The sequence below is a fragment of the Euprymna scolopes genome, chromosome 21 (genome assembly GCF_053919585.1).
Source record: "Euprymna scolopes isolate OS-2025 chromosome 21, ASM5391958v1, whole genome shotgun sequence".
Lineage (NCBI taxonomy): Eukaryota > Metazoa > Mollusca > Cephalopoda > Sepiida > Sepiolidae > Euprymna > Euprymna scolopes.
The window spans coordinates 50,021,504-50,082,717 of record NC_136502.1 but is presented as its reverse complement, the minus strand read 5'-3'; the positions used below and the strand labels follow the sequence as shown (position 1 = coordinate 50,082,717).

General features: G+C 34.1%; 2 protein-coding genes across 3 annotated transcripts in view; both read left to right on the top strand.

Annotated features, from left to right (window-relative positions):
• Positions 1-13,242, top strand: part of LOC145242260 (uncharacterized) — a 19,652-nt gene extending 6,410 nt beyond the window's left edge. Inside the window, exons 2-3 of one of the 2 annotated variants that reach the window (XM_080105271.1) lie at positions 1,437-1,494; positions 9,100-13,242. In XM_080105271.1, the coding sequence (XP_079961397.1) occupies positions 9,569-10,513 (945 nt within the window). In that variant the 5' untranslated portion in view covers positions 1,437-1,494; positions 9,100-9,568 and the 3' untranslated portion in view covers positions 10,514-13,242. The remainder of the gene's footprint in view (positions 1-1,436; positions 1,495-9,099) is intronic. The other variant, XM_080105270.1, reaches the window with a different exon arrangement.
• An 18,060-nt stretch (positions 13,243-31,302) lies between these two features.
• LOC145242261 (uncharacterized) lies at positions 31,303-51,210 on the top strand. Its single transcript, XM_080105272.1, has 2 exons — positions 31,303-31,437; positions 47,664-51,210. The coding sequence occupies exon 2, from the start codon at positions 50,069-50,071 to the stop codon at positions 50,936-50,938; it is 870 nt and encodes a 289-aa protein (XP_079961398.1). The 5' UTR covers positions 31,303-31,437; positions 47,664-50,068; the 3' UTR covers positions 50,939-51,210.
• The last annotated feature ends 10,004 nt before the right edge of the window (positions 51,211-61,214 follow it).

Genomic DNA, 61,214 nt, shown 5'->3' with positions numbered 1-61,214 from the left:
CTTGATAAGTGGTAACCACCGTGTAAAAAAAAATATATATATATTTGTGTGAAATTTCCAAAGAAAATCGGCCCAGCTATTTCAGAGCTTACAGTTGAACGAGCTTACACAGACATATACAAAGTACTGTTTATATATAAGCAGAGATAGTGATAATAATTTTTATGAATTATTAAAGAATATTAATTTTGGAAATTCAAATATCTGTCCATAGCCGAGTATCTATAACTTAAAAAAAACAAACAGTATTTCTCAAAGGAGCCATTATTTTATTCAAAGAACCACAAGCTGCATATTTTATAATCTATTTATTGGAAGTAGGGAATAAGGACCCCCAACCAATTTCATTGTGAAAGAAAGGAAACAAAAAGACAGATTTCAGTCAACACTGGTTCGACCTTAACTTTTGCATGCACATACAGGGGCATTTTTTTTCTTAAATCTCGTTCGCTGCCACCATGCAATGGCATTGAGTTATCTTTTTGATGATAACCTATACACATTTATAATAGATACATAAGTCGAGATAGATTTCACACACAGCCATGGGTATCACCAAGCTGATCTCCTCTGTCGGTGGTCAGTGAAAGAGGGAAATCCTTCTAGACCGAAATAAATTTTATGCATAACAAAATCATAAATACAAGCAACAAGTTCTAAATTCATAATTATTATGTCGGTTTTTAATGTGGGGAAAATTGTGTACCCCACAAAATATTTTGTAAATAATATAACTAGTTTTTATTATTTTTCATAGGCGATACACATGAAGTGGTGGGGGATGGAAGTGCCTATATATTTATCTTTTTATTAGAGAGGGAGTATCTAAGAGGAATAATTCATACTATGATAATCATCAAATGCATATGCATTTTTTGTTTTGGTTAAAAAAAATTTTTTTGTCAAATATGCTATTATTAACCAATACTGTTTTCTTATATTTAAAATGGAAAAAAAGTCACCCATGAAAACGAGAATTTTCCAATTTAAAACTTGCACTATTATCTAAACTCAGAAAAATGCGGCTTGTTTTCTGCAGTATGCATTATTTTTAACTCGTCTAAACTTAATACGTAACCCAAACGGTATTACTCTAAACCAGTTTTTAAATGAGTTTTTCAAATCTAAATTAATACAAAATAACCCGACTTCACAAATGATAAAAGTTCCATTATCATATTTTAATTATAAGGTAAAGCTAAAATGCTTGAATATTCTCTATCAAGGTAGATAAAGCCAAAAACATCCGCATATTAATATGGGAGGAGAGACTATTTTCAAATATCATCTTAAACTGGGAATGGAGCAACAGACTTATATCAGTAGATATTAATAGGTCCCTCTTACCTTTTTTTTTAATTAAAGAGTAGATAATGCACTGAGGTTGTGTTATCGGCAGCTCCAGTAACTCTCGCTTCTTCTTTTTTGTTCTTCAGTCCTCATTTCCAATGAGTGATTTTTCTGACAAAGGGTGAAGAAAAAGCTACTTTCCAGGTCAGTAGTATTTTCTGAACAGTAGCTTGAGATGTTCAAAATTTTCTGTTTCTATATCTATCCTTGTGGCCATGTCACTAGTAAGGGTGTTGGAGGTAAACGTTTCATCTGGGCTGACGTTACCTGCCTGATAGTCAGAGACCCAAACCTTGTATTAACCACTAAGGACGCTGTCCTATCAGCAGGTACAAAGTACTGAGGCTGCTGTATTGCCATTTCTGGACCATGCAGTAGTTTCTGATGGGGCCTCTCAATGTCATACTAGTGGGTAATTGTTACGGCTTTACCTTATCATGTGCTACAAAAAAAATTCCTGTCTTTTTCTCTCTTACTTTCCCTTTCTGTCCTGCTCTAAGCAAGTTTGTCGACCTGTTCCACAAATCCCAAAACCTCAACATGAAATATCTTCAGAAATAAAACACAAATAAACCTAGAACCCCATCCTCCAATGTAGACCCCTACTACCATGTCTCCTTCTCCAACATCAGGGGTCTACATTCCAACCTTCCAAACATTGAAACCCAATTACAGGAGACAAAATTGGACATATCCTTTCTAAGCAGAACTGGTATAGGGCCGATCACTTCCCTAGATGAGTTCATAATTAAAGAATACTCTAACTTAACATCTAAATCTGACCCCCAAGATCACCATGGGCATGGAATATGTGCCTACATTAAAGATGGCTTTCCGTGTGGTAGGGATATCTCCAGAGAAGAACCTAATTTACCTTATATGTGCTTCCAGGTTGCACTAGCTTACACCACTGCATTTATATTTGCCCTCTATCGCCCTCACAACAGCAGGGTTACTATCTTTAAGAGTATATCTGAGAAAATTAATCACATCCTGTCTGCTCATCCTTCGGCTAACATTCACATTTGTGGTGACTTCAATGTCCATAATGTGGAATGACTGACCCACTCAAATAAGACAGATGATGAGGGGAGGTTCTGTCATGATTTTGTCATTGCCTATGACCTCACTCAGATTGTTCACAAACCCACCAGTGTGCCTGATACTACTGGTTAGTATGCAAGCCTTCTAGACCTTTTTCTCACAACTTCCCCTGAGCTATGTTCATGTTCCGTTCTATCTTCTCTGAGATCCTCTGACCACTCTGTTGTATCAGTTAAGATAAAAATGAAATGTAATAAGTCTTCAGACGTACCTCTCCACCGTACTGTATATCGATACTCTATGGCTGAGTGGGATAGCTTCCGTACATTCATATCTGATCTACCTTTGCAATCCATGTTTAAAAAGAAAGTGTCCTCTACAGTATCAGGCCTGACTGAATGGTAAATTGTAGGCATAGACCGATTCATACCATCCCAAAAATTCCAACAAAAACCTAACAACCAGCCATGGTTCTCCCCAGAATGTGCTGCAGCCACTGTGCACAGAAATCAGTTTTTCCATAGCTACCAACATAATAGATGCACTGAGACTAAAGCTGCTTTCAGGTCTGCCAGCAACCACTGTAAAAGAGTAATAAAAAATGCAAGAGAACTATATGCTCAGTCCATTAAATCCAAAGTAGCTGAACAGCATCTTGGTTCCCACCAGTTTTGACAAATAGCAAATAGGATCCTGAACAGAAACGTGTGTTCTATCCCAACCATCATCAATGGACCTGAGGTCATCTCATCAGCATCAGACAAGGCCAAACTATTTGCCAAGAACTTTGTAGCTAATTCTACCCTATGCGACAATGACCATCAACTCCCCATATTTCCTCCTATAACAGACAACACACTATGAAACATACAAATATCTGTACATGAGGTTGCCAAGCTAATCAAGAACCTTGATTCCAGTAAAGCAACTGGCCCTGATGGCATTCCAATTATAGTGTTGAAAAAGCTTCAACCAGAACTTGTCCCCATACTTACAAAACTGTTTAAGCAATGCCTTGAGAAGTGCTTTCCAACACCCTGAAAAACCTCATCAGTATGCCCTGCATTTAAGAATTCAAGTGATAAGTAATCTCCCTCTCGGTACAGACCAATAAGTCTCTTGCGTGTCATGAGTAAGCTGCTGGAATCCATATTAAATAGAGAAGTAGTCAACCACCTCAGCAGAAATAATCTTAATGACACACAATATGGTTTCCATTCTGCTAGATCTACTGCAGATTTGCTAACGGTTATATCTCATAGGATTAGCGAATCTCTCGACAAAGGCTTCCTTTCTAGGGCAATTGCTCTTGACATATCAAAGGCCTTCGATAAGGTATGGCATAAGGGTCTACTTCACAAGATTTCCAGCTACAGTATAACTGGAAGTGTTTTCTCAATCATTAAATCATTTCTCTCTGATAGGCTCATAAGAGTGGTGGTTGATGGGCAGAAATCAGAGGCCCAGAGTATTAATGCTGGAGTCCCTCAGGGGTCCATCCTGGGCTCAACTCTCTTCCTGATCTACATCAATGATCTCCCAAAACACATACTTAAATCATTCGTTGATATCTATGCTGATGACACGACCATCTATGGTAACACATCAAAGGTCGTAAATAACAAAGTTCTCTCTAATTCTCTCTTCTCTGATCTTGAGTGTGTGGTACAGTGGGGGAAGATGTGGCTAGTTACTTTTAATGCATCTAAAACCAAGCTCCTATCTTTACATCATCAATGCTCTGATCCCCATCTGGCATCAATTGAAATGGATGGCTCGCATCTAGGGGAAGCTCCATGTTTTGACAAGCTTCTGGGCAAGTTTCTGATTTGAAATGGAACACGTACATCAAGTCTGTTGCTAAGGTCACTTGGAAAATGGTGGGATCCTTCTACTGCTCCAGAAGATATCTCACTACTGATGCAATTCTCTATCTGTATAAAAGCCAAGTACATCCAAGGATGGAGTACCGTTGCCACATCTGGGCAGGAGTTGCTAAAAACAGCCTATCCTGCCTCGACAAAAGAGTACAAAATAGACTTTGTGGCTTAGTAGGAGATGCCCTTTTCACTTCCCTGCAACCTCTCTCCCACAGAAGAGACGTTGCGAGCCCGTCTTTGTTTTATTGTTATTTCCATGGCAGGTGCTCATCTGAGCTTCAATCTCTGGTTCCCCTTTGTCAATCTTTCATGCTAAACACCTGTCTAGCTGAAACCACTGTCAAAATTTTTCCCCACTCTTTATCTGTGCTTAAGTCAAAATGTAGTTCCATGAACCAAGCTTCTTTCTTAGAAGTGCACGCCTGTGGAACTCTCTTCCGTTTGCCTATTTCCCACCTGACTACAACTTGGATGTCTTCAAGCCAAACATAAACAAATTCCTGATAAACCGCCCCCTTAAGTAAGACACTTTATCAAATCTCCAATACTAACGGTTACAAAATACTATCCCATTGATTACTGTACACAAAATAACCCTTATCTCTGAGTGGCTTACGGGCTTTGATAAGTGATGACCTCCATGTAAAAAAAAGAATAATATCTACTGTAAAATGAAACCAAAATTTTATTTTTATTATTTAATATTTTTACTTTTAAATTATAAAATAAAACGCATTTAATCATTTTAAAACTTCATCTTGCATTATTTCTTTTCAAGAATAATATCTACTGTAAAATTACATGAAAATGTTATTTTTATTGTTCAGTGTTTTTAATCTTCCCAAAATGAAGGCCTTCTGGATTTATACTTTTATTAAAAACTATGAAAAATAATAAAAACGAGTTATATTATTTACAAAACATTTTGTGAGACACACAATTTTTCCTACATTAAAAACTGACATAATAATTATGCATTTAGAACTTGTTGCTTGTAGTTGTGATTTTGTCATCCATAAAATTTACCTCAGTCTTTTGACCAAGGTAAATTTAGGATTTGCCCTTCACTGACCACTGAAAGAGATCAGCATTATTAGATTGAGTTTTAATGGAGGGAAAATTATGTTCTCACAAAATATTTTCTGAATAATATAACTTGTGTTTATTATTATTTAATAAAAATATCTATCAAGAACCCCTCATTTTGGGGAGCTTATTCATCTCAAAAGAGAACACTGTGGTTAGAATGCCTGCCTTTTAAATATTTGGTTTAAATAGTTTTATTTAAAAGTTTTGTAAATATATAAACACACTATGTAAAAGATCAACCTTGGTCACAAGTAAATAATATAATGTGTTGTTATTATTATTATTATTATTATTATTATTATTTATAAAAATATTAATCCATAATGCCTCATTTTCTGAAGATTGTTTCTTTCAAAATAGAACAAATGGCTGCTCTTAAAAAGTGTGGTTTAAATAGTTTTATTAAAATTTTGTAAATATATAAATGAAGTCTACATAAAAAGTCAACCTTGGTTGCAAGTAAATAATATGACTCGTTATTATTATTATTATTATTATTATTATTATTATTATTAAAATAAAAATATCAATCTAAAGTTTGGTTTAAATAGTTTTATTAAAAAGTTTTTTAAATATATATAACCGCACTCTTGATCGTGAAAATCCATGAAACAATCATAAGTGTATGTGAAGGTCAAGATCATCCTAATTTCGACCAGACCTGTTCTTTTTGAGGGTTTTTTTTTCATGGTGCAGTCGGTAGCGGTCCTTATTTCCTACTTGGTCCAATTAATTTCAAGAATACTCGAATGGCAAACATTTTTTTCTTTTGTTTTCTATTTAACATTTAAATTTCATAACGAATTATAATTCATAAACTGTTAATTTACCTATAGGGCATTAACCATTCACTTTACAAATATATAAATTTTGATTAAAACAAATATTACTTGGGATAAAACTAAAGCAATTTGCTTTCAAAAACCTCCTTTTTATTTGTATATATATATATTAATTGGTTTAGCTTACAGCAAAGTCAAAACAAGTTTATGAATGTTTTTACAAGTTTAACATACAATTTCAAAAATCAGATTCAATGTACATTGGTTGATTACATGTAAACAGCATGAAAATACATCCACAACAAAGATTTTGTTTTATTGAAATGTATTTTTCGTAAGGAGTTTTAATCAATTTCCTATTTTAGGATTAGACATTCACTCAGGAAATCAAGATTTAATTTTACTATAAAATATCTCTTCAGTGACAATAGTTATCTGCCTTCTGTGTTTGCTTGAAGTCAAAAGAGCTTCTTCAGCCGAATCCCTAATAGCATCTAAGGAAGAGACAAAACTATGGTTGTTAATCAGAGAAATAAAGAATGCCTACACTCCTACTGACATTAGAATCCCCCCTCTCTCCCGACCCAAAAATATCTTCAGTAGAAAGCACACAATTACTTAAGAATGAGAATTTGGCAATTAAAAGTTACAGTCAGATACGGCTACAAAATTAATTAACCTACACTTTACAAATATATAAATTTTTGATTCACACAAATATAACTAACAATCAAACAAAAACAATTTACTTTCAAAAACCTTTTTGTTTGCATATTGTTGAATTGTTTTACAAACAAAGTAGGTCACATAATTACTGACTGAATGAAGAAAAACAAGTTGGTTTGTGTAGAATTATTTGCTGTTTCCAAATATATCAGGATTTTTACAAGTTTACTATAAAATTGCCCACATCACATTCAGATTATTTTAGTCAATTGCATGTATATGGCACAATCACATTGACACACTGGTTCTCACCAGATCATCAAAGTTAAGCAACATTGAGCCTGGCCAGTACCAGATGGGTGACCATTTGGGAAGGTGAGGTGCTGTATGTACTGCAAGGTCAAATACCAGGTTGAGAAACTGGCGCGGTCTATCCTTCTCTCGTGGCTAGATGGGACTCTCTTAAGTCATGGTAGGCACCCCATCTAGTGATGGTGTCAGGATAAAAGATACCCTTGATAGCCCTGGCAAAGCATCAAGTATTCAGCTACCGACAAGATTTGAATTACACTACAAACTCGTGTAGTGAGTTCAATCTCGGCTGCAGCAGCGCTGGATGGATGGACCTGTAAACAGCATGAAAATAAATCCACAAAGAAAGTTATTTTTAATTTAAATTTTTGTAAAGTGTTTGTAACAATTTCCAATTTCAGGATTAGACATAAATTTTGAGTTTGGGAAATCTGATTCACTCAAGAAGTCAATATTTAGTTTTATTATAAAATACAACGGTGATTCTAAAAGTAAGGTTTCGTATATTTTAACTTAAGAACTAAAATGTTGAAGATCTATGAAGATGGGGGTGATACTACTTAAATGAGCAATCTTTTCAACTCCAAAATTTATTTTTCTTGATAGTCACCACCATTTTACCATTTGGTGATCGCAAAAGTCCACAGCATGCTTTTTTACACATATCCCTGTCGCCACTCTGGAATCGAGGAACCCATTTCCTAACTGCTAACATCAACTGAATTTTCTTCATAAACGTTCAACAGGTGCCAGAGAATTGCAGTTAAATGGGCTTGTAAGCAGCAAAAAAGAAAAAAAGTTCAGCTAGAATTCGTCACTGTCAACTTTCTCTTTCAACTTCCAGCAAGCGTCCTCTCCATCACCTCTGCCAACAGGCATTTTATTAGAAAACTGACTCCATTCCATTTGCATATGTGTGCATTAGGCGATGACATCTCATGCGATTTCACCATCTTTAACCTCTCTATCTCTCAGATCTCATCTCTCTCTCTCTCAGATCTCATCTGAAGGTAAGTTGTATAAACACATAATGCACACACACGTGGACGCCTTCTTCTTTGCTTCTTACATTCAACTCTACAAGAATGTTGATCAATTTAATTTTTTTCTGCATGTAGGAATTTGAATTCTTCCATGCAGGAAAATTATATTCGTCAGAAGCAGAGATGTGTCACACCATCAATATCTGCAACATAGATGAAACTGTATGATCATGAATAAGTTCAATTATCATGAAAATGCAATTTGCCATTCTCTCTGGTCCATTTAGGCAGAAAAGTAGGAAGTATTACTTTTGGAACGTCCCTTGTATTAATATATATATATATATATATATATATATATATAAAAGTGAACGTGTCTGTGTGTGTACATTTCCCTATGCAATAACTCTATCAATTTTCAGTCTACAGACTCGAAATTTGATATACAGGGTACTGAGATTTGGGAAAATCTTTGTAATCTTTTTTCGGACAAAAATTTGGCTGTTAAGGTGTCAAAGTTCAATGATTTGACCTTTGAGAACTCTACCAAACTCCTCTGACAATTTTGAGTCTAAACACTTTAAATTTTAGATATAGGTTCGTTGGACATGGATCTAACTTAATAACTTGATTTGAGCCCAAAACATTAAAGGGTAAGTGGGTCATGATAGGGGTCAAAGTTAAAAAAATTTACCACTTTTTTTTTTTTTTGCTCAACATACACCTCCAAACACCCGGGCAACGCCGGGCTGAAATGCTAATAAATAATAATATTTGAACTTTCCACAAATCTCTGCAATATGTGTACTGAAAGGTAATATGAAAATAAATGTACTGAAAGGTAATATGAAAATAAATGACATTTTCATAAATTTCAACAATTTCTTATTAACTATCTTAACAGTAAGTTGTTTCTATTTTAATAACGTTATAACAAAGATTTATCTAATATTTTTTTGGTCAGTAATTAAATGGTGTTTTTTATATTCACAGGTAAATAGTTAACTGAGAGGAAAAAGGAACACATCTGGTGGTCATATACTGGATCAAAACTTTACTTACCCGAGTTTCAAATATCAAGTGTTTTTCTTTCATTCTGGGACCTCATATAACTCTACGTGCAGTCTGTTTTTAAATCGGTATTTTTTTTAAAAGAATCATTTAAAACGACTTGAAATTAATTTGGATGAAAGCATATTAAATACTGAGGTTTGTCTCATTTCTCATAAAAGCAAATTCGTACAGAACCTGTGTTTTTAAATAATTATATTTTTAAAGAATTCTCATTGAATACGACCGGATATTTTTTTAGCAACATCATACAGAATTTGGGTTATATCATAGCATATTAAAATGCTATTTTTTTTTATCTAGTCTCTCTTAAAAGCAAATTTATAAATTCATAAAGAATCTGTGTTTTTAAATCATCATATTTTTAAAGAATTGTCATTTAAGACAACATATGGAAATGGGAAAAATAAAGCCTTTCTCGTGTGAGGTGTGTGGAAAAGATTTTTCCGAGAAACGTGCTTTAAAAAAACATGTGCGAACTCACACCGGCGAAAAGCCGTATGCGTGCGAAGTGTGTGGCTCAGCATTTGCATTGAGTTCTACATTAAAAGTTCATGTGCGAAGACACACTGGCGAGAAACCGTATTCTTGTGATGTGTGTCCGTCGATGTTCACAGACAACGCTACGTTCAAACGACACATGCAAAAGCACACCGGAGAGAAGCCTTTTACTTGTGACACATGCGGATCAAGCTTTTCACGCAAGTATCTCCTAACACGCCACATTCGAACACACACTGGAGAGAAACCGTTTCGATGTGAAGTGTGTGGCGCAGCTTTTGCTGATAAGTCACATCTGACAGTGCATGAGCGGAAGCACACCGGTGAAAAGCCATTTGAATGTCTGATATGCCAAGCTTCGTTTCATGATCCGACTTCGTTTAAGAAGCATGTGAAAAGACACCAGGGCATAAAACCTTATTCTTGTGAAGTTTGTGATTCTGAATATTATGATCAGTATACGCTAAGAACTCATATGCGAACTCACACTGGGGAGAAACCCTTTTCCTGTGAAGTGTGTAGCTCAGCATTCACATTAAAGTGTAGTCTACAAAGACACATGCGTTTACACACTGGAGAGAGACCTTATGTCTGTGGCATGTGTGGCTCATCGTTTATAGACCCATCTAATTTAAGACGACATGTGCAAACTCATACTGGGGAGAAACCATATTCTTGTGAAGTTTGTGGATCAACTTTTGCATATAAAGTTAATTTAACTAACCACAGGCAGAAGCACAATGTAGATGAATCTTCAAGTGATGTTACCTCACGTAATAGCACGAAGCTGGATACTCCACCAGACAAGGTAAATTCTTGTCCTAAAATTCAATAAGACCAAGAGACCAAAAGTAAGATATACTAGAACATATGAAAACGGTTAATTGGAGAGAGGAAAATTATGTTCTCATTTTATTTACTGACTCTGTGTTTGAGAGATAAAGAACTTTAATGGAACAGTCAAATATCTATGTATACCATATAGAGTTCAAGAGTTAGCTCTAGATAGTGGGCCCCTTGATTTCTGAGAACTTTGACTGAAGTAAAATAAAACTATAAAAAATTAGACACCATGCTGAGTGTCTTCATTCTCTGAGGACAAGAGCTTTTCAGGAAAACCCTGCATGAGGATATTTCAGCCTACAAATATAGCCTTACCAAATCTACAAAATAACTTGGTATTCCAGGCTGAAATACCATCTCAGTATTGTTACACCACACTTGCTGATACTTTGAGAACTTTGAATGAAGCAAAATAAAAAAAACATTTTTAATTGAAAAATATGAATCAGTCTAGATAATAAATAAATACAGAGTTCAGTTTTTATCTTGAAACATGATGTTAGGTAATACAAAGTTGAGTTTTTATGGACAAAATCATTCCAAAACTGAAACCTATTTTTTAATTAAAAAATTGAAGATTTAGAAAGACAGAAGTTGTACCATTAAAGTGAGTGACCTTTTCTGCTCCAGAATTTACTTTTTTTCTGCATAATCAGCACTATTCTCAATCCACTTTAGCCAGTGATCAATCATGGATAAGCATGGGCTTTGTCATATGAGAGTCATTCGAAAAATAAAGCCTCCCACTTTTTAACTCAAAAAGTTGAAGACCTACAAAGACGGGAGTTGCACCATTAAAACGAGCAAACGTTTGTATTCAAGAATTTACTTTTTTATCTACATAGTTACCACTGTTCTCAATGCACTTTTACCAGGAGTTCAATAAGGCATCTCAGCTTCTGACACACATCCATGACAGGAATTGTTTTCTTAGAGTCTTACATTGTCAATATCTGCAACAGAGAGATGAAACTTTCCAGTCATGAATGCATGCTTTGTTACACATATCCCTGTCGCCACTCTGGAATCATAACAATGCACCATGTGGACAGAAAAAAAATATAGGAGGCATTACTTTTAGAACTTGTGTTATCTTTTATGGCAAACTAGCCTGGGTGCCCGGCATTGCTCAAGTGTTTTCAGCAAAAAATTTGTAAAAGGTGGTAGCAGGCAGGCAGGCTCAAACCCGTACTACAAAGGAGGAAAAGAAAGTGAAAAAAAAAAATGTGTTAGCTGTTGCACCCATTGGCAAGTCAGAAGTGACGTAGGTTTAAATTAAGGCTAGACAATCGGAAATAGGTGCTGCCTTTCGAGAATATTGGCGAAAAAAGCAGCCCCTCCCTGTAGAAAAGTGCCCAGTTGAGGGTGAAGGAATGAATGTTTTTGACCAATTTTCGATATTTGTTGTTCGAAGGGATGAGCTTCAAAATGATGCTGATCTCGTGAAAATCCGTCACTTCTGTCAAAAGTTTTTGCAAGACATACAAACATACATACATGCATACACTCATACATACATTTAACCAGATAGGTGAGATTTATATTATAGATTAGTATGTCATTACGTTCCTCAAGGATAAAATATTAACTGCAGAATTTTATATGTGGTGCTCGGCATGAATATCATATCTTTATTAATGAAAATAAGACTTTATAAACAATAACATAGTTATATAGTCAATTTAAGAAAAAGAAACTAATATTCCTCTAATTTAATTCAAGCTTGAAGATGTAAGTAAATCTTAAATGAAAACTTGGATATCAATGTATCTCTTAAAGAATCCAAGTGTTAGCCACAGGACAGGTCTACAAACTTAAGGAAGTAAAATAAAAAAAAATAAGACACTCTGCAGATGTATAATATGTAGTTGAAATTTTTCACATGATGCTTGTGGATCAGCTTTTGCAGAAAAGTTTAATTTTACATCTAACATTGTTTACATGATACAAACTTTCATATAGTATGTTTTATTGTAACTTAGTATTACATTTGGTTAAAGCATAAAATATTAAATGCAGATTTTTATATATCATGTGCAGGAAGACATCCGTTGATACAGGAATACAGTTTGCATTGTAATGAATATAGGGCTGATTGTTTTATAGAGAAACTAGAAGAATACTTGCTGTTACCAGATCAGGCTATCTGAAGATAGGGTCCTCTTGACTTAAATACACCAAACACTGATGTTATTGTTTTTTTTTTCCTTTCCATTTGCAAAACACAATCATGTTCTGCAAAGCCCAAAACAAAATCAATTTATCTCTACAAAACACCATGAATAAATATCTGAAGATGTAAAGAACTTGAACTATAAAAACTTTTGGTGAAATGATTGAACCGAAAAAAAGGATCAATATGCTATGCAACAAAACAACCAAACCAAACACCATGAATAAATATTTGAAGTATAGAATCTTTTTCTTTTCCAAAATTACTGAATTTGGCATGAAATGACCCAAAAAAAGTGTTCATATGTTGTGAAACAAAACAACAAAACCAAATCAAGTAGAACAGTTTTGCACCATTATAAGTTCTTTTACAAAGATTAACATTTTCATAAACAAACAGTTTTGTTATAAGTTCTTTTACAAAGATTAACATTTTCATAAACAAACAGTTCGCACTAATCTTTTCACATATACACGCACTTGTGCACTTATGGGATTTTGCCGGTGAGCGATCAGAAAGCAAACTAAATAATAAAATTTTTTTTTACATACATGCGTGGTTGCTGTTCATTCTTTTTATCATTGTTTTTCCATGTATGGCCATTGATACCATAGTGGTTGTGATCTGTTTAACTTAAGACGAATGTACTCTTACTGGAAACTAGTGGAGATTTCAAAGGTTTTATTAAAAAGAGAAAGTTGGTCCATGGAGGAGAGAGTCTAAAATTAATCTCTTGTTCTACTTGGGGATTGAGCAACGGCAGACATTGGGGTTACATTGTTCAGATTCTCTTGACATCTTCAGATGCATTTCGCCTCTGTCTTTTCCAAGTTCTTACTGTCTAAAAACTCTGTTCTGTGTTTCACATGTGATGTAATTTTTCTGATATCATTTTTAGCATGGTTTGGCTAGGGTCTCGATATATAGTAATTAAAATCCGGATAGAATGATATTGAAGCAAATGCCTTGAATTTGTTTTTTTTCTAATTTCAAACTAAATCCACTACATGATTCGAATTCTAGAAACTATTTAAAATACAAGGTGTAAATTTAATAGGTCTTAAAAACTAATTGAAACTCAGAAGATCTTAATGACAATAAATCAAATCAATAGAAATCTGAAATATTTTTTTTTTAATGAGGAGTTATCCCCATATCACACCAACTGAATCTTTGTCAAGTATGTAACTTTAAATATATATCTTACTCCTCTCTACTTAGTTTGTGCAAACATGTTGGTGGGCAGGTAAAGACCTGGCTGACAAAAATTAAAAACAACCTAGTAGTACTATTTGATCCACAAGTAGTTGGTCTCCAGAGATAAAATTTTGAGTGGTTAGCCAAATCCTGTAAACTTGCCCAAGATTGACAAAACAGGAAGTTCAAGATGCAGTTCATCCCTAGGAGGCAGCCTTATCAATCTCACCAGGATGATGCTGCTTAAAGTATAAGTAAGTCATATATAATTCTTACAAAAAATATTGCCAGTTTATAGAGGTGCCTCCTTGATCTCTCACTACTGACAAAATTAAAGTGAAATTTTTTTATTAGGCTACAAATAATTCGAAGAGTCATATATCTGCACACCGTCGTCTCTGCTTGGCAAATTGGATCATAGGTATTCTAAATTTAATAGTTAATAGTGTAATGGGTTTAAGTAGCTAATAAATAATAAATATAATGAGAAATGGTTTATGAAGGATAATGAGGACTAAAAAATGAATAATATCGGTATCAGAATTTGAGAAGATTAGAGTCAAATCTGTATTATAAGTAAACATATAACTTATATACTTATATAAGTACTTTATATAAGTATAACGTGGTGAAGAGTATTTCAAATAGCAATATATATATATATATATATATACTTGTTTATTGTTATATAAACATGGTCACATCCTGCTGCTACAAATAGCCACTTGTTTCAATCAAACAACAAATATCATCAGGCAGCGACTTGACTATTCAAAAGTTCAGTGAATAACCTTATTCACTGAACTTTTGAATAGTCAAGTCGCTGCCTGATGATATTTGTTGTTTGATTGAAACAAGTGGCTATTTGTAGCAGCAGGATGTGACCATATTTATATAACAATAAAGTATTATCAGCTCTTTTTATTGAGCACTATCTAACAACCCCATTGAATTAATTAGTCCATTACTTTTGAATTTAAAAAAAAACGAGTATATATATATATATATATATATATATATATATATATATATATATATATATATATATATATGCTATCACGATTATAAAGGGCAAAAAAATGTTTTAATATTCATGATGAAAAAGAAAAGGGGAGATTATTTGTTAAGAGGAAGGAAAAAAGGAGAAAGGGAAAATACAGTTTGAAAGAGGCAGAAAAGGATAAAAACGAAGAAGAGTTTTGTCAAATACGTATTAATAGATGGCAGCAGTAATTTGTGCATGCCAACAAAGTTATAATTCGGTTAGAATTTCTGTGGCGTCCATCTAACTTGTGGTGGTAGGGCCAGATGAAGCAAAGATATGCCTAATTCAAAAGAAGGTAGAAATATGCGTCCAATAAAAATAAGAAAAGATCTTTTAAATAAATGAAAGGGATAATGATAATAGATTTATAATTAGTAAAAGTTGTCAAATGAACGGGAAGCTGTAATATATTTATTGGGTTGTTATGGAATTTAGTTAACGTTAGGGGAGGGGTTGAAGATTCGGAGTTTTTTTAAATTTATTTTCGGAACAATGGAGGTTTGAATTAACATAGGCTGAGTGATTTTATTTCAGGAAACTGGAATAAAGTAAAGCAGTAATGGATATATAGCACCAAGCACCACCATCGGTGGCCGTGTATATAGCTATTATCATAATTATTACTAATGGGATAATTATTATTATCTATATATTAATACGATAGTGTGTGTTATTTTCTGTGTCACACTTGCATCCAGGTCGTTCAATTGTTATGTACTATCATCATAATTATTACTAATGGTATGAAGCATAGATTATTATTATTATTATTATTATTATTATTATTATTATTATTATTATTATTACTAATGGAATAAAAGGTGAATAACTATTATCATTATCATTAAATGGAATAACAGATAAATAACTATTATATTTTAGTAAAAGTAAAAACTTATGATTACTAATGGAGTAAAAGATAACTAACTATTATTTAATTATAAATAAAAGATAAATAACTATTATTATTATTATTACTAATGAAATAAAAGCTAAATAACTATTATTTCATTATTATGAAGATAAATAACTATTATTTCATACTACTAACGGAACAGAAAATAAATTACTATTATCATTATTATTACTAATGGAAAAATATTTTATAATTAATACTGATTAAAATGATAAGTAATTATTATTATTATTATTATTATTATTATTATTATTATTATTATTATTATTATCACTACTACTACTACTACTAGTACTACTACTGCTGCTAATGGAGTACAAAAATAAACATAACATTATAATTATTACTTATGAATTAAAAGATAAGTGACTATTTTTATTATTACTAATGGGGTAAAAAGATAAATAATAATTATTTTATAATTATTACTAATGGAATAAAAGATAAATAGCTATTATTATCATTACTACTGGAATCAAGGATAAATAAGTATTTTTGTTATTATTACTAATGGAATAGAAGATAAATTGCTATAATTTCATAATTATTAATGGAGTACAGAATAAAAACTATTATTATTATTATTATTATTATTATTATTATTATTATTATTATTATTTCTGATTGGATAAAAGAAAAATAACTATTATTTTATAACTATTATTAATGAAATAAAAGAAAAATAACTATTATTTTATAACTATTATTAATGAAATAAAAGAAAAATAACTATTTATTTATAACTATTATTAATGAAATAAAAGAAAAATAACTATTATTTTATAACTATTATTAATGAAATAAAAGAAAAATAACTATTATTTTATAACTATTATTAATGAAATAAAAGAAAAATAACTATTATTTTATAACTATTATTAATGAAATAAAAGAAAAATAACTATTATTTTATAACTATTATTAATGAAATAAAAGAAAAATAACTATTTTTTATAACTATTATTAATGATATAAAAGAAAAATAACTATTATTTTATAACTATTATTAATGAAATAAAAGAAAAATAACTATTATTTTATAACTATTATTAATGAAATAAAAGAAAAATAACTATTATTTTATAACTATTATTAATGAAATAAAAGAAAAATAACTATTTTTTATAACTATTATTAATGAAATAAAAGATAAATAACTATTATTTTATAACTATTATTAATGAATGAATGAATGAGTCTGTACTGGTCAGTGTGCATTGTTCGTGTTGATTGGGTACCCATGCATCAGTTGAAATCAACGAATGACCAGTTGTGGAGTTTTTCAGTATACGTGGGGCAGCTAACTTGTATTTGAACTGGTGACTTCTTCCATAACGTCCAGTCATTGAGCTTTTAATGTGCGCATATCGCAGCTAACTCAAACGGTGTGAGGTCAATGTCGGTTGTTATTGAAGCGCATGACGAAAATCCATAAGAGTTTGGGTTTGTTAAATTAAGTCGAAGAAAGTTTGAAAAGTATTGTTTGCAGAGCTTGACTTTTTATGACTTGTATGAGGTCAAGAACTCGGTGTCCGTTCATGTTAAGAGACGTCTGTAATAACTCGTCATTCCTTGGTTCGGCTGTGAGCTGTTAGAGATCGGCGGTATCGATGTCCATGTGTGTTTTTGGTGCTAATTGAGTCGTAGAAAATCAAGTTGTTTAATCTTCGATTTTTGAGCGATTATCTGCAAAAAATTAGTAATTTTGAGAAACCAGTGTAGTTATTTCTTAAGAAAGTCTGTGGATATGCATGGTTGCTTTACCAACGTTTTTTATTAGATGCTTGGAAAAGAAAAATCGGTTATGCTGATTGCTGAGATGCTCGTGTTTTTCGTTTTTCAAGTGTCTGGTTGGGAGGTAATGCCTGGGCCACGTAAGTGCGTCAGGGACACAGCAACGCTGATGGAGAAATTGTAGTCGGTGTTGTCGCTAGCCATCTTCATTGACTGAACAACTCACGTCGGGTCAACCAGTTGTTGTGGGACTAACAGGTGTCAATGTTAATCCTGCAAACCCAAAAAATAATAATAAACATTAAGTGTAAAATGGAGTTGGACAATCAAGCAAAGATGACTGAAACGAATGGATAAATTAAATACAATTTTTTTTTAAATTGTAAATAAATAAAAGAAAAGTTTGTGTAGTCTCGAGACGAAGGTGTCGGGCTTACGATAAAGTTGTTGTTATCAAGATTATTTGTGTAAGTCAGCACAAGTGAAAATGTTATAATATTACTAAAATCGCAAATTTAAATTATATCTTCTAAAAATAAGGAAGTGGTAGGAGAATTTAACTTGAAGGAAGGAGGGGAGAAAGAAAAAAATAAAATAAGGGAAGACAGAGAGCGTCTAACTTATTAAGCTTGAATATGAAATGTCTAGACAGACTTTGACACGATGCAAAAAATTGGTCACGGTTCATGCTAAAAGTTAAAAGGCAGGAAAGAAAAGAACAGAAAAAAAGAAAAAGAAAGAAAAAGCCTACTAATATTAAAAAAGAAAGGGAGAAAAAAGAAAAGGAGAAAAAGGAAAAAAGAAAAGGAGAAAAAGGAAAAAATAAAAGCCCTACTTCTGTTTGCTTGCTCCGAATATAATATAATATAATGCTGAAATTTATATTTCTCATATATAATGTAAAATCCAACGCATATACGTAATGATAATAATATTTAATCAAAATCTTAGAGTTTGATTAATCCGTGAAAAATATTAACAAAGTGTATTAACATAAAAAGTTATAATAATAATAATAATAATAATAATAATAATAATAATACCAATAATATTAGTATCCTTAATAATAATAATAATAATAATACCAATAATATTAGTATCCTTAATAATAATAATAATAATAATAATAATAATAATAATAATAATAATAATAATAATAATAACTATAATAATACTACTATTAATCATAACAATTATCTCCACCTATTTATTCGAATAATAGGGGTGATAGGTGGAACGGAATTTGTTTTCAAATTATGGTGGTAAGTGGGGGACAACTTGAGATTATCACCACATGAATTGGCGAATGTTTAATGAGACAGTCCTCCCATACATTATCTTCTGTTTATTCGAGTATAGGGGGAATATAGGCAAGGAAGTGATAGGGGAGGGGCTGATAAGTGGGATGGTAATTCCAGTGATGACGTCATTTCTCTTCAAATTATGGTGGTAAGTGAGGGACAACTTGAGTGTTTAATGAGACAATCCTCCCAAACATTATATCCTCCTTTTTTCGAGTAGGGGGTGATAGGCTAGGGGATTACTTCCGGTGATGAAGTCATTCCTCTTCAAATTATGGTAATTATCATCATATGGATTGGCAACTGTTTTAATTAGACAATCCTCCCAGACTTCATCTCCTCCTTTTTATTCAAGTAGGGGGAGTAAGAGGGGATTACTTCCGGTTATGACGTCATTCTTCATCAAATTATTGTTGGAAGTGGGGGACGACTTGAGATTATCAAAGTGCTCAATATCCTAGATAGACCAGGTGTGTTTAAGCGCAGAGTGTCCTGGAAGAAATTATTACTTTGTCTTTTGGTCTTGTGTTCTGGTATACGTTACTCAATTGAAAAAATGCCCAATACCTGGGTAATGCTGGGTAGCTCTGCTAGTTTCTCAATAAAGTAGACATTTGTCGAATATTTTTAGCTAAAATTAATTCACATTTCTAAGAAAATGTCAAGTAAATTGCTTTTTTTTTAATGTAAATTAACATATGTATTATTGACAATCATGCTGTATACTGAGCAATCAAGAAATACGAATAAGGAAAATACACAATGAATAACGTTAATATTTAAAGAATCTACTTAGTAACAGCTTCTGTTTTATTGTATTGTTTTTTGGGGGGATGGGGTAACTTGAAAATATTTTTAACAGTTTCATATAATTTGAACCAAACTCTTCTTTAAATTTTGTATAATTAAAATATGTAATATTTTCTATGTGAGAATAACAAGAGGATACTTCATTTCAGTTATAACTTTGCACGTGAGTAAGTGCCTTTGTATAACTCGGGTATTATGCTAACTGTAATATATTGGACAAGGCCATTGAAATAGCAGTGTCCATGGAAGCGGCAAGTAAATATGTTGAGTGGTGCATTTTAGGTGGAATTAAGATAGGAAATGGGCTAAGATTCAAAGGAGGAAATATAAACACGTGTGGACGGATAGAGAGAAGAAAATTTTATTATAGGGCAAAAAGGGATTGTGTGATTTTTACAATAAAGGGGAGACAATCACAGGAAGAGTTCCAACACCCCCCCTTGTTCTTAGAATGTTATTGTGTATATTATATAAGCGCATCGTATTTAAAGTTCAAAAAGAAGTTCTTTGAATCTATCTAACTTTGCTCGGGTTGGGGGTTTCCGTCAAAATGTCCGCTAGCATGTCATTTGTAGGACAATAGATAATTTTTATGTCGCCGTTGTTTAGGGTGTCCCTGATGAAGTAGTATTTTATGTCTATATGCTTGCATCTCTGTCGGTGCACAGGGTCCCTGGAAAGTGCTATTGCACTCTGGTTATCTTCGAATATCTTAATCGGTCCATAATTTTTGCGTAGGTCCAATGTGAGTAGCTGTAGGAGGTACATACCTTCTTGAGTAGTCTTCGCTAATGCCACATACTTGGCTTTGCATGTGGATAATGCTACCTAAGGTTGTCTTTTTAATTTCCATGAAATGGGTGGGCCGTTTTTTGTCAAACTGAAGAAGCACTTCAAGACGTACTGCACTACTGCATCTGTCGCATTGATCTGATGCCCAGTCGGCGTCGCTGTACGCAATTAGCTGGAGTTGGTTGTTAGTTTTTGAATAGCATAATTGATATTTTTGTCGCATACTGTTCCTGGCTCATTAATATATATGTTTTCGGTTATATTGAAATCTATTCCTAGAAAATACCGGAGTTTTCCAAGGTCTTTCATCTCAAATTCGGACATCAGAATCTGCTTAGTAGTGTTTAGTGAATCATTATTATCAGCTGCAATAATTAAATCATCGATCCATGAGATGGCAATGACTCGTTCTTTACTGCTGTGTCATATGTAGACGCAATGACCCACTTTATTCTGAGTGAAGCCATTTTTGGTGAGCTGATTATGTAGGGTTTGGTTCCAGTTTCTGCCCGATTGTTTTAGGCCGTGTATGGATTTGTTTAACATACAGACTGGTTTCTCGCCTATTTTCCATTTTACTTCTAATCCTTCTGGTTGCTCCATGTAAATTTCATGGTCAATAGGGACATGAAGATATGCTGTTTTTACGTCCATTTGATGTACGATGAGATCGTATTGGGTAGCCATTTGCATTAATATGCGGATTGATGTGATGTCGTCGGCTGTCAGTGAGAAGGTCTCTGTATATAATCTACCCCTTTTGTTTGATTATAGCCCCTTGCGACGAATCTTGCTTTGTATTTTGGAGTTCCGGCAGGGTTTTCTTTAATTTTGTATACCCATCTGCCACTGATTGCTGTTTTACCTTTAGGTAAAGATATTAGTTCATTTTCTTTTAGGGAATTGATTTCCTCCTGCATTGCTTTGATCCACTTGTGTGCCGCTTGTTGCGGTTGTAGCTTCTTTATAGGTGCGTGGTACACCATGTGCGGCTTTGTAGCAGTAATCGATGTTGATTAGTATGTGACCGCTCTCATCTTGAACTGTTGTTACGTGGTCCTCTAAGTAGCTGGGTATCTTGCATTTCCGCTCACGGTATCTCCATGTATGGATACCCTCTTCCATGGTGTTGAGTGGTTCATCAACACTAGATTGTTTTGGGGTTTTTGTCAAACGTCTCTCGGGAAAGTCCCCATCGTCATCATTTGGTGGGGAGGTTATTATGGGGCAAAAAAGTGATTGTGGGATTTTTACAATAAAGAGGAAACAATTACAGGAAGAGTTCCAACAAAATATTCTAAGTTGATGTTGGGAGCACAGACAAGTGAAAGTGAAACGTCCGTACACAGGTTGCCAGTTAAACAAGAGTGTTATCATTGTGGAAGCACTGGCGACCAGGCGAACAAGTGCCAGTTTAAAAACAAGGAATGTCTTAAATATAGGCGAATCGGGCATACTCACTGGAAGTGTAGACAAGAAGAGAGCAGGCCTGCTAGCTCAGCAGCACGAGGGAAGGAAAGCAGGGCAGTGAACAATGTGGAGGAAAATTATTGTGCAGAAGAAATGGAAATAAATATGGAAAAGCTAGACTTGCACACAGTTGCTACACTTCGGACACCACCAATATTAGTGGAACTACTAATTAATCAAGAGAAAGTGGTCATGGAAGTGGACACAGGAGCTTCATGCACAGTAATGAGCCTAGAAAAGTTCAAGAAAATTGGACAAATCCGTGATCTAAAAGAAAGCCATGTCAAGTTAAGAACATACACTGGCGAGTTAGTTAAACCACATGGGACCACAGACATGAAAGTAATCCAGGAAGGGTTAAAGCATCGACTACCTTTGCTGGTGTGAAAGGAAATGTACCAACACTTCTTGGTCGCAACTGGTTAAATAAAGTAAAACTAGATTGGAGAGCCATGTTTCCTTTATAGCAGGAAGATTCCCCTTCAAGGTTGGAAAAGCTTTTTAAAGAATTTGAGTCGCTGTTCAGTGAAAAAATGGGGTGTTTAAAAAATTTTAAGATGAAAAACCCATTGATAAGACGGTGAGTCCCAAATTTTGTTGAGCAAGACCAGTGCCTTATGCCATAAAAGTGGATGTGAAGAAAGAGCTAGATCGCCTGGAACCCCAGGGAATTTATAAAAGAGTGGAGCACTCTAGGTGAGCTGCCCCCATTGTACCAGTTGCCAAAAATGATAATGGGGGCATCCAGATCTGCGGAGATTACAAGCAAACAATAAACCGGGCATCACCATGTGACAACTACCCTATTCCTCGGACAGAAGATATATTTGCTACTTTGAAAGGGGGTCAGAAATTTAGCAAGCTCAACTTGAACCATGCTTATCAGCAACTGGAATTGGATGAAGAAACCCAGGAACTGCTAACAATAAACACCCACCAAGGATTATACCAGCCCACCAGACTACAATTTGGGGCACACAGTGCTACAGGGATTTTTCAAAGGGAGATGGACAAAAGGTTGAAGAACAACCTTTTTGCAAGGTGCATGTGGAGGGCATCTTGGTTTCAGGTACTGATGCCAGTAGTCATCTGAAGAATTTACAGAGTGTATTTGCTGCCCTGGATAAGGCCGGATTAAAATTAAAGAAAAATAAGTGCAAGTTTCTCCTTCCTGAAGTAACATATTTGGGTTTCAAAATTAGTAAGGAAAGCATAGCGCCTCTTCCAGACAAAGTGGCGGCCATGACAGAACAGTATAGTCGGAGAAGCAGGAAACTGAGAAGGAATTCCAAAGGTTAGCAGTTCTAAGAAAGAAACTATTAATGTAGAAGGCTTTCCTACGTCTAGCGACCTCAATAGTCAAGGGGTGGGATCTTGCTGCTTGTCAGGTTAGTCAAGAGTATGTACATTGCAGGAGCACAAGATCTATTTCATCAGAGCATAGTCCATTAAATTACTTGTAAAATAGGCACAGTGATGCAACATTGTGGCGATGGGACAGAGGTTAGAGTTTGGCCAATAGTGTGGGACCTATTAGATTTCAGACTCCTTTTTGGACACTTTCCGAGAGAGAGGGACTATTGGTAGATGCACCAGCCCAGATGTAGCAACAGTACTCCATGTATGGGCGATTAGTGGCTTTGTAGAGCTATAGGGTATTCTCATGTGTGAGTAATTTTTTAGCATGGTAGAAGGAGACAATAGCAATGTCCTCAACATATTTGTTCCAATTCATGTTTCCTGTGAATGTTATGCCGAGAAGTTTGAATGATGAACTGTTAGGTAAGGTGTTACTAGTCATGGCAATTGGCAGTTGAAAGGGTTTCTTGTAATTGATAAAGGAAAGAAGCTTGGTCTTAGTAGCATTAAATGTTAACTTATGCTCCCCACCCCCACTTCCACCACTGACTGAAAGTTTTTTTCTAAGGTTTCTGTCATTACCTTGGATATGTGTACATTTGTTTTTTTTATGTCTATTATAAAGTGTGGTGCCAACAGCAAATATGCCCATCTTGGATACAATTAATTAGTGATATTACACCATCCAGTAAATTTTTTTTAATATTTAACAGTAAGTTGCATATTTAGTGATTTCATATGTGAAAGATCTTTGGAAAAATAAATAGATATCCTGCAAATGTTGGAAATTTATCTTGCTTCCAGATAAATTCGACGCTAAAGTAACTAACCTGAAAAAAAAAAAAAAATGGCAGCATGAAATAAAAGTGTGTGTGGGGGGTAAAGAATAAAATATAAAGGTCTTGCTTTGAAATGGAGAAGAGATTTTATTCACAATAAAATTAGTTGGAAATTTTTCCCTTTGCGAGCATTAAATTTAAAAAACGCCAAGGTAACATATAATGAAAAAAATAACACTGGTTCTTATGAAGATGTCGTATCCATGAACGAACAATATTATGATTCAAAATAGTAGTTCCTAATCACGTTCTCATATGTAATAAATTTTAGGAGCATACTCACAAATTGAAAGCCAGTAAGGCACGTGCCTTTTTCTTTTTTTTTTCTTGTTTAAAGTCCTTTTAGAATTTTCTCTCCCTCCATGTTTGCGTGCAAACCATAGACACACAGATGAATTTCAGAAGCATGCCGCGTCGCATGTCCGGGGTATTCTTGCCGGGTTTTCTTCTTTGTAGGAGGTTCCAAAATTCCTTGTTAGCAGCGGGCAATGAACACGTCCAATATCCACCTCGCAAGAACCAAAAAAGAGGGCGAATCTTGCGTTGGCTCGTGACGTTAGCATTTCCCTTTTCTCCAAATTAAAGGGAGTTTCGTACAAACCCAAAATGTATGAAACTAAGAATCAAAAAAGATACAAAATACAAAAAATCGAATACAAGAACCAGATAAAAAATAATAAATGTAAACAGGGGGGATGCACCATTATTGGTACAAAAAAAATTCCAACACAGATTTGTAACCTAAATACTATCTTCGATTGTTTGTTTTGTTTTATACTTTCTTTTACTGTTCCAGTTTTTTCCTGCATTGCTACGAGTGTTCATAAATACATGCATACCAGTTTGCCAGCAACGCTTCAAGCAAACTACATATATACAGAGAAGGAAACGATTAATTTAAAATCTGATCTTGCAAATAAAAACACATGTTGAAATATAAAGCAAACATGTACATTTTTATATTTCTTAATTATTTATAGATCGAATATTGAAAGAATGAGATGTTGATAATTCATTATAAAGTAGATTTCCTGTGTGCAATGCAAACAATATCAGAATACTGCTGTTTGGCTTAACATTCACATAACATGAATTAGGACAAATACATAGAAGTCATTGTCAAGGCTGCTGCAAAGAAGGTGGGCTCCCTCCACTGTGCTAGAAAAATGCTCATACGTGACAGTATCTTATATCTTTACAAAGCCAGAATTTGCTAAGTATCAAAAAGAAAGTTAAATTATAACAGTTTCGGTTGTCTGTTGCATGCATAAACAATTATACTCTTGTTGTCACTGTCGAGAATCTAAATTTGATCAGCATCTTACATATTTTACACGAAAGGCCACAATTCATATTATATATATATATATATAAATTTTTTTTGACCACCAATTATCAAGGTCCGGAAGCCACTCCAGGATAAGGGTTAATGGGTATACATAAGTAGTGGGAATTTTATAAATTGGATTACTTAGGGGATGGTTCATCAAGAACTTGTTTACTTTGGACTTGAAGACAATCAGATTGTAGTCAGCTGGAAAGCAGGCAAATGGAAGATAATTCCACAGGCGTGCAGTTCTAAGAAAGAAGATTTGTTCATAGAATCTACATTTAGGTTTAGGCACAGATAAAGAGTGTGGGAAATTATTGATAGTGGTTTTGGCTAGACGAGTGTTTTTCGTCAATGTTTGACGAGGGGGGGGGACCATAGATTGAAGCTCAGACAAGCACTTGCCATGAAAATAACAATAAAGCAGAGATAGGCTTGCAACGTCTCTTCTGTGGGAAAGAGGCTGCAGGGAAGAGAAAAGGACATCCCCCACTAAGTTACAAAGTCTATTTTGAACTCTGTCAAGGCAAGATAAGCTGCTTCTAGCAGCTCCTGCCCAGAGGTGGCAACAGTACTCCATTATTGGTCATACCTGGCTTTTATATAGAAGTTTATTGAACAAACAAACAAGAAATAGAGAGAGAAATTATTTTTTTAAAGTGACGGGTTACATCTGTGCATGAGACCTTGGTCTTAGACGTCGTTTTCCATGGATATTCATCATATTATAGTGAACCGTTTGTACCTACCAATTTGCTTTGTCTGGATCAAACACACAGACACAGAACAAGCTGTGTGCAGTAGTACATACGCATGGAGCAGAGCACGTGCAAACATCACATAACTTTGATATGCACGTTTTTTCTTCAATTATCTTTTCTTTTCTCTAGCTTCCAGCTAACAAGGAAGGGAGTATTGTGGGAGTTGAAAACTCCCAAGTTAACTCGATTGTCGCCGTTTAACTCAGAGAGCGACCTAGCTATGTCACTTCCTGTTTCTGATATTTCTTCCTCTTTTCTGCTGAACGCTCGACTAGTATAGATACGTAAAAAAACACCGCTCCGGTGGCATGGGCTACCACAGCGCTCCTGACTAGCCAGTCAGCCTTTTGCAGCTATCAATCGCAAGTAACGTTACTCATCTCTCAGTGACTGTTATTCTTTCTATCTCTTCTTAATATTTCTCATGTAAATTTATATAAATAAATTGCATCCCTTCGCTGATATATAACGGTATGTTTTCATCATCATTGTGCGACCTTTTGCTTTTTCAATCCTTCCATCCATCTACCATTCAATACATTCACCAGCTTCCACCATGAGGACGGGATCGTCTATCACACAAGCAGACCGTCCTGTCCTCCTCTACAAACGAAACCTCCATTTCGTTGTCTCTTCCAACTCTGATTATGAAACAAAGTAGTGGTGGTGTGAAGAATGTTTTTTGTTCTTTTTTTTTTTTGTTCTTTTTCATCTAAATCCTTTTTATAATTTGAAATGTGCAACAAAAATTAAATTTGTATTAAGCTGTGATTCATTTGTTAATTTTGCATAACTCAGATGATTCTATTGTTGGCATCGGTTTCCTTGATATCTTTTTGATTAGAATTCTTTCTAAAAAGACATCAAGTACTTACCAGATATACCACATGAAGGTTACCAACATGTTTAAGTGAAAGTGTTTATGTGAAACAAACTAGATTTTAACATGGCACACGCGGGTTGTCAGTCCATGTTGTTAACCACAAAGCCATTGGCACCTTGTATTTACTGACATAATTCTATGATTTTATATGAATATTTCACTGATATAACCAAATATTGCCATCTTCCAAGTTGTGATTAGAATTTTTCTTTGGCATTCTTAATTCTAAAAATTGTTAAAAGCGAACAAAAATGCATATATATTTTTTTAAATTCCATTTTCACCCCCAAACAAGGCACAGTGCTACTTTGATGTAGGAGGCTACTATCGGGGACATAAGTTGCAGGGACATTATGTAGGGAGTTGAGCAGCAACATGTCCGTTCACATTACACTTGAATTTCTGCATGTCAGTACAGTTGGAGAAGCAGGAAGTGGAAAAGGAGTTCCAAAGTCTAGCAGTTCTAGGGGAAAAAAAAACTATTAGAGTAGAAGGCTTTCTTACATCTAGGGATCTTTACTGTGAAGGGGTGGAATTTTGTTGCTTGTTGGGCTTGTCAGAAGTATTAACGTTGAGAGAGTACAAGGGATTATAGTTCGTTGGAGCATTCACCATTAAGCTGCTCATAAAACAGGCAGAGGGATGCAACATTGCATTGATGGAAAAAAGGTTGAACCTTAGATGACAGTTTAGGACTTATCAGGTTGGCGACTCTCTTTTGAACCCTGTCTAGGAGCGAGAGACTCATAGCAGACACAATTACACCAGCCCAAATGTGACAACAATATTCCATACATGGGCGAATAGTGGCCTTGAATGCGAGAGTATCTCAGGGGTCAATGCTTGGACATTTATTATTCCTGATATTCATAAACAACCTCCCTGATAATCACCCGTTCATGATAGCATAAAACATTTAAACAGCATCTAGATATGTAGGCCTAATTTTATTCATAGCATACCCTATTGAGATAGCCCTTGTTCTCTTCAAACTCTACAACAAAGACCTTACCGAATCTTGCTTCTCTTCTAACTGGAAAATTGCCTCTGTGGTACGAGCATTCAAGAATTCTGATGAAAGAATTGGAATTATTGCTCAATTATCATTCCATCAGTCTCCTCCTGTTCTTTGCTAAAATCTTCGAGTAATTAATCAACCAGTAAATGCTAAACTTATTTCTTACCAATAATATAGATTTAGGGTACTCTTTCTTTTTTCTTTTTTTTTTTTTTTACTGTAGATATCTTAAAAGTCATCTCTGAATGCATATAGCATACACTGGATAAGGTAGGGGAAGCTAAGCTGGGAGACCTTGATAAATACAAAGCATTTGACATGAAGATCTTTCTATGAAAATTAAATTACAGTGAACTTGATATAATCAGATCATTCATAGACAAGAGAAAAATCCAGATTGTCCTTGATGGGTGTACATCAAAATAACAAAATGTTAATGTGGATGTGCCTCAGAGTCGATCCCTTGAGTCTTGTTGTATGTGATATTCATAAACGACCTTCCTTATGGAATTGTGTCCGAGATGACTATATTTATTGCTTATTGACACCATACTGTATAAAAAAAAAAAAAAAAAAATGACTGTACAGCTATACAAGGAAATTCTGAATCCTTAGAAAATTACCTCTAGTATGTAGTTGAATTAAGGTGTAAATGAATAGTAACATTTAATGCTACTAAGACTAAGCTTCTTTCCTTTGAAAATTACAAAAGACCTTCGCAATCACCAATTGCCATGATAAATAACACTTCACGTGAGAACTCTTTGGTCAAACTCTTCAGCCTAACATTCACAGGCAACATGAATTGGAACAAATACATTGGGGACATTGTCAAGGCTGCTACAACAAAGTTGGGCTCCTTCTACCATGCTAGAAAACTACTCTTACCTGATAGTATCCTATATCTCTACAAAGTCACCATTTGCCCATGCATGGAGTACTGTTGCCACATCTGGAATGGTACATCTACCACTAGTCTCTCCCTCTTAGACAGGGTCAAAGAAAAGAGTCTCCAATCTAACAGGTCGTGTGCTGTCAACCAAACTCCAACCTCTCTTCCAAAATATTGGATCTCTGTACCTGTTTTATAAATAGATTAATGAAATATGTTTTGGTGAACCCTCAATGTGAATACCCTCAACTAATCCAGCAGCAAAATTTTACCCTTTCACTGATGAAATTCAAGATGGTGGAAAACCTTATGCTTTAATAGCCCCCCCCCCATCTAACTGTTAGACTTTGAAATTTCGCCCCTCTTTTCTGCTTCTCTGGCTGTACTAACATGCAGAAATTTAAATTTCATGTGAACAGACATCTTGCTACTCAATTCCCTACATAATGTCCCTATAAACATAATCCCAAATAGTAGCCCATTATGACCAAGTGGCAATATGCCTACTTTGAGGTAAAAACCAAAAAAAAAAAAGAAAAAACATTTGTTGAAAACTAAATAAAAGTTTTAACATAGTTAAAGAACAAAACCATCCAGGTAGGTAAACTTATCTTGCCTTTGGTAACATTTATTTGTTTATATATATATATATATATATATATGTGTGTGTGTGTGTGTGTGTGTGTGTGTGTGTGTGTGTGTGTGTGTGTGTGTGTGTGGGGAGAGAGAGAGAGAGAGAGAGAGAGAGAGAGAGAGAGAGAGAGAGAGAGAGAGAGATGATTAGGTTTTTTTTTTTTGGAAAAAGAAATCCAGCAGAGTGCTCAATTAAATGCAAAATCCGAAATGTAAGAGCGTATTTATATTTTGTATTTTGTGTACAGAAAGTTGTTAGATAAGATAAGTCATTGGTAAAGAGAGCTTGATGTGAATATCTAAAACGGTCCTAATTATCGGACTTGAAACAGACGTTACCGATGACTTATCTCATCTAACACCTTTCTGTACACAAAATACAATATATATATATATATATATATATATATATATATATATATATATATATATATATATATATATATATATTAGCAAAAGTACCCGTCGTTGACTGGGTTCAAAAACAGCCTACAGAAAATGGACTCTGATCTATGAAAGTATTATAGGTTATGAAAAGGAAGGGTTGTGAATTTGGGTTGAATTTGGAGGTATCAACACTAAAGCAAAATATGATGAAAGTAAAAATAACATAGATAAACCCCATAATTTATTATACCATACCTGTTCACACTGAAACACTTATCACAATATTCTGTGGATCTATATTAAAAAACCTTGTTAAACTTTGTGACATATTTCCATTCTATGGATGTCAGGTGCGAACGAACACGTCATAATTTTATTATACCATATTTCTTCAAACTGAAACATAATTATCAAAGTATACTTACACAGATAGTTATGAAAAGTCTTTATTAAAGTTTGTGCCTATTTCCATTCTATGGAGGCCATATGCGCGAACGCAGACCCCACAATTTTATTATACCATCCTTATTTAAGTTAAAACATACTTATCAAAGTATTCTTATGTACATCTGTATCAAAAACACTTGTAAGCGGTTTTTTTTTTTTTTTAATTTAAATTTTTTTTATTCCCATACTTTGTGGACCAGGCGCGAACGCTGACCATACAATTTTAATGAACCACTGTTCTGCCAGATCAAACATACCCATTCTTGTGTCTCGGTACATCTTCTATCATTATACGTAATCAATTTTTTAAAATAGTCAACCATATAGGAGCCTATCCATGACCAGACACACACACACACACACACACACACACACACACACACACACACATTCAGCTTTATATTATAGAAGATATATATATATATATATATATATATATATATATATATATATATATATATATATATATACATATATATATATATATATATATATATATATATATATTCACACTTTTTTGTTTTGTTGCTTATTGCAAGAAATGCCCAATTTCTAATGTTTTATAATCTCTATTAAATGTTATTTTTCACGTAAATAGGTCGCAAATGAGTACTTTAAGCAAAATAAATTTTGTATTATATATATATATATATATATATATATATATATATATATTGTGTGTGTGTGTGTGTGTGTATGAGAGAGAGAGAGAGAGAGAGAGAGAGAGAGAGAGAGAGAGAGAGAGAGAGACCTACCAACTAACCTTACACGATAAGAGGAACGTTTTTTGTGGTGACACCGGTTAGTCTAAAATGAAATAACGTCGTGTTCACACATGCTGTAAAATCTTCGATTTCTTATTTTCCACAACAGAATAATAATTCTCAGAAAATAATAAATACAACGAAATCTTTTTTTACTTAAAAAATGTAAGTACGAAAGTTTTTGTTTTCTGTGGTTTGTTTTCGCTAATTTTACGGTTAAATTTCCCCGGCGAAAGTTTCGGTAAATACAGAAAAATTTCTCCTTAAACAAAGAGCCTTTTACCCACATATATAAATAAAATTGATTTTTGCTCTAAAATTGTTTTTCTTGTTTACAAATACAATTCTAATCCCTATTTCTACGTCTGACAAAAGTGTATGTTAGTTAACAACGCACGAAAAGGGATGCCCGGATGAGTGTATTTTTACAGTATAGACTATCATAAATTAGCCCCCCCCCCAAAAAAAAAAAAACATGTAACAAATAAATGTTACCAAAGGCAAGATAAGTTACTCTTCTATCTACCTGGGTTAGCATTTTTTTGTGTGTGTTTTAACTTATATTAAAGCGTTTATTTAGTTTTAAACGCAAATAGTGCTGTCTGCTGAATTGATGAGTTAGCACGAAAACAAAGACGGCAACATGAACCTGTCATATATATTATTTAATTGGAATTCATTATTGAGATGAGTATTATTTATTAATTTATTTATTGCGTAAAAAAATATGAGCCTGCCACTATTGAATTCACGAGAAGAAGCACACATACTCGAAAAAAATATATATATTAGTAATAATACACTAAATAAATATCACTGTGACATTTGTTGGGTGGATTTCTATAAATCTTGTTTTATTTTAGAGTTGTGGGCTATTCTCAGAACTTTAAAGGTGACAGGTTTCTGCCGCCATCTTTATTTCTCTCTAACTTACCAACTCAGCAGCACTGCCACTATTGGTTTTCAAACTTAAGAAACGCTTTAAAATAAGCTAAAACACCAACATCTTATTCAGGTAGGTAGGAAAGGAACTTATTTTGCCTTTGGTAACATGTATTTGTTTTCTGGCAACTTTTTCATTCTGTTGTCTATTCTAAAACATACCCAGGGATGAAAACAAAATCAAATATACACCAAATAACTTTTGTCATTTTTACAATAGCCAAAAAAAAAAAAAAAAAAAAAAAAAAAAAGGGGTTGAAAAAAAGAAATACACAACAAATTAATTTTACCAAGTTTTCTATCTTCAAGAATTCTGGTGAAAGAACTGGCCCATTAAATTATCGCCCTATTAGCCTTCTCTCACTTTTCACCAAAATATTTGAGTACTTAATCAAACCCTTGTCCAACACCTTACAGCTGCTAAACTCTTGATCGACAAACAATATGGATTTAGGCAAGCCCATTCCACAGCAGATATTTTAACTGTAATCTCTGAACGTATATACCGTTCACTGAACAAAACAGAGGAGGGTACAGTGGTAGCCTTCGATATATCTAAGGCTCTTGACGGTTGTACATCTAAACAATATGATATAAATGTGGGAGCACCTCAGGGTTCTATCCTTGGGTCTTTATTATTCCTGATATTCATAAATGACCTCTCTGATAAAATTGTTTCTGAGATGGGTATATTTGCTGATGACACCACTCTCTATAACAGGCATGAGGGAAAAACAAATGAACACATATCCAAGGAGAAACACTAGTGGGTGACCTCCAATCTGTAGTGGAATGAGGTAAAAAATGAATGGTTACATTCAGTGTTGCCAAGACTAAGCTTGTTTCCTTCAATAATTACAAGAAACCTTCTCTACCACCAATAGCAATGGCCAAGAATACATTACCCGAAAGTACTTCATTTAAACTCGTCGGCCTAACGTTTACAGGGAACATGAACTAGAATAGATAGATTGAGAGCATTGCCAAGGCTGCTGCAAAGAAGGTGGGCTCTCTACCATGCTAGAAAACTACTTAGCCTGAAAGTATCCTATACCTTTATAAGGCCACCATTCACCCATGTATTGAGTACTGTTGTCACATTTGGGCTGGTGCATCTGCTGCTTGTCTCTCACTCCTGGACAGAGTTCAAAAGAGAGTTGCCAACTTGATAGGTCCTGAACTTTCATCTAGGCTTCAGCCTCTGTCTCACTGACGATATGTTGCATTAGGGCAGGTCGATTTGTAACTTTTTCAGAAAATCAACATGGCACTGGTGATGATAGTTGGGGTTTGATGTGATAAGAACATATACCAAAAATTAGATTCCCATCTTCAACAGAAAATTGAGCATTAAAATGTAAAAAATCGTGTAGAAAAATGCTAAGAAATCCTTCATTTTCATAGCATTTTTGACAACACTGACTTTGAAATTTCACTATTTTTATCAAATATTCAATTAAAATTTATATATTTATATGAAATACATTGAAAGAAAAATAAATACATGAATTATAATTTTAATTATGAATCACAACTAGCAAAATATCTCAACTTTTACTGCATTGATTAAACAAAAATTGTAAAAAAAGCTAATTAAGTCTTTTAAATTTCACAATTCCAAAAAATATGTGGAGATGTATTACAGAATATAACAACTTGATACAAGTTACAGAACCATGTATTTTGATTTTTTATTAAATGCAATAATATAAACTGTTATAATAGAACTAAATTGTTCTGTATAATTTCCTTTTGAGAAAAAATAAAGTCTTATTTGCTGACACGATGACTTTGTAATAATGTGTCTATGTCTTGCTTCTTGCCCATATACAACTTTTTGAGAAAAATCAATCAAATTTGACCAGTGTGTGGCTGCAAAATTGATAGCAGTAATCTTTTTCATTTTTTTTTTTTTTTCTGGTTGTTCACTATTTCTGGAGAAAAAAACAACACAAAAAACAATTATTTGAAAACACTTATTTTTTATATTTTTGCAATTTAATATGAATAAAACTAACTATTGTTTGGGTAAATTAAGAAAACTAATAAAATTTAATGGATAAATATTTATTTATCTAATGGACAAAATCGTTTGAATGCCCTATTCTCTCACATCCAATTCATCCGAGTTTATCAGCGATATCTTTTCCAGAAGTAGTGCAAAAGCACTATATTTTGAACAGTTTAAAGCAGTAATTTGGATTTCAGTTAACTGTTTTGTTCTCTGAATCATATTAAAAATATACTGTTGAGGGTTAAAAAAAAATATTGTCGGTTTTGATCTCAAACCAACTAACTGCATACACTTGGATGATAAATTTGACCAAAATGTTTAATTTATCATAGTGTTTGAGGATAGACAACTCTAGTCCATAAACACATTAATCTTGTGGCTCATGTTAGCCATCTTCCTTGATTCAAGGGCCCAATTTTCTAAGTTAACTTCTCCACAAGAAATGCCAACAGCATACTCAAAAAATAGCCTCTGGTCTTCACACTTAAATTATTTGTTTCTTCTGCTGTCAGATAATTATGATCGGGAGGGACACTAATTTTTTAGAATTCTACTTGAGGCAAATCTTGATAGTTATTGATACAAAGTTTCCCCAAATGACCAGTAAATGTTATTAGGCTTTTTGTTGTTCCATCAATTAATTTAAAAATTGCTGTAAATGGCAGTTCTTCTCGTGGAACCTGAAAATTGGCCAAATTTGCATGTTTAATAATAGAGCCAGATTACATAATAAATACCAATATATTATTTTATTTTCCACAAAAAAGGAACATAATTGCAGGCGAATCTATAGAATTAATTATACCTCCTTGTTAGGAGGACAAGTGCAGATTATGTGCCTTGTGTGACAATTTTCTGTCTTGCATTTTACTGCAAAGTCATCACATCTCAAGACAGTTTACAGCTACAAGAAGATGTATCTAACAGTCTGTCTAGATGTTCCTTCATTCTTTTCACTTTGATTGCTGCAAGAGATTTCCTGTCAATCTATTTGGCCCCCTTATAGCAAAATATATTGACCTTCTGTCCTATATAATGTTACCTTAACAAGGGCAATTGTGGCTTGACTGCTTGCCAAATACTAATTATTTCCTTGGCAATTAACTTAAAATCTCACTATTTTTTAAGTGGGGATAACTGTTTTCAAGGAAATAACTAAACTGAATGACTTGTGAAATTGGGGGTGCTGTTTCATCCAAATGACAAAGTGGACCAGCAAATTTTGTCAATCACGGGTTAAAACTGAACGTCGTACTTTTACTGACATTCTAATCTGAAAAGTAAAATAAATAAATGGATTATAACTGAAGGAAACTGTATTAGGCTATCTTCCAGTTTCATATGTAAAAAAATAAGTGCTAGTTATAAGAAATAATGAAAAACTTTGTAGAGTTGAATTAGATGTATTGAAGAGAGAGGACCAAACCAAATCAGAGGCATAGTAATATTTAGTTTAGACATTTTTAGCAGATTTTAGCTCCGCCTTCGATAACATGAATTTATCCATAAAGAGATTCATTTTTGCTGTAGCTGTGCCATTTATAACGAGGGTTTAGAGTTTGAAAAACCAGTGCTTGTGCATCTATGTTACTATGCTATTTTTAATAGTATTTTCAAATTAAATTTAATTTTTATGAACTTTTTGTTTATTAAATTTTTAGGTGAAAGTACAGAATAGTTACAATATGACCTACCCATATTAAGAACGGCTTTCTAAATAACAAAGTTATTTTAGCACAATAACATAGATGCACAAATAACAAAAAACCTTTAAAGGAGTTTCCTTATTTACTTGTATTAATCTTTGTGGGTTATCTGATTTTAAAACTATAATTTTAGAAGAAAAACACTGCTTAAAAACAATTACTCCCTAAAAAGAAATTAAAATTTGACACTAATTTTCTGCAAAATATATTTTATTAAGTAGAAAAACTTGAAAATTTACGTGGTTATGTTTCGTAAAGATTGTGTAGAATAAAATTGTATGGACTATATTTTTTATATATAAAATGGAGTATTACCATATTTTAATAAAAAAATTCAAATAGAATTTGATGTGAAATATTAGGTTGGTGCAAAAATAATGTTTTTGATGTTCATTTGAACGTCAAAAATGCCATTATTTTTGCACCAACCTAATAGAAAAACAAATTAAAAAAGATAAAATAATTATGTTTAAACTCACTGCAGACACTTGAAATATAATAAAATATATTTTAAACAAGTTTTTCGTTTTTCCTTTTGAAATAATTAAGCCTAAATCGTAATGTTTTTCAAATTAAATAATAAACAAACGTTAATTTTCAATATCAATAACGAGCGTGTTTTGCGACGGTGAAATCTAAAATGTTTCCACCGAAAAAAAGTTCCTGAAATGAAAAACGAACTTTGGTCGTTATTATTTAAAAAGCATAATTTTGCCTTTTCACTTAATATTTATTTTATTAATGCATTATCCTCACTCGTTTTATTTAAAAATGTAGTTTAAAATATATTCTAAATAATGATTCTATTTTCTTAACAGTATGGATTGTTTTGATGACGGGACGTTCTTAACAAATCACCGAAAAACTTTTAATCACCTCAATTTTTCAACTTTTAAAGGCATTTCCTCAAGCAAAGATAACGATTTTGAGAAAAATATTTTGTGTAGGTCTTTTCTATGTCAAACCCCAACTATCATCACCATTGCCTCAGCGGGAATCCAAAATCGACCTGCCCTTATGTTGCATCCCTCTGCCTGTTCTACAAGTACTTTAATGGTGAATGCTCTGACGAACTGCAAGCACTTGTACCCCTTCGACGTGACTACCCCTGACAAACCTGACAAGCCCTACCCCTTCACAGTAGAGATCCCTAGGTGTAAGAAAGCCTTCTACTCCAATAGTTTCTTCCCCAGAACTGCTAGGCTTTGAAACTCCCTACTGGTATTCTGCTTTCTCAACTGTACTGACATGCAGAAGTTCAAGTGTAATGTAAACAAACATCTTGCTACTCATCTCCCTTCATAATGACCCTGCAACGTATGTCCCCGATAATAGCCCCCTACTTCAAAGTGGCACTGTGCCTTGTTTGGGATGAAAATTTTCTAAAAAAAAATATGGATAAGGTTTTTGGGTTTGAATTTATTTTAAAACGTTCATTTACTTTGAAACAAAAGTAGTGTGTCAAGTCTGTTTGATTAGAACAAAAAGTAAAATGGCGGTATGCCCAGTGTCATTACAGCTAATTTTGAGTTTCGGTAATCTCAAAAAAATAAAAAAAATTAATCAAAATACTGTTAAAAGTACATCCAATTGTGTGAACATATAATGTTCTACGGGTATTGTTTTTGTTGTTCTTATTTTTGTTGTTTTTTTTTTTCAATCTTATTTGATTCAGTCACAATTTGCATAAAAATTGCCTCAGTCTAGAAAGATTTCTCCACTCGATCTCTACTATTTTATCGTTTATTAAAAAGTTTTGTACCCTACATAAAAAGTTTTGTACCCTACATAAAAAAGATACATATTTAATATTCTCCCCCACCACTTTTTCTTAAAATAAAACTTTCTCTACAATAACAATTTACCTTGTTGCAGTTCTAAGTTTTTCAAATGAGGTATGATTGTCATACAGCCAATTTTCTATCGATCCTTATCGATATCTTAGTGTACACAAGTCAATTGCGTAATGGGGGTGAGGTTGCAACCTAATTTCTCTATTATAACATTTTCTGAAACCACCTATTTTATTACTCTCTCCCCAATCAAATCACATATTTGATTACTTTTCTAAAACGATGTATTTAAAATAAAATAATAGAAAATTTATATTTAAAAAAAAAAAAACTATTTGATTATTTTTGTAAATGAAGTTAGGTGCTTGTGCATTTTAGGTTTGAAGGACAATGTTTTTGTTTTAATGCTTGAAGAATGCTTTAACGCTGTCTGTGAACCAACATGTTGTAGCCTAAGTCGCAAAACAAGCAAAGGATAGAAAAGAACTTCAACTCGCTTTTTTTGTACAACATTTATCCCCTCATTCTTTCATTACTGCTGTGACGTCCTTCACACGATTATCTTTTATAACATACTCTTCAATGTCATCCTCATCTCTAACATGATCATCTTGAACATGCTCTCTCTTTTTTATTGTCCTTTTTCCTCACTGCGATGTCATTTCACTTACAATTCAGTATTTGGATATAGCTGTCTGCATTATGTTACAATGTCAAAGGGAGATAATTCAAGAAGTTCTTAAAAGTTTATAACTTTCAATGTTTATTTTGATTTATTAAGAAAGTTTACTTTTGTAAAGTTTAGTTTTTTTTTAAGTCCATTCATTTTCATATGATGACAACTTTTATTAATTTCAGAATTTTCTTTTTTCATTAAATCGTTTGTTTTAAAGTCATAAATTTTCAAAATGGTTTAATTTTTTGTTTTGGTCTGTACAGTTTTCTTAAAATCCAAAAATTCTGTGAAAGTTTTATTTTTTGAATGAAATGTTGCATTTATTTATTTATTTCTGATGCATGTATTCAATTGTTAAAATCAACAATCTGTTGTAAACTATTTTGAAAATGTTAATAGTGAATTTTCATAGCTAATACATTTTTAATAATTTTATGAAAATAAGAGGTTACTAAAGTTTGCCTAGTGCATATACAAAGTAAATTTATAGAAGGCAACACAGTGTTAAGATATAATGGATCGATGTAAACTAAAGCAAATAAAGACATAACAGTGGAATAAGCTATGCAGTTTCGCCTTTTATTAATACAACACAATATGCGTATGTTTATATATTTTGTACTTGCATTGTGGTCTTGCTTTCATCTGACCAAACTGATGCAGGGACATAATGCAAGTATAAAATATAAGAAAAAACATACATATATGATAATATATGTAAATATATAATAAACATATATGATAATATATATAAATATATAATAAACATATATGATAATATATGTAAATATATAATAAACATATATGATAATATATATAAATATATAATAAACATATATGATAATATATATAAATATATAATAAACATATATGATAATATATATAAATATATAATAAACATATATGATAATAATAAACATATATAATAAACATATATAATAAACATATATAATAAACATATATAATAAACATATATAATAAACATATATGATAATAAAAGGTGACGCTGCTTCTTCCACTGTTACGTCTTATTTGCTTCAGTTTGTCGCTCTGTTACATCTCTGCGTTGTATTGTCATCTATAAATTTCCTTAGAACATTTTCTTTTCTTAATTCGCTGTTGCATTTAATATGTGAGAATGGAAATTCCCAGGTTAACTCGATTGTCGCCCTTTAACTCAGAAGAGCGACACAGTCACGTGACTTCCTGTTTCTTTTCTCTCCCTCTTTTCCATTGAACACTCGACCAGTCAAGATGTGGCAGAAACCGCTCCAGTGGCATCAGCCACCAACAGCGGTCCTGATTAATCGTCAGCCTCTCACAGCTATCAATCGCAAGTAACAAACTTTTATTCCCAACCAACTCTCATTCTTTCTATCTCTTTCTTAATATTTCTTCATGTAAATTCATGTAAATAAATTGCATTCCTTCGCTGATATATACCAGTGTGTTTTCGTCATCATCATGCGAGCATTTGCTTTTCGATCCTTCTACCATCCAATACATTCACCATACACAATGGGAACGGGATCGTCTATAACACAAGTGGACCATCTTTGTCCTCCCCTCCACAAATGTTTATGTTTTTCGGGCATATAAACCAGCATATTTGCTATAATGGTAAGAGTGTTTGCTAATGGGTAATCCTCTGTTTAATCATGCAAATGGGTTTAAAATGGTAATTAATGCCCAATTAAAAAAATGAGGATCAAGGGTAAGTGAAGTAATCCTAAGAAAGGAGTGACACGTTTCCCTGCAGTTAATGAAAGGGGAGTCTTCCAGTTGCCCTTGACTACAGTCAACCACTTTACATTTTACTATTCATATATTCCCTGTTGCAATTAGTATATTTAATTTTCAGTAGTTTAATGTTATTTATCAACAGGTCACAGTTATTTTATTGGTGAAATAGACAAAAATGAGAGATTGACACGGTTTTTCATGGAATTAGCTCCTGATAAGGAAGGGAGCTATTTGATGTAAGGAACTAAAAAAAAATACTATTTCAAGGTTTAAAACTATCCAACGATAAGTGTGAGATGAACCAGAAAACAGCAATTCTTTCTCCTTTGTCAGAAACATCAGATAAAATGTGAGTACTAAAAAAGAAAATAATGTTAAAAAAACTGTCAGAAATCAATGCAAGATCCATTATCTACTCCTATTAGTATTTTCTTATTAATTTATCGAGATCCTATTTTCTGTAATTAGATACTTTTCCTGATCACTTCAGTAAGCTTTGTGTTTCTGCAGCTATTTCACTCTTACAATTATTTCTAGCTTCTGTCAATTTTTGTCTATTTGGACTTGAGTTGTGACAGACAAATCAGTGGATGCATGCTGCCTTTGTGCAATGTCCACTGCAAAAGTTGAAGTGAACCATTGAGGAGAGTGGGGCTTGCTATAGTGTTTCTGTTTAGAAACGTGCTTCAATGCCTGCTTTGCATCATTCAGTTGCCTGATTGTCATATTATTCAACAGGAATAGAAAAGATATTCATCTATAAAGCATATCCAAATTGTTCTCTGATGTCTTCCCACAATATTTTGTATGCCTTTTTACATTTTCAGTAACAGCTCTTCAGATTGGGGGCGAGAACTTAGCATAATGTCAATTAATATTGCGAGGTGATTGACATTTCCATGTCGACTATGGGCATTTGTAACACAATCCTTGTATATTATAGTTAGAAATCGATCTAAAAGTGAGGCTTGCTTATATAATCCATCTGGGAGGCAGGTTGGGAACATGCCTGTGTTAGGGAATGAGTTATAGAGAAGCTATGCGTTCTACTACAAGCTGTGTTCGAGTTTTCTTATTATTGTGTCTAATGCCTTCAGAGGATCCATTGTGTATTTCATTTTTAGATTAGACATAAACGTTGCATTTGGGAATTCTCTCAAAATAGTTAAAAGGCCAGCCTGTATAATCATGTTAATTTTCATAATAGTGATAAAGCAAATAATTTTTTTTACAAAGTATTAAATAATACTAATTTTGCCACATCTACATTTCTACAGATTACCTTATGAAAATACCCATTTCTAAAGTTAATGCAGGAATAAATTAATTTTCTTAATCATTTCACTATAAGCACCTTGTGTATTTCGCAGTTTCCCCAATACTTTTAATCTTGGAATTTGGGTAGTTAACAAATAGCCTCAAACCATTCAAAATCACTCTTTTAGAAAGGAAGGAAGTAAATTGTTTTTCACTCTGTTAAAAAATTATCAAATCATTAACTGCCTCAAATCAGCCGAAATCACTCTTTTAGATTAAAAAATCAAAAGTGATGTGCATATGCCAATTATTAAACTCATGTATATTTGATCATAGTGATAAAATAGATTTGTAACCTGTAGAAGTATTTCCACGGTTTTAAAGCATTGAAATTTGAAAAAAAATATGATGGTTCAGAGATTAATCAAAATGCGGATTTAAAAAGAAAAACATATTTCTTTATTTAAATTGTGATTTATTTATTTAATTCTTCGTCAGGAAAATACAAATGATATTTTTTCTTTTCCTTTTATATGTCATGTTATTAAGACTTCGGTTCTTATAGAAGATCAAGAGTTTTATGTCTGAATCCAGAATCTTGATAGGCACATGTGAGAATAATTTTTAAGGAAATATTAATGAATCTTGGAATTTCAAACATCTGTACATATTTCTATACATAATAAGTCGAGTATCTTAAACAAAATAGTATTTTATTTAAAGAACCAAAGACTGCATATTTTATATTCAATTTACTTGAATATTCGAATTGCAAGCCAGAATTTTTTTTTATTTTCTCATCTCCAATCTACTGATTAACCTACACTTCACAAATATTAAAATTTTTGAATCACACAAATATAACCTTTTTTTTTTTTTTCAAAGGACTCACCACTTATCAAAGCTCAGAGGCCATTTGGGGATAGGGGTTAATGGGAAAATGTCGTAGTAATCGTTAGAAGTCAAAATTTGATAAATTGGATTATTTAACGAGGTGGCTCATCAAGAACTTGTTCATGTTGGAATGGAAGACGACCATGTTGTAGTCAGTTGGGAAGCAGGAAAATGGAATAGAATTCCACAGGCGTGCAGTTCTAAGAAAGAAGCATTGTTCATGGAATCTACATTTAGGTTTAGGCACAGATAAAGAGTGCGGGAAATTATTGATAGTGGTTTCAGGTAGACGAGTATTATTCATGAAAGTCAGGACAGAGAGGGACTATAGATTGGAGCTGAGATGAGCACTTGTCATGAAAATAATGATAAAACAGAGACAGGCTCACAATGTCTCTTCTGTGGGAAAGAGGTGGCACGGAAGAGAAAAGGACATCCCCCACTACAATGAAATAACAATTTGCGTTCAAAAACCTTTTTATTTGCATATTTATAAATTGTTTTACAAACAAAATAGGTCACAAATTACTGGGTGTGGCCATGGCCTACTATAATACGGTCGTATATGTCACATTAAGAGGCAATTTTCTAAGAGGTCATTGAAACTAAGACAAAGGGAGGTAACTCAGAAATTGTTTTCTATTCAAACATTATTTCAGATGTTAATGCTTTGATAATTTTTGATATTTGAAATAATGCTTAAATGAATTCTACTTACATATTTTACTGTTATCCTGTCCAAAGTAATACGTTTCCATTAATTAGATGTATTTTTCCATTTTATTTCTTTATAATACACAACAAAACAGAAACAAATTCATTTTGAGTTGTCTCCCCTGACCTTTCCAATAATTTTGTTGTTTATAAATATGAAAAAAAAATTGCTTTGACTACAACAGGTTTTTTTTTTTTAAAAGATTTTATAAGAATATCTTTTTTTTAAGAATATCAAAATATTTACAAAGCACATGAATATAAAGATTGGAAAGGAAGTAAATTGTTTTTCACTCTGTTACAAAATTATCAAATCATTAACTGCTATCTTTCTTACAAGAGGAATTTTAAAGTATCTTTACAAAGCACAAGAAATTCAATAAAAATTGTAAAGGTAAATGTTCAACAGTAAATTTCACTTTTATTTTGATCGTTGCTGCTTTTTAAAAAAATTTCTTTTCTAATTTCATCTGAAGAAAGTTTTTGCTTGTTGTTATAGAATATATTTATAACAATTTTTGTTGCCAATTTATGTACTTTTTCAATGTGTTTCTCACATGTAAATACATACTTTGGCGAATAAGTTAAAATTATTTCTGCAGACTTCCTAGTTGTAGACTGACCATGTTTTACAATGAATTGAGAAGAAAAATCCAAAATTGCAAAGCAAGAACAAATAAATTCAGCAATCTGAGTGGATGGAATTGTCAAACCTCCTCGAGATAATAAATTAAGATAATGATTCTCAGTGATCTCTGTATCATTTCCAACCATAAAAGTAGAACAAATATTACAGTTAAAGCGCTTCAAAAGTTTTTTTGCAACATAACCAGCAATTGAATATGCTACTTCTTTGCTGTCAGGTGATAAACATAGTTCATTTATTTCTGACTCATGTTTGGACAAAATATCCAGAAGATTATTATAATTTTCATTCTTTGACAATGGATTGAGGTTTTCCTACCAAATGTTCATATTTTGTTTTAAAAGGGATCTATAGATTAAAATCTTTTCACTGCTATAAATCTCACGAAGTCTTGACTAAAAATCTCCCTCCACTCATTTGACGATACTGTGAAAATTGCTTTTCAAGGGGATCATTTTGAAATCTACGAGTGAGAATATATTCATACCCATCATTCAGCAGTTCTTTCATAAGCATTGCTTGTGCTCTCAAAGTTGTGACAAATGCTTTGCTAGTTTGTGCAGTGAGGCAAAAGTTATAAATTTTTGACCAAGACTCAACCCAGTTAGAAAATGTTTGGTAAAAGTTGATTTTATCATCACTTGCAGTAACAGCATTATTCAAAAAATTGGGGGTAAATCTTTGATTAGAATTGGCTATAGTCCACCAGCACCATATCAATTTAAGAAAATTTGCAATGGTCTGTTTTGGAAAGTAGCTTTTACAAGCAGCAATTGTTGTCTCGTGGAATACAGCAATAGCCAAATTGACACTTTGCTTATTGTCACCGGGATGTAATGCCTTAAAAGTTAGTTTTGGTGCTTTTCATAATGTAGCATTCAAAACTCTGTCCTTGTCATATATTTTATGTTTTTCAGACCAAAATAAAAGTCCTGACTGGGAACACAAATTAAGGCCCAAAATATTGAAATCGGAAGAAGAAAGCACAAACTTGCTTTTGTTTAGTAAACTGTTTCGAATATTCTTCAACAAATGAACAGTGTCAAAAAAGAAAAAAATTGTTTGGAGAATCTTGATAAGTAATAAAATGTTTTTTATCTCCTTCAAATTTGTTTAATAAAATTTTAAAGGCATTTACATTTGCAAAATGGTTGTCTGCAACTACAGCCCTTATATTAAATCCTGCATTTAAAAGCTGTACAATGCATGCAATTATCTCCTGAGAGAGCCAGTCACCAGTAACAGTCACTTCAGAACAGACTTTAACTATAGTTGGCACTGTCTCCTTCAACCCTGAAATCATAAATATCATGATATTTTTATCTAAGTTGCCAGTTTCATCAGCACCAACATAATTCCCACCATGAAACTGAGTTCCCTTTTGAAGGTACATTTCATCCAACACCAAGATACAGTCCTGAGAAAGTTTACCTTTTCCCAAGAGAGATTTTGCAGCATTTATAGATTCTACATCACCTTTTTGTATTTTTTCTAATGAAGAAAATGAAGGAAATGGTAATTGCTCAACCAGTAGTTTATATGTTTGAGGAGAAGTATAGCGCATAATAATAAAGAGAATCTGATTAGTTCAACAGAAAATGAAGGTTTAAAATGTTGAAATTTGTATAGTTCTTTTAGAATGGAATTTGGCGGTTCTGCTACAATGTTTTGAATATAAGAGGGGGAATTTTCCAACATACTATGCCTTGTAAGTTTTGCATTATGACCCTTCACAAACCAATGTGGTAATGGTATTGGATTTCCATAATACTGAAGTTGAACGTGTAAATTGTCAATCTGAATGCACTCTTTCAGTAATGGAAAATTTGTCTCAAAATCCATCCGGAAAATCCATACATATTTTTCATTTTTTTTTAAACTGAAACCAGTGGGGCAACAGGTTGTTTCTTCCAAATCTTCAAAACTCATAATAATATCTGCTGAAAGAAAATTTGGTAGTTCATCATCTTGGTAATTTCGATCCTTTGGGGCTTTTCTCATTGTGTTTGATGTAAGTAGAAGAGATGGCTTAATATTCACTAACGGTGAATGAATTGTTGGTATTGGATGTAGGGACCAATTTAAATTATTTCTTTTCCCTTTTAAAATAAATTTTTCCTCAAAATGTTTTATACATAAAACTGAATTTTTTGTTGCAATCCAATCAGCGCGATTTACAAATTTTGTCCATTTTTCAAACAGGTCGGGTTTGCCATGTGGAAAATGAAAAGTTGATAGATTTTCGTGGTTTTTATAACCAGCTTTCCAGCCAAATACAACGCATTTGTTCACCATTTTGCTAAGCAAATTATAACAAAACTTAAACAATATTTTTAAAAAGATAATATATATTTTTTTACAATATTTAAAACGGGTAGGAAAAAATTCAACAAGTAGAGATCGTAAAAAGGGTTGTAAACATAAAGATCGCTTACGTCTTTGAAAAAAAATCAAGGGAGGTTACTCTATAGTACTTTTGTTCTGTAAATTAACATGAATAAAAGCGGTGAAAAACATTTTATATGGATAAAAACATGTATTTTAAGAATGAAATAATATAAAACTATTTAAATAAAAGTTTATTATTCATTATTTCAAGAGTTAATATAAACTACTTTTGAGTTACTTCCCTTTGAAATTTTCAACGTTGTATGCGGCTCGAGCTTACACAGTTTTCATAATAAAAACAATGGCCTTTTAGAAACGTGGCCGTATGTATAGTATGCCATGGTGTGGCTTAGGATGAAGAAAAACAAGTTAGTTTGTGTAGAATCATTTGTTGTTTCCAAATATGTCAGAATTTTTATGAATGGTTTTACAAGTTTAATATAAAATCCCCACATCACATTCAGCTTACTTTGGTTGATTGCATGTAAAAAGCGGGAAAATACATCCACAAATGTTTTTTTATGATTTAAACTTTTTTTTGAAAAGAGTTTGTATGAATTTCCTATTTCAAGATTAGATATAAATTTTCCATTTGGAAAATCTGATTCACTCAGGAAATTAAGACATAGTTTTATTATGAAATATCTCTTCAGTGCCAATAGTTATCCGTCTTCTGTGTTTGTGTAAAGTCAAAGAAGCTTCTTCAGCCGTGTTGAACCCTTAGCAGCATCTAAGGAAGAGACAAGACTATGGTTGTAGATTAGAGAAGTAGAGAATGCTGCACTCCTACTGATATCAGAATTCTGAAACCCTCTCTCCTAACCCAGAAATATCTTCAGTGGAAAGCACTCAACTACTTAAGAATGACAATTAAAATTAGATGGGCTACAAAATCGATCCAAACATCTACATATGTGAAGAAAACCATGCCTTGTTTACCCTTTATTGCCTCAACCAGTGCAGCTTGAAAAACCTTGTAGAGTAAAATAATAATACGAAGAGTAGGAATCTGTTGTGTTACAGATCACATGCAAAACAGAAGTACACCATGCTAGTTTGTATCTTTTTCTCTCTCTCTCTTGATCTTCACCTTCAAAATGTATCCCATGTCACGAACCTTATATGGTGAAACACTTTTTACTTGACTGCTATGACCTCACACAAATCCGTCAACACTACTACCAGGCCACAAACTAAAAAGAACTCTTTGATAAAGAAAATCCTAAAACCATTTTAAATTTCTTAAAAAGAACACATCTTTACCATAAAATATGAATATCATCAAATAACAAACTATACTAAAACATTGCTCAAATATACCCAACGAAAATCGACTCTAAAAGTATAAAAAATTTAAATCATGTATACAGCATTAAATGACCCAAAGAAGGTTGATATGCTGGTTAAACAAACTCTCTCTTGCTCTTCAATCTACTATTGATCATTTTGTATAACTCATTTGAGCTATTTTTTTAATCTTATTCATCCCAAACAGAAAATCTATTTCTAATATATGATTTTTAATAACATGTTATAGCAAAGGTTCATTTTCTTGAACTTTCTTTTGTGGGTGTATATATCAGTAATTAAATGTTTTTTTTTAATTATTTATTGGCAGGTGATGGTTATTTTGGAGGAGAAATGACGCATCTGATGGACATATACACAATAGAAACTTTATTCTCTGGATCCAACGTATAAATCTACTTACAAACCAACATGATACAAAATCTATATTCTCAAATCAGCATTTTTGATAAAATATAATCTAAAATAAAACATGAAAACAGGTACAAAGAAAAATTGTGGGTCTTATATGAGAAACTTCATTTTTTGATCTTACATATTTTATGATATGTGTTCATCAGATTTTAAAGATTGTTTTAGTTTAGGAACATATACTGAATTTCAATTTTGAAGGACAGAAAAAAAAGTGTTTACACTGAATGTTGAATGCAGTTTCTAATACATGTTTATTGTCAGCTAACGATTATTTTGGAGGAGAAAGAGACAAATCTGCCCAATAGATATTTTATTTTCTCGATCCAATTTATAAAATTACATGCAAACCAACACAAAACAGAATATCTATTTTTGGATTAGCATTTTTGAAGAATTCGAAATTAGAAAAACACATGGAAAAAACACAGGAAAGTTTCTTGTCCTATTGCTTGTATTTAAATAATGTTTTTATTCTTAGATAACGGTTTTTTGGGAAGAGAAAGAATCTCATCCTATGGATTAGATTGAAACTTTATTTTATTGAGTTTTATGTATTAGCGTTTTCATTTGGATCTTATAAAAATATACATGCAAAAATCACTGAACAGAATTTCTCGTTTGGAATCCTTTATTTTGAAGGAGAAATGAACACATATAGAAACTTTATTCTCTGGATACGATTTAAAAATCTACATACAAATGCAATACAATTCTTGAATACATATTTTTGAAGAATTATACATTAAAACAACACATGCAAAAAGACTCAAGAAAAAAATCGTCCTTTTCTGAAGTGTGTGCAGAAATTTTTTTAAAAATACTTAAAAGGACTTCTGCGATGTTGAAAAATTTTAATCTAAAATGAAACATGAAAACAGACACAAAGAAAAAATTGTATGTCATATATATACATATATATAACATAACATGACGTCATACCTGTTTTTGCTACTTCTAATAGGTTTGTCATACGTCCTTGGGGAGATGGAGTCTGTTTAAAGTAACACTTCAAGATAGGGCCCAAGGGTGTAGGATTTTATATCTTTGGATTGGGGATTTCTTCTATGCTTCTATTTTGAGACTTCTTGGCGTTTCTAATCCAACTTCAGCTATGCTTGCACAAACTAGAACACATAGCATGTGATCGAAAATGACTTCAAATCTCTGTTGTCAACTCATCACAAGATAGGTAATTATATAGACAGACAGATAGATACAGAGATAATTAGATAAACAGATAGATCAACAGATAATTTTCTGCTTCCGCCTTGCTATTCTCTTACAGACGGCCACTTGTGCAATAGAGACTCATTATTTCTATGCAAATGAAAAGGGTGAATAAAAACGTTTGTGAAACAAACAGAACAAGTTGGATAAAGGAGTGCTATGTATGTAGTCATGTGAAAGTTAACTTGAAAGTATTGAGTTTTGAGTTGGAAAGTGTTTACAATAATAGAGCTAATGTTGAATGCAGTTTTTAATACATCTTTATTGGTCGGTAACAGTTATTTGGAAGGAGACTGAGACACATCTAATGGACATATACTAAATAGAAACTTTATTTCATTGATCCAACTTAATAATAATCTACATGAAAACCAACACAATACAGAATCTGTATTTTTGTATCGACATATTTGAAGAATCACACAAAACACATAAAAAATACAAGGGAAAAGGCTTTCTCTTGTGATGTATGTGCAAAAAATATTTTCAAAAAATACTTATAAAGACATCTGTGAATACATGCTATAACGACGCTTTATTTTTTTCTAGAAACTTCTTTTCCTGATGTATATATCAGTAGTTAAAGTTTTTTTTTTTATTGGCAGATAACAGTTATTTAGGGACACACATGATGAACATCTACTGGGTTGAAACTTTCACACATCAGCTTTTCCCTAGAATCTGATACAAAAATCTATGTGCATACCAGCACCATCTTACCCAACAGAAACTTTATACTCTGGATCCGATTTCTAAATCTACATACAAACCAATAATACAGAATTTGTATATTTTTAATTTGGAATTATTCTAAATTGAAACATGGATAAAGATGCCAGAAAAGTCTTTCGCTTGTGATGTATGCGGAAATGTATTTCATAAAATATGTACTTAAAAAGACACGCGTACATAAATATTAATAATTATCCATGCAAACCAATACAAATTTGTATTTTGAAGAAGATGGCTAAAGACACCAGCAAAACAACTTTCCCTTGAGACCTGTAGAAAAGTATTTAAGACAAATATAGATAAATATTCATAATTCTACATGCAAACCACTACAAATTAAAGATGGAAAACGACACCACCAAAAAGACTTTCCCTTGTGATGTATGTGGAAAAGTATTTACCAAAAATACTTATTTAAAAAGACATACGCGAACGCATACGGGCGAAAGGCCATACCCTTGTCAAGTGTGTGGATCTGCATTTTCACGCATTTCAACTTTACAAGTGCATATGCGCAGACACACTGGAGAGAAACCTTATTTTTGTGACGTGTGCAGCTCATCATTTGCTGATAATTCAACATATAGAAGACATGTGCAAATCCACTCAGGCGAGAAACCTTTTTCCTGTGATGTGTGTGACTCAACCTTTTCACATAAATACCTTTTAAAAAGACATATTCGTACACACACTGGAGAGAAACCATACCGATGTGAAGTTTGTGGTTCAGCTTTTGCTGACAAGTCTCATCTAACGGTACATGAACGTATACACACTGGCGAAAAGCCATATCAATGTCTGGTTTGCAAAACTTCGTTTTCCAGTATCAATTCATTAAAACAACACCAAAAAAGACATGTGGGGGTGAAGCCTTATCGTTGTGAAGAGTGTGGTTCGGAATATTATGAAAAGGCCTCGTTGAGAAGTCATATGCGAACTCACACTGGAGAGAAACCCTATTCTTGTGAAGTGTGTGGCTCAACTTTTAGGGTGAAGCCAGGTTTAACAAGGCATAAGCGAATACACAGTGGCGAGAGACCTTATTCTTGTGGCATGTGTGCATCCACTTTTACAGACAGCTCAGCTTTAAGGCGCCACGTGCAAACACACACAGGCGAAAAGCCATACTCGTGTGATGTGTGTGGATCAGCTTTTGCAGATAAAGTTAATTTAAACAGTCATATGAGGAAACATGGTAGAGAGAAACCTTAATTCCTTCTTTGTAATGAATAATAATGTTGGAATCTGTTTCTAATACATGATTTTTATCGACTTTCTTTTCCTGGTGTATAATATCAATATGTTTTTTTTCTTTATTGGTAGCAGTTATTTCGGAGTAGGAGAAAAAGACACCTCTGATTAACATATACACAATAAAAACTTTATTCTCTGAATCTGATTTATAGTTTTCACATGGCGAGTATTGGCCAGTCTGTAATCTTCTGTTTATTTATAAAGTAAGGCAATAAAACATTCAAAATCTATAACTTTCCTTGTCTTGACCAATCCCATAATGCTTATTCACATTCCCATAATGCTTATTCACATTCCCATGATTCCCTCTTAATATTTTAATGAATGTTATTGTGTCGACATTTTATTTTCTCAATAGACTTGTATTTATTTTTTTATATCAGCAGTCTAACAAAATGTTAAATAAAGTTTTCTTTATTAACAAGTAAAGGTTATTTTGGAATAGAAAGAGACACACCTAATGCCAACAGCATTTACCATCTGATTTATTATGTTTTCACATGGCATGTATTCACCAGTAAGTAATGTTCTGTATATTTATAAAGTAAGAAAATTAAACATTCAAAATACAGTAATTTTTCCAACATATTCATGGATTGGTTTTGGTAATGAATAATGTTTGGCTGAGTTGGTCGGTTCTTGTTAGATCACCCAAGTTAAGCAACATTGAGGCTTGCTATTACCAGATGGGTGGCCATTTTGAACTTCCAGGCGCTGTATGTGCTCTCCATTTATCTCGGCATAATTTCCAGTCGTCGTGAACCTCCATTTGCCACTGGTATTTAACTGTTGACTCAGGAGAGGTGTGGTTAGAGATTGCACAACTCTTGCCACAAAAATTCCATATGTAGCCGCCCTTACAGTGGGTATCCATAGTCTGTCAAGACTGGAGGAAGCTACCATATATATCTTTTTTTTTCCATTAATGGGAAGTTTAAATTGTGCCAATTATGATTTACAAAATTTATAAGGAAGACGAGATAAAATGAATTATTTCCTTATTCCATTTGGCATTTTTCTTCTTCAGAAGAAAACGATTAGCAGTTTAAGTCTTATAGGTTTTGTATAATATTGCTTGTATAATATTGCTTGTTAGTGCAAAAACTTAAAAACTGCAAAGTTTGAAAGAAATGTTCAAAAGATTGCTAAAAAAGGTTAAAATTGATATCCATATATGAAGATGTACTTAACAACAAGATCCAAATCAATGAAGTTGATTGAAGATTGGTAAAATCCGTAAATTCAAAGCTGGTAAATACATCTAATGAACTTGGTATAAATATATTCAAATTGAATAGATCTATAGTTCTTGGAAGGATCAGGTTGAAATATAAATGATCCGCGTGAGTTAATATATTTCTTCATCAATCTGCATGTCTCCCTATCAGGGAAGTTTTTTTGGTTTGCTTGTCCCGCTCGCTATCTAGGTGCCCGGGTAGAGACAGAAGGATCCGAGCATGCACGGAAGCGCACAAGTGTAGGAGTCGGGCCTACCTGCAGTTAAAATTGAACCCAGGACCTTTCGATTACAAATCAAGTCTGCTAATAAACTACACCCATCTTACCTCAAAGTGACGATTTGGTTTCGTCTAACGGCTATGAAAAGAACAAGCCGATAAGTGGTTGGCAGGTTTATTTTGAAATACACTTCTTTGATAACATGTCTTGTGTTATTGCATTTTTGTATCGTAGTGTGTCGATTCAGCGAGATTGTTTGGTTCTTCTTGGGAACGTGTGTCGATTCAACGGTATTTGTTCATGGTGAGGCGTGTCAATTTGGCGGTGGTGTTCAGAATTTCATGGACGAATTTAAGAACCATGCCATCACATTTCAAAACAAATATATACATATACATATATATATATATATATATATATATATATATATAAGTGTTTTTTAACATATTTCATTAACTGTTTGCTCATATATATATATATATATATATATATATATGTGTGTGTGTGTATATATATAATTTGGGGGGCGTTCTCTCTCTTGTGTAGCGACAGTGAACGTACATGGATGGAATACAGATAAGTATTAGATGGTAGCAGCTACACATTATCGATCGTTCAAATCAAAGCAGAGATTTTTTTAAAAAATGGGATTACATAGAATGTAATTCAAGTCTGGTTGTAAGTATACATTTTCTTTATCGCTTTTCTCCATTTCCATGTTTGCTACAAATAGAGTTGCATTGCAAACTTGATTAACCTAGATTAGTTTTGCTTAACTAATCAGAACCGATATAATCCTAATTGAATACTTATTTTTATGGATATGTCAAATGATACTATGTTTCTGAATTTCTTAGATGGGTATTGATAATTCATATTTTGATTATTCGACCTAGTATTGTTTGTTATTTTAAGTGTTATTTTCACACCGTTTCAGGTGATGTAACCTCTAAATTTCTTCAGGTGTATCTTGTCGAATTCGGGAATCTAGATGACAAAACATGTTATGAGTTATTATATATTATACCTGCTTCATTCTAACATAGTGAAAGCATAACTTGGCACTTGAAAAAGTCCAAATTTTTTTATAGCTCTGCCCGAAACATGCTTTGCAAATATGTTATCAAATAATGTTTTTATGAATAAAGAAAAATATGCCTACGAAACAGCTCTATTTATTATTGAGAACTTTTATATAAACGCAGTAAGTATTCTTGTGGCAGAAAAGTGAAAGAGTTCTGGAAAGATGATGGTTTACGCATCATCCATCGCTCATCCGTTGGTTGGAATTAAAATTCCTTTGCAAATGATTAACCAACTGTAGCAGACGAAATTGCAAATTCTCGCGGCTGTTTTGAACCTACTTCCTTCCTGTCTTGTCCAATCAGAAGCCAGCTCGGTCACATGACTGAGTTTATAAAAGGTTAAATCGGCAACACATGGAATAGACCTGCCACCCCCTAACTTCTCTCTTGGGACACAACAGAACTCACCTGGCCTTCAGGCTCGGGGTTCAACTAAGATGTGAATACAAAAAAAAAAAAAAAAAAAATCAACAGACTTCAATGTGGTACACACAGGTTCTCATCCTACGGTACTGTCTCTAACCTTTCGTGGTGCACTGGTGCAATGCTTCTACTACAAACTTCTTGGAGACAAATAATCCATTATTAATCCACATGAACTTTTCTCACTTTCCACAGGCCTGTATAGTCATCAACGTCTCTACACAGAAACTCTTTCAACCTGTTTCCTTATTCTTACTGACGAAAATAACCAATAAACTTGTTTATTAAATGTTACAATGGGATTTCTTGTCTTCAATTTCTACACAACTGTCATGCTGTGTTAGCTCGTGTTGTGTGGTTGGTTAATAGAGAGAAACGAAAAGACGCGTGTTGTTAGTTTTAAATATAAAACATGGAGGCCTTTATTTTCAGTGCGCATGCGTGGTTGTTACAAAACAAGGATTGTCATGAAACGAAATGATAACGTTGTTACAAACCTAGGATTGTAACGAAACGATAACATCGTTACATCCCCCCTTTACCAATATGAAGATTATGATATTGAGCATATTCAATATATGATAAAAGGTAAGGGCTAATTCAGGGTAGACTGCCTGAATAGCTACAGCGAAGCAGGGGATTATTCTGCCCCATGAATTGCTTGCTATACTTCTCTAGAAAATATTCACAAGTTCATTTTTGATGGTGGTCGTACCATCCTGCCATTGCGAGTGTATTGTTGGGAGTCTCTTTGTGGAGACTGAGTTGTACATGCAGGTGGTTGCGTTTTCTTGAACTCGCCAATGCGGTTGAATCTGTCAGGGTATAAACGCATCAGATCATCTATGCTGTTGATAGGTTGTTGCTGAACGGATATGGCACAGTTCATTGTCACAACGTTGAAGGCTACAGATGTTGGCAGGCCCAGTATAGCTGGTCCTGGAGTGTTGACCATATAAAATTGAGTGTTGAGCCATGAAGAGTCCTTGTATTTGCACCTGATGTTTGTGGTGCCATGGCATTTTATTTCAGTGCCGTTGTATGCTGTCAGTACGCATTTCGTTGGGTTTAGTGATCCAGGTATTGGGTTTCCGTCTTCGTTTATGGCGGAGGGGCACATACTGCGGAATATGCGTAAAGGTAGTGTGTTTGCCTGTGCACCCGTGTCTACCTTCAGTTTGAGGCTGTGCGTACCTGGGTGGTCTGTCAATATAACGTTGATATTGACAAACGCTTCATTTTGTGTTGTTTTTTGTTTGTGCAGTGGATGTTCACTGTTAATAGTGCTGAATGTGAGGTGCTCCATCGCCGCATGTAGTTTTGTTGTGGCTCGGTCGTCATGTTCAGCAACGCTGTCGACTTTTCAGCCTGTTTCATGTTGTCTGTGCCTTGGCTGGCTGCGGCTTTTGTGCCAGGGTTTTTCTTGTTTCCTGGGTCTGAGTCTCGCTGAGAAACACAATTTGGCCCAATAGCCCATTTTCCCGCAGGAGCTGCATATGTCGTTCTTGGCAGGGCAATGCTCCTTGCCAAACCGGTGCTCCCGGCCACAATTTTTACACAAGTTGCTGGTATTTCTGTTGCCTTCCTGGCATTCGCGACCACCGCGATTTATGGTGTCTATCTGTGACAGGCCATGTAGTTGGTGTATTTTGTTTATATACACGGCTGAAGCCTCATATGTGCGTGCTAATTTCACAGCCTCTTCTATTGTGTAGCCCTTCGGCTTGTTCAACAGTTCTTTTTGTAAGTCCGGTATGGGCGTGTTGGTTATCAGTATTTCTACTAAACGTTCGTTCATTTCATGGGCTGTGAAATCGCATTTCTCCGCCTGTAAGCGACACCTGTTTAGAAATATGTCTGTCGTCTCGGTAGGTTTTTGTTGGTATCTACTGAGTTCGAGCCTACATATACGGTGGTTGGTTGCCGGTTCCAGCTGCTCCAAAAATGCGTTGAAAATTTTGTTGGCGTCTCTTCGGTCTTCGTTTGACATAGACCAACTGTTGTATCTACGAATTCCTTCCTTGCCAGTTGCGAGTAGAATGATAGGCATTTTCTCTTCTTCTTTAGTTCCCTTCGCTGTGAAATAAAGTTCCAAACGTTGTTTGAATATCTTGAATGACTCTGCAGTGTTAGGCGAGTCCCAGTCGAGAATGGGAACTGGTATCGATATATTAGCCATTGCGAGCTTCAACGAGCGTGTGTGTGTGTTTTACGAAGTTTTGGTTCGAAAAGAAAAGAGAAAAAAAAAATAAAATGTCTTACTTTTATCGTTTTATTTTATTTTTCCCTTTATCTCACCATGCCATACTGTGTTAGCTCGTGTTGTGTGGTTGGTTAATAGAGAGAAACGAAAAGACGCGTGTTGTTGGTTTTAAATATAAAACATGGAGGCCTTTATTTTCAGTGCGCATGCGTGGTTGTTACAAAACAAGGATTGTCATGAAACGAAATGATAACGTTGTTACAAACCTAGGATTGTAACGAAACGAAACGATAACATCGTTACAACAACTTTTTAAGATTATGAAATGGATGCATATTTTGACTTGCTTATTTAAATGACAGAATTATTATGATGATTAAAAAATATTTGTTAATTTGAGTTTGAAGAGTAATGATACTATGATTTTAAGACTTTTTCACCATAAGGATCTTTCATTATCAAGTTTAATAGTTAAACTACCACTGAGAATGTTTTAATTTCATAAACTTACCGTGATTATTATCCATGGTGCTTGAAGAAGTGTGTTAATGACAACAACAAAATCTTCCACTCTCTGAGACAGATAACGGTATACTGAATGTAAGCAATGGACAGTTGCAACATGGAGATATCTGGCGTCTACCTAGATACTAAACTAATACATATAAGGCAATGTCATTACAACTGAATGAATTAGATTAACCAGTTCATAAAGGATTAATTTAAAAAAAAATACAGAAGCATATTTATGATGAGGAGGCCATATTCCAAAAATTACGTAGACTGATCAAATATTTTTTTTTTATTTTACATAGAAAAATCCCTTTTTTTACCACTTAAGTGATTTTAAGAGTAAATTGTATTCAACACAAGGCTGATTCTGATCTTGATAGGTTAAATTGAATTGTCTCCCCTTATCTAGAAACAATGACTTCCAAAAAAATTATTAACTATTAAAACTCATAAAATTTTAGTTTTTAAATAAAAAACTGTGGTGAAATCAGAAGAACTCTCCCATCAACATCCGTTGATTATCTCCCTTTTCCTACTTCCTGTACAGACCCCCTCCCTTTACCTGATTCCTCCTTTTTCGAGAGTCTCCTCGTGGTACGCACGCTTCTCTCATGGACTCCTCATGTGAGGATTTAGTTCAATAAAGCCCACTTGAGCAGTTACTCCACTCTTTGACTTATTCTGTTCTCGTTGGTCTCCCTTTTCATCACAATTTATTGAACTAAATCCTCTCCTCACTATGGAGAAATATTTAAAACCAGAACGGCTACATCTAGATCCCAGCCAACCCGACGCCGCAGATATCTGGACACATTGGAAAAAATCGTTTGCCATCTTTCTCGACGCTGCCGGTGAAACTCAACAAACTCCTCTGACTGACAGGCTTAAATTCAGCCTCCTCGTTAATCTCGTCTCTCCAACTATCTTCAAGAATATTTCTGACGTGGACTGTTTTAATTCCGCGATGGACATACTGGACACCATTTTTATTCAGCCTAAAAATAGCATCTTTTGTAAGCATCTTTTGGCCACACGCCGTCAACAAACGGACGAAAGCATCGACCAATATTTACAGTCGTTAAAAACCCTTGCCAAGGATTGTGAATTTTGTGCCGTCTCGGAGACGCAAGCGAGAGATGAATACGTTCGAGACGCATTTATAAATGGAATGTCATCGAACTATATTCGACAAAGACTTTTAGAGAATGGGTCGCTGGACTTAAAAGCCGTTTACAACCAGGCACTCGTTATGGAAACGGCTCAGAAACAATTAGCGTCCTATTCTCGAACGAATGCCATAAGCGCGTCTACCCGAGCCGAGGAAACAAACATCACCGCACCTTCCACACCCGAACGGATAGTAGCCGCTGTTACTTCTGTGGAAGAGGGAAGCACAACAGATCTGAGTGTCCCGCGCAAAACGCCTTCTGTAAGAACTGTAATAAAAAAGGGCATTTCGCACGTGTTTGCAAGTCGTCCGCCGTCGTCGCCGCCGCCGCTGCTATCAACCCCGGTAAGTCTATTATCGCTTCTCTCTCTACTCATAATTTTTCGGAAAGCCTGTCTCGTTCGACATTATGTGGGAGAATAAGGGGTAAAACGGTAAAAATACTCATAGACACCGGTAGCACTGAAAACTTTATACACCCGGACCAAGGTAAGAAGCTGGGGCTCGCTATCTCGCCAAGTACTGAACGAATCTTCATGGCTAGCAGTTCCCATTCATCCAGTACCTTAGGACATTGTATAGCATCCCTCCGTTTGAAAGATAGAGAATACCATAAGGTGAGGCTTTCTGTTATGCCAGACTTGTGCTGCGATGTCATTCTCGGGCATGATTTTCTATGTCGACTTTCTTCAATAGAAATACCTTTTGGGGGATCACTTACTCCCCTTACTGTGTGTGGACTTACTGCTATGAACAACATTGGCTATCCCTCCCTTTTTGCGAATCTAACTTCAGACTGCCGTTCGGTAGCTATAAAATCCAGAAGACATAGCCTACCTGACTCGAAATTCATTCAGTCAGAAGTAAAACGTATGCTGAAAGAAGGCATTATAGAACCCTCGCAATCCCCTTGGCGAGCCCAAACACTAGTAATATCGCCTGAAAATCACAAGAAAAGACTTGTCGTTGACTATTCGCAGACAATAAACCGCTTTACGCTATTGGATGCTTACCCCCTTCCGCGGATAGAGGACATGGTGAACGAGATTGCCAGCTACCAAGTATTTAGCACATTAGACCTGACAAGTGCTTATCATCAAGTCGCGATAAAACCCGAAGAGCGGAAATATACAGCCTTTGAAGCTGCTGGGTCCCTGTATCAGTTTCGTCGAATCCCTTTCGGAGTGACCAATGGTGTGGCGAGTTTCCAGCGAGTGATGGATGACATGATAAAGCGTGAAAACCTTCTAGGTACTTACGCTTATATTGATAATGTCACTATATGTGGACGAAACCAGACGGACCATGACAACAATTTGAAAAGATTCCTGGATAGTGTGGCAAAGTATGGCTTAACTTTGAATGCAAGTAAATGCTACTATTCACTCGGCTCCATGAATTTGCTTGGGTATAGCATAAGTAAAGGGTCAGTAAAACCCGACCCTGACAGACTTAAAGGATTGATGGACCTACCAGTACCAAAAAACCTCTCTTCCCTTCGTCGAGCGATGGGAATGTTCTCCCACTATTCAAGGTGGATACCCAATTTTTCTGAGAAATTACATCCCCTGACTAGAGTAACTAGTTTTCCCCTCTCTGAGAGACAGTCGGATGCTTTCTTCCACCTAAAAAAAGAAATTGCCAAATCCTCGCTGACTAGTATAAACTCGGACTTCCCCCTTGAAATTGAAACGGATGCTTCCGAACATGCTATTGCTGCTTCACTAACCCAAAACGGTCGGCCCGCGGCTTTCTTTTCAAGAAACCTAACGCCTACAGAACAAAAGCATTCCGCTGTGGAAAAAGAAGCCATGCCATTGTAGAAGCGATCAGAAAATGGCGACACTTGCTACTCGGGAAGCATTTCAAGCTCATCACCGACCAAAAATCTGTCTCCTTCATGCTAAACCCTAAAGGTAAAAGCAAAATAAAAAATGAGAAAATTACTAGGTGGAAATTAGAGCTTGCCTGCTTCAGCTACGATATAGTGTATCGCCCCGGAAAACAAAACGCGGCCGCCGATGCACTGTCTCGAATTTGTTCATCTGCAAAAATGAATAACAAATTGTTCGATCTACACAGGAGCTTATGTCACCCTGGAGTGACTCGAATGCTGCATTTCATTCGAAGTAAGAACTTGCCCTACTCGGTGGAAGACATAAGGGCTATGACTAGGTCTTGCCAGGTGTGTTCCGAGATAAAACCAAGATTTATTAAAGTGTCCTCCCAACCCCTCATAAAGGCGAGCAAACCGTTCGAGAGACTAAGTATGGATTTCAAAGGACCTCTACCTTCCAACTCTCGCAACAGGTACATACTGACCGTTGTGGATGAATATTCTCGTTTCCCGTTCGCCTACCCTTGCGCAGACGTCTCAGCAGCTACGGTAAAGAAGCATTTGACCAACCTATTCTCCGTTTTTGGAAATCCATCTTTTGTGCACTCTGACCGGGGCACGGCCTTCATGTCGGATGAACTAAAGGAATTCCTAAATTCCCGGCGAATTGCCACGAGCAGAACTACCGCCTTCAATCCTCAAGGTAATGGTCAAGTAGAAAGATACAATGGAATTATCTGGCAAACAGTGAACTTAGCACTGCGGTCAAATAATCTTCATGTTAGTAGTTGGGAAAAAGTTCTAGACGTGGCCCTCCATTGTATACGTTCGTTGCTCTCCACTGCTACCAATTGTACCCCTCACGAACGCATGTTTACCTTCCCAAGAAAATCGTCTACAGGTGAATCTATACCGACATGGATGACAAAATCTAAATCTGCTCTCCTGAAGCGACACGTGCTCGGTAGTAAATATGAGCCCTCGGTGGAAACAGTTGAGATCCTGGATGTGAATCCGAACTATGCCCACGTACGGCTTAATAATGGAAGAGAAACTACTGTATCTCTTCGTCATATTGCTCCCTTAGCAGAAGAAGCAATTCATTCCCAGCCACTTCTGGAATTAGATTCCACCCTTGCTGACCCACCATGTGCTCTGCCAAATGACCAACCCAACATACTCCCTTCGACACTCGAGGAACCTGAACACCTTCTTATGGTAAACCTTACTGACACCGCTAACTCTATCGTGGAGAATCTCGCTCCTCCTTGTCCTCAATCAACCTTCCAAGACGATAATTCGAGGCCCTCTCCGATCCTATATGATGCAACCAATCCACGACGCTCCTCTAGGGTTCGTCGGAAACCTCGGTACCTAGAGGAAAATTACCAACATTGAACTCTTATATCTTTTCTCTTTGTTTCCTATTTCAGCCGAAATAGACTACTGCAGCGACCTGGTCCCTGAGAAGCTGACTGACCTGGACTTTCCCTGAGCGGCGGAAAATGTGGTGAAATCAGAAGAACTCTCCCATCAACATCCGTTGA

Coding starts and splice junctions, on each gene's coding strand:
- LOC145242261 (XM_080105272.1), top strand. CDS start 50,069: ATGGAAAACGACACCACCAAAAAGACTTTCCCTTGTGATGTATGTGGA.